The sequence below is a fragment of the Parus major genome, chromosome 6 (genome assembly GCF_001522545.3).
Source record: "Parus major isolate Abel chromosome 6, Parus_major1.1, whole genome shotgun sequence".
In the NCBI taxonomy this organism is placed as follows: Eukaryota; Metazoa; Chordata; class Aves; order Passeriformes; family Paridae; genus Parus; species Parus major.
Window position 1 is genome coordinate 29,337,888 of NC_031775.1, and position 52,755 is coordinate 29,390,642.

A 52,755-nucleotide genomic window follows, 5' to 3' on the forward strand; every position below is an offset into this window, starting at 1 on the left:
TCCTCCTTTTCATCTTTGACTTTCCAAGTTTAATTAATGCATTCATATATGAGCAACACTCACCCACAACACAGAGTGCAGCTCTAAAAAGGACCAGATGTCATTGCAGAATTGCCCACCTGAGTCCAGACAGGCTCCAGCAGGAGGGCTCAGGTTGCCATTGTCCAATACACACAACTTCTCACTTTTTAAGCCAAAGGGAGTTTTAAAGAGTTTTAAGGCTTTTAGAATTCTTAAGTGTTGCAGTGAGAAAGGGTAGCCAGTAAAGGGAAGTTTCCAAATGCACTTTCACTGTCAAATTCAAGTGAATTCTGCCCCTGAATCACATCTGGAGCAAAAGAAGATTTCTGTTCTTCCCATTTCTCAGGTTTTAGACTGAGCAAACTCACACCTGATGTGGGAGATGCTGTGAGGGGCTTGTGAGTGCCCTGTCACACACCTGGTTTGGAGACAACAATTCAAAACATTCTAGTTGTCATCACTCTCAAAGTGACCTGACATCATTCAGATTAAGAGAGAGGAGCTGCTAATTAAAAGCCAAGCCCATCGCATGATTGTTGGAAGAGATCTAAGAGATCTAAGCCAGGGAAAATTTGATTTATTCCAAAGGCCTTGCCCAGTGGCCCTCGCTGGACACACAGTGTAGTTGGCTCTGAAGGCTCCCAAGAGTCAGACTATTGTCAAAAATCTCCTTGAGATTTTATTAATTGTTTTTGTGTGTGTCATAGTTGGTAGGAGAAAGAAGTCCCCACTCTGTTGAGGGTGATATTTACAAATCATTTATTGCTATTTAGCAGACTGTTGAAAAATATCTCCTTCACCAGGCAAGCTAAATTCACAATTCTGTTGTGTTAGTCTGTATTCTATTCACATCAGCCCTTATCAGCATTAGAGAGCATTTGTGTATACAAAAACCCATTTAATCTTCATTCCCAGTCCTGCAGATTGAAGGCACAATGAGAGTTTCAGATATGGTTCCTGCTGAAACCAATATAACACTGTAAAAAAGGAAGGGGAAAAGAACATTACAGCAATGTCACTCTAATCTAAGAGGTGCAAACTTGTCTAGGGAGTGAATGTGATGGAATTCATATCTGCAGCATTGTTCAACAAAGATAAAGCAACTTAAACATCCTCTGTATCACTGAGCATGGAAAAGACCAGGGCTGGCTTCTTCAAACAAATCATTGCACCGAGTAAAAGGATAGAGATCATATTCCTGAGGCTTGTTTGGGAAACAGGAATTCCATTTCATAAAGGTTGAGAAATATTTTTAATTTCGTGTGTTAATAAAATTCATAATTTTAAGAATATGCTAATGGAATAAGACATAATTTCTTGTTGCATCTCAGAATATAAAGACTTTAGCCAGCCTATGGGAGAATGATTTCCACCCTTGCTCTGTTGAAGCTTCCAACATTCTCATGTCAAGAAATGCCCAGAGTAACAGGGTTATCCTTGAGTGGGTGAATTGTTCCTTCCTAATTTGCTTCTTTCCTAAGTCCATTCTGGTCTGAATAACCTCCCTTGGAATTTCAGTGCTCTGCTTCTGTGAATTGTCCTGATGGGAAATAACTTAATTTTAATCTTTGACCAGTTTATTTTCAGCATCAGCTGGAGTCTCCTCTTTTTAAATACTAAAAGAAAACTCCTGTGCTACTGACCCCAAAAGGGGTGAGCACAGCTGATCTAAGTATTCACTTCAGGCTAATGGGGGAAGAAGGATTCTCCCATAAAAACCCAGCTTCTGCTGCATTATTTTGAGTGGGAGCTGGCAGGGGAGGCACAGAGAGCTGCTGGATGCTGCAGGAAGAGGTGCCACAGGAATTCATTAACAGTAAGTTCATTTACATTTTCCATGAGGTGACAAAAGCAGCCTCTGCTGTATTTGGGATTTCCCCAAAGTAAATGGAAATAAATCAGCTGTGAGTGTGTTCCAGCTGGGAATTTGTGAAGTTTAAGCACTGCATGGTTTAATGTGGAGAAACTGTGGAGTAGCTTGTGTGCTGTGGATAAAGGGAGAAGCAGAGACATTGACCTTGTTTCTGTATGGCCCTTACTTTGTCAGAGGTTTTTGAAGCAGAATTATCACCTAGGAAACTTTTTCAGCTTTTTTCTTTTAACCAGTGTCTGTGTTCTCCTATCTGCCATTAAGAAAGGCTAGATTTTAACTCAGGGTGGACTGGCTTGTAACCAATCAATATTATTAATCTCTTCCATCCTTACTTTTATTGGGTTGTTATACTGAAGAAGCCAACTGAACATGTATTTATTTAATATTTATAGTATTTAATACCTACATTTCCCAGGAATTATAGAGAACGGTTATGCAAGTAAATACATGTTTTCCTATAATGCTGTCCTTGCAGAAATAAAGAGGAAAAGTTACACTATTTTTTCTGTCATCTTTCTGTAAAATTACAGTGGTGAGAGCATGGTTAATGAGTTTAATGGCACTGGTAATGGCTATGCAATTAGAAGCATTTATAAAGCAGGAAATTCAGCTATGAAGAAAGGTGCTTACAAGGTAAATCATGGCAAGAGTGCCTTGTTAGGTTGTGATAATGTGCTAAATAGCCATAGTCAGTGCAATAATTAATATTTCTGTTCAGAATTTTGTGTGATCTGCAGCCCCCTCCAAACCTGGGGGAGTCAATCCTACATGAGGGGCTGTGAGTTTGTTTTCCTCTGCTCTGTCTTTGCTGATCTTCACCCAGGTACATCAGCATCGTGAAGAATTTGTTTAAACACCAGAACTAACAGGTGCAATAGGATCTAAAACCATCCCGTGACATGAATTTCAATGGCTCTGCTGAGAGAGTGGGACAAAAATACATCTTGTTGTCAGCTGAAGTAGACCAGAAGCTTTTCTGCCACTTCCCTGTCCTGGTGAATTTTCACTTGGTTTCAAAGGAAGACAAGAGGTGTAATTGACTCCCTGGGTTTGTTAAAGGAATAAAGGTTAGGTTCAAAGGGGGGCAGCTAATCACAAAACGTTCAGGGAAGTAGAGAGACATTCACAGACACTTTTCTTTTCTATCCCTGCCCTCAGTGTAGCATCACAACTCATATTTTCTGGTCCAGTGATGTGCTTTCAGGAAACACACTGTATTTTCTTCAGGCTAAATTGTGTGTTTATGTTTTGGGTCATTTCTAAACCCTTGCATTAGTGCCCCCAGGAACTTTTGTGTGCTAGGGTTATGACACAGGAAAAAAGTCTAGAAGCTGAGCTTTTAGGTGTGAGGCTTTTTTTAAATGGTTTTTCAGTATTTGTAGCGTGCAGTGACTGCTCTCTGTTATTAAACAGTGATTCCCCCAAGGTGATTATTTGAGAAAGTGAGATTCTCCTGCAAAGCTCTCACTGTTTCAGTTAAATGATGGTTTCTGTTTTGCTTTCAGCAGTGCAGGGCACACAGCTGAGCAGTTCAGGTTCTATCCAGAGAGGCTGGAACTGGCTCATGTGAGTGGGGTCTGAGCCAGGTTTCTATCAACATCAGGCCCTTAAATGAGTTTTAGGGGCTTTGGGCTCCTTTACGGCCAACAGACAACTCTGTACTTAGACTACTCTAGAGGAAGTTTAAAACCTACAGCTGCAAGTGAATCCCTGATTAGGACAAATGCAGATATCTGCCTACAAACCTGACAATGGAAAGTTTATATTAAAATTAATGTGATGATTAGGATAAAGAGCATCCTTTGATCACAGCTGAAATCAGTGGAGGCCAAGATGAGAGATCCTGGCATTAATTCTGTGCATTATTTTCTGTGAATTTGTCTGTGGGAAGGTGAGCTGGCAGGCATGACAGAGCTCCTAAAACCATCATCATAAACTCAAAATAGTCCTTTACATGACGTAAACTAGCCTAAAGTCCAAAAGTGGGTCAGTCAAATTGTTCCATTTCAACAAACCTTAAAGTCAATTATTCAAACTGGTACTCAAGTTCTAATACAGGCTTTCACTCCTTTCTGCTACCCAGTAAATGCATGTGGGGATGGATGTTCATCTGGGTTGAACATGGCTTGATATGGCATATAAACCTTTATAACCTGTGTTTTCTGATATTTATTGATTCCTGGTACCATCCAAAGTACATGAAAAGGCTTGAGGGGTGAAAATAGCTCTCATCTTTCCTTTCACTCTTCTGGCATTAAACCTCAACAGGCAGGAGCTGGTTTTTGGTTTGTTCTGTACTCAACTATTTGTTTAAAGGAGTCCAGTGAAAATGCCTTCCTCCTTCACGTGGTGTATTCTAAGGAAAGTACTTGAGTCATGCTGATGAGCAGCAGTATTTCACACAATGTTTGCATGAATATCATCAGCTTAGAGAGAATTTATTTGCACTGAGCATTACAGAACTATCCCTGGGATACTCTCTGGACATTGAGGGAAGTATCCCCCATCCCATGGGAAAGCCTCTGTTATTTCCTTACATGCAGCAGTGCTTAGAGACCTACTCTACCTTGATACAAGCAGGAAGGACTGTGCTGACATTTTCCCTCCCTCTGGCCTTGATCTGAAGTCATTCATTAATTTAAATCGCTTCTGGAAGAACACCTTTAATTTTTCCAGCTTCATTCCTCCTAGCAGAAAAACATCTCTAAACTATTTTATTGATGTGTATGGAAGCTTCTCCTCTGTGTATGCTCCAGGACAAGAACATCTGGAAAGCTGCAGACAATGACACTAATAAATTATCCTGCAAACTTTTTCCATCCCTCAAACCATGCAGACTGAATTTGGGTTGCTCATTTGCAAATGGATCTGTCTCTCCCTGGCAGGATGGATGTCCTGTAATGACTCCTTGGCTCCCAGCTCCAGGCCATTTAGAATATGGTTAAGTTGGCTTCTTTTTGTCTCTCTAGATGTTGGCCAAAATTACAATCTGAGCAACGTGTAAAGTACAATATTGTTATACAATGTGACTGCAGCAAGAAATCTGACCCTGAACCTGTAAAATACCTGGCAAAGCCTGAAATGAAGAGAAAATAAAATACCAGGAACTGAGGCAGTGCAGAATGGAACTACCTGTCTGAGTACTTTTGCACTAGGAAAGAGACATCTCTAATTCATTTTTTTCTTGTATGTTAAATTTCATAGAACCAAGCATGTTCCAATTCTCCAGTCAACCCCAGCAGGTGCCGTTGGTATTTCTCACATGACCATCAGAACAGAGTGTTTCAAAGGGAATATTACTTCATAAAAACAGAATCAATTGCTCAAGGACTGACATTTTCATGACTGCACATTTTGTAGCCTGCTTATGTAAGTCCTACTCAGAGAAAGCCTGAATGGTGCTATGAAAATAGATCATTCCTGTGTCTCTGGAGAAGGAAGGGAAAAGCAAAGACCCTGAGGAACACAGAGCTGAGGAGCAGCACTGGACCCCCCTGGGGCAGACTGAGCACAGACATCCTGTGCTCGAGAGGATTCTGCCTCCTGGGCAACAAAAGCACCAGATGGGTTTTGGCAGGAGCTGTAAATTTTGGCTTCTGTACCTCAGGAGTTTTTACCAACAGTTAATGTACAATCAGCTTCTATTTCCTCTACATTAATTTGTCCTGAATTATCCAGCACAGATTATATACTGAAAATGAAGTCCCCAGAGTGACAAGTCTGGAAGCACCCAAGAAAGAATATGCATCAGTTACTTGGAAAGGTTGCTAAGTAGCCTGCATTAATATTTACTGATGAATTTTAATGACCAGTGGCAGAGCAATCACTGTAATAGGGCAGCTCTTGCATCCCAGAGCAGTTTAAGCAGCATCTCAGCTCAGTTATTGCTGGCAGGAAAATCTTTCAAAAATCTTTCCTGCCAGAGATAGCACATTTGGCACACCACACATTGACACCTCCCTCAGTGCTGGGAAACAGACTTACCTGGCCACAGGCTTAAAAAGAAATAATAAAATTTTTAAAAAGGTGTTTGGTGTTAAATATTAACTCTGAATGTTTAACCATGAATCTTTAACCCTTAATATGTAGCACCTGGCTGAAGGCCCTACAATCTGATATTACACTGAAGCATCTCTAAAATAAAAATCAAACTTCTACCAAGAATTCCTGGTAGAACGTCTGATCCAAATAATTGAACAGGAAATAAGGTGAAAAGAAGTATTCCCACTATTTTCTCATTGTTAATTATTATTATTGTAAGTAATACCATCACTGTTTGAAGACATCAGGTCTGTGTTTCTTTCTAAAATGTATACTCTAGTTAAATCTCAAGTTGATGGGAAATCAGATTAGAGCATAATTATCACATTTTTTCATATCAAAAATACATTACTCTGGATAGGTTGATGATTAAACTGTCAACTAGGAGGCAATCTTTGGCTTTAGGATTTGGACCCTGGATTTCTCACCCCACAGATTTTTTTATGACAGAGAAATACATGTTTAATTTTCTAAATATCAATTCCAAAAGCTATCAGGAAGAATTCTTATTGTATTTTTTCCTACCTATTTTTATCAGCTAGGAGAGGGTGGTTTTTTGCAGGTCTTTTACACTATAATTAATCAATACTAACCTGGTAATGTACATAAGAAAACAGGTATGTATCTTATGTAGTAATTTAATCAGAAAAAAAATGGCTTTTGGCTCTGGATTCATGAGCTACCAAGGAAGATCTGCACAATGCACTGAAGAATTAACATTCTAAGTTAACTTTTTTCCATAACATCTGTGAGCCCATCTCCAAATTGGGGAGCAAAACTGAGTTAAATTACTAAATTTATATTGGTTTACATTTGATACTAATAAAAACACCACATCATTACGGTTCTTACTACAATTTTCTGATTAAACAACACCTATAAATTCTTAAACACCCCAAAAATAGGAAATTGTGCCTTTTTTGTTTTTTTGGTATGGATGAATCCTGAGCCCCTGCCAGAGTCATTATTCCTGCTCTGTTCCGGTAGCTCAGCATGCTGTGGGGAAGGATCTGTCTCTCACAGGGACAGTGGTTATCAGCATTTCCTGTGCTGCTGGGGATGTTTGTGCAGGAGGTTTCTCTTTGCCTTTTAGAGGAGCTTTTAATGCACACACACACACACACCAGCTGCCTAAAGCCTTGCATATTCTGCCATGTATTTATACTCCTACTTTCAGTCATGTTTGTGCCTGGGGTTGATGGAGAATTAAGCAAAACCTCCACATAAATAGAAGATGAGAGCTAGCAGTGATGGACATGGATCGATTTAGGTTTAGACCTTCAGCCTTGCACAGGTGATACCCTACACAGCATTATTCTGAGTTGTTTTCCTTGTGGGAGGATGCTGTTACCAAAATAACTGTTCTTATCTGGGTAAATAATGAAAAAGAACTAAAAACCAGCTTAAACTATACTTGGGAAACCTGGAGGAAGGTTTCTTTAGCAGAGGTACAGGTCAGCTGTGTTTTACAGAGTAAGAAACTACATTTTCAACATGGGATGTGTCCTCATCCCATCAGCTCTGTGGTAATGAAGACATCCTAAACATTTGGGTGTCTCTTAAGCTGATTAGCAGGCACTCTGAGCAGTGTGCATGTTGCCAGTGATTGCTGTTCCCCAGCACGAATCCCTGCAGGACATGCCAACCATCCTTCACCGGGCTCAGGGCTCAATCCTTTCAGGAGGTACAGTCCTTTATCCTCTTCTTCAGGCAAAACACATCAATAGCCTTCATAAAACCCAGCATTCACAAAGTACAGAAAGCTGGTGCCTGCAAATCCTTGCTAATATCACTTGTTTGAGTGTTCTGTATCAGCAGCACTGCAGCTGGGAGATAAACTCTGTTTGCTCCAGCTGTGACACCTGCACTGTAGCTGTCCCTGCTTCTTGAAGCTTGTGTCTCTCAGATCTTGCTGGAAAACCCAATTTAGCATCTTCTGTTGCCTCCCTGAGGACTGCAGGTGACCTCAGCTAATACCCCGTACGTGTGTCAGGAGAAGCAACTTCATGTAGGTGTCAGACAAGTTTGAAAGAGTTTTCCTGCCACCACTTAGGAGCACAGCTGCCTAATTTTGAAGTGTCCTGTGTCAGTTCTGTGTTGAGAAGGTTTGGACTGGATAATGGCAGGAATTGTTCCCTGTGAGGGTGGACAGGCCATGGCACAGGTGCCCAGAGCAGCTGTGGTTGTCCCTGGATCCCTGGCAGTGCCCAAGGCTGGGTTGGATGGGGTTTGGAGCAGCCTGGGACAGTTTGAGGTGTCCCTGGCCATGGCAGGGGTGGCACTGGATGGGCTTTAGGTCCCACCCAACCCAAACCATTGTGTGACTCTGTCAGCCCTCAGGGCTCCCAGCACCAGCTGTGTCAGAGCCCTCCTAGCCCAGGCAGAGCCTGGAACTTGGTGCTGCTGCCTTGGCTCCTGCAGGGCTCGGCTTGGCCAGCTCAGCTCAGCTCAGGCCGCAGGCCAGCTCAGCTCAGCTCAGGCCAGAGGCCGGCTCGGCTCAGCCAGGCCAGCTCAGCTCAGCTCAGCTCAGGCCAGAGGCCGGCTCGGCTCAGCCAGGCCAGCTCAGCTCAGCTCAGCTCAGCTCAGGCCAGAGGCCGGCTCGGCTCAGCCAGGCCAGCTCAGCTCAGCTCAGGCCAGAGGCCGGCTTGGCTCGGCTCAGCTCAGCCAGGCCAGCTCCGTTGCTGGGTCCCTGAGGAGTGCCAGGATAAGCGGTGCCAGCCGTGTGTGCTGTGCCCCTGGGACAGCCAGGTGAGCTCCTCACACACGCACCGGGCTCATTGCTGGGCCCTGAGGCTGCTGCCAGCTCTGCTGAGGGCTGTGGCCCTGCCTTAAGAGCAATTTGACAACTGGCAAGAGAATTTTCTATGGCTGCTGAAGTGTCATGGCTCAGGCATTTTCTAAAGCTGCTCTTCCCAACTTTACATTATTGGAGTCCTTGTCTCCTGCCTGTTATTATACCACTTGCCATGTTGCTTTCTGGGGTGTCTGGGGCACCAAGCATAGCTCAAAATAGCTACTAGGAATTTGACTTTTTTTTAAATTGTTTTTAGGGGTACCATCCATATCCCCAGTGGTGTGCAACTTTTAGACATTTTCATTCTCTCTCAGAATTTTTGCCTTTGGAGGCAGCAGAACGTGTTCCTCCATTCCTGACAAACAGATCCAGCTGGGTGTGGATTAGGTTCTTTTTCTTTATGAGCAGGTGAATTAAGGAGTTCAGGGACAGCAGAGATCCCTTCAGCTCTAATCTCTGCCTGCTCTCAGATTCCATCCTTACTCTCTGCATGGGAAGTTTTATTCCCCTGCTTTTCTAATGAACTGTAAGGGTTCTAATGAACCCTTTCCCTCCCTGTGGCAGCCACCATATTTCACAAAACCTCAATAAGCATTTATTTCCCAAGTTTCAGCAAGAGCTCGCTCTCAGTGCTCCGGCTGTTTGCTTTCTATTGCCTGAGGCATCTCTACCACCCTGGCACATTCCCCAGCATCCAAACCATCACACAGACAGGCCACTGCTCTTGAACTCCTAATCACTCGCAGGAATGTTTGCTGCTTTTCATCAAATATGTCATATTCGTTGCAGAGCAGTCTCTCTGTTTTATTGGTTCCCTCAGAAATAAGTGCTTGCAACTCCGGTCTAGCTCTCTACTGTTTTACACTAAAGCAGATGCTTTTTGCCTTGAAGCTTTCCAAAAGCTGGTGGAAGAAGGCAGCATTGTCATTAACCCCTTTGGTAGCCCACTGTGCTGCAGTTTTCCTGTTGGGGGTTTGTGCTTTGCCTGAATTTCTTATCAATTTCTTGGATTTCTGCCTTTAGAGTGCTGCCCAGTTGCAGCCTTTTTTTGTTCATTTTCCCTTCTGCTGTATTAGTGAAGTTTCCATTATATGTTCAGCTTCCTCTCTGAGTAATTTCAATTTTCTCATTGTATTTCTCATCCTTGGTCTGTGAAGTCTGTGTCCCTTTTGCCTTGCAGGTGCTGATCACTTTCTTAGGGGCTAATTCTGGACCAGCTGCATTTCTGTGATGTGATGATGGTGGGAAACTTTTTTCTCACCATAGTAAGGTCCCAGAAAGGACTTGCTTAACCAGTGTTGTATGATTTATTTTTTTTTCCATTTACTTTGATTGGTGAAATGGAAGAAAACATCGCATCCTCTTTTCTCCCATTCTTCCAAGGCTATAACTACCATCCTGCTACTTCTACAGTTTTCTATTCACAGTGTTTTTGTTAATGAGATTTGATTCTCCTAGCTGTTAATTGGGACCCACCAAAGGACACTGACAGATGTTTTCCATGCTAAACTCCAGAATTGCAGCTGAGGTGTTGGGATGAGGTGAATAAGGTGCTTTGAAAAAATCATTTGCCATTTCTAACTCCATTGCTTGTCTGGCTCTTCAGAGGGAGCAGGATTTTTACCCTGAGGATTGTCTGACATCTCATTACAAGAGAAAGACAAAGAGTTAGAGGGATCCCTACAAAACAATTCTAGCATGGTCATCTTAGCTCTGGGAACTCTATTGTAGCAAAAGATAAATTAATACTTACTTAGCCCCTATTTCCCCTTGATTAACACCACCTTGAGGTTGCTAATTGTCTCAGAAAATATATGTACTGCAGCGATAGTGTGCCTGGCCTTTCTGACTGCCTCCAAGGGCAAAAATATGTTTGTATTACCTGATGGTTGAGTGAAGTTCAATAGACATTATTACTGTGCCAGTCAATAAAGAGATGAGCAGAAAGGCTTACTGCAAATCGTGTGTTTGAGGAGAGTCAGCTCATTAATCTAATTATCTACAAGCCCTCTAAAAATGTGTTATTGACTGTGCTTGCTGAAGCATCAACTCAAATAGAAGAACTGAACACACTGAGCTGACAACCCCTCTCCATTCTGGTAAGTTCCAAATTCAGTTACAAAATCCCATTCCTGTTGCAAAGCAAGGGGGAGATGCACACTCTGTGTGAAGACAGCAGCACTTCACAGCCAAGTGTTGCTGAGGGTGAGTGAATAAGTGGGGAAAGAGGGCATCTACCCCACAGAAAAGTTATCTTGGGTCAACAGTCTGAATGTAAATCATTTGCTGATTATTGCCCACCTAGCACAGCCAGGTGTGCATCCCACACTCCATGTGTGGCTTTAGCTCAATAAAATATAAAATGCTGGGTGAGAAAGCAAATGCATGGGGCTTATTCTACTCCATCATTATGGGACTTGGAGTGGCCAATCCTGAGGCCCACAAGCACTGGAAAGTTGTCTTTTACCAGGCTCCCTCCACATTTTGTGTTGTCTTTTTTAGAGGAGAAACAGCATCTGTCAGGGCAGAGAAGTGACCTTGACTCTAAGTGAAGGCTGGAGATGCTCCTTGGGGTAAACAGACACCAGGCAACATTTGATTTCAATCAGCTTAAGCCCTGAGGCTGTTTTGAGCTTGAATAAAATGCCCAATTGTGCTTAAAATGTGCAGTTTTGGCTCCAAGTGCTGGCACAGCCAAGGAAGTGAGAGAACAAACTTCACTGGGAAGTGTGTTGGGTTCAGGGGAAGAAGGTCTGATCCTTCAGCACTTTGCTGGTTCCTTTAAAGCAAGTTTTGCTGATGTTTTCACAGCCAGGAAAGTTCAATAAAGAGTTGCCACTGAACAGCCCAATAAAGCAATAGGCCATGTGAAAATATGGGCTTTCAGTGTGAGGATGCAAGAGTAACCCCAAGAAGGATGGATATTTCTTGCTTCTCTAGAAGGAAGAGCACACAAAAGGTTATTAGTTTGCTGGGGACTTTATAAGGGAGCTAAACACTGATGGACATGAAATTAAAATTGTACATAAGTGCAAGATGATTGGTTTTATTAGCTTAGCTTTGGTTTAATTAGAAGAAATCCTTTCCCCTTGCCAATAGTGCTAATTATAATGATCTTGATACTTTAATAAATACACTGGGTAAGAAGATGTTATTCTTAAGGAAAATTATCATAAAATCAAGGAAGGGTTGAATGGAGAAAATGGTTTTAGGGAGAGCCCTAAACAATGATCACATAATCCATAGAAGTGGTGTCAAATGAACTGTGATGATTTGTCCAACAAGTCAAAGAATATGCCAAAGCTTAGCCCAAAATAAACACTGATATCTTTAATAATCTACAGGAACATATTTAAAATCAGAAAAGGGAGCTGACAAAGGGCTGAGAGCCAGTTTCACAAGGGAGCTGTAAAAATGCACCTGGAGCTCTGGTGAGTGCATGATTTAGGCCCCAGGAACCCTCTGCCTACAGGTAATAAATGGATAATTTTGCTTCTAATGACACATTTCTATTCAAACAGACACTTAAATCCTCAGAACAAAGTCTGTATTTTTTCCTCTATCAAGTTTTCCAGTCTGAGAGATGTTTGAATTAGGAATAATTTCTAATAGTTTATTTGAAATTTGCTATTTAAAAAAAAACTTCTCCAGGATTAAGTCTCATGTATCACCTTGTTCATTTCAGATCTTGATTTTCATTCTTTTGCTGTCTTGTATATACAGAAATTTGAAACTGTTCCATTCTCTCATCATTATCTGGGAGAGGTGTAGCTCTTGTGTAGTTAAATCTAGCAATTATTTTGTTTTAAAATCTGTTACTGGGCAAACGTTTATGTCATTCATCATTTGTCTGATGTGAATTACTGTTATTGGATGTAAACTGTTTTAAACAGCTTCTAGAGTTTGTTTCCTATGTTTTTTTCCTGAGAACCTGTGTCATACAGAGCCTTCAAACTTTTAGCCACTTTTTAAGTAAAGATCTGACTAAGGTAGCTCAAAGCCTTGAACCCACATATTTTATTTTGAAGGAAGTGATGTGAAATAGCCAAATCCTGGAACTTCTGAAGTTGATTGGAAATTCAGACTGGCTCAGAATATCTGGGTGGATTTGGGATTTGTGTTACAAGCACAGATTTGATCTTGATTTGTGTTGGAAGACTGAATCGACCTCTCCCCCTGCCAAAATAAGCCATAGTTGTGTATCGGGTAATTTGATTAAAAATTTAAACCCCGTGAGAGGGACAAAAGAAAACTTAGAAAACTCAGCTTGGTGACATAAATGATACATTCATCTGAAATGGTACATTCACCTGAAATGAAACAAGATCTTGTGTGTTTATTCAAACACTTCAGTAAGTCCAGAAATGGGAGCATCATTGTGACTTCTCCAGCCTGCAGGGGCTGTGATGCTTCTGGGGGAGAAGGGTCTTTCTGTCAGGGTTAAATTCCTGCAGCAAACACTTCTCAGCACTGAAAGACACTCGGGCACAGAGGCAACACTTGTCTGGACCCTTCTCCTGACAGCGTGGATAGAATCTCTTTGGAGAAGGGTGATTTCTGTCCCACCAGTAAATCCCACCAAGTGGCTTAGCAGCAGTTCTGTATCATAGGAGCTTAATGAAAGGGAAAATATAAAGCATTCAGATTTTGATTTTGCTCTGAAAGTGCTTCTGTTTATGCTGCCATCATCTTGGTCTTTAAACAGACCAAGAAACCCCCAGTATTAAACAAGATGAATAGATTAATTTAAAAACAAATATTAAATAAGGTAATATTAGAACAAGTGTATGGAGTACAAAGCTAACCTGGGAATGGGAAACAGTTCTTAAAAATGTTTATGCAAATAAAGACCAAATACAAGAAAGGCTTTCATTGATTAAGATTGGGAAGATGATTAATAATTGACTAATCTGACCAGGTGAGGACTGAAATGTAGGTACAGAAGAGTGAGCAGAGTCACCTGAGGCCATGCCAGGAGCCTGTGGCTACAGCCCACAGCTCCTCACCTGCAGCTGCCCTCGGCTCTGGGAAGTCTCCCCAGGCAGGAGCACTCAGCAGATTTACAGGCAATTGCTCCAGGCTGGGATTCCTTGGGTCATTTACATCCACCACTTGAAATTTGTTGTATTAATTCCACCAGCCCAGCATTTATCATTTATTTATGAGATTTATCACAGGACTAGCACTATTGCTCATCTCATGATCTCTCCAGTCAGAGCTGCCACCAACTTAATGGCACTGTGAGGAGCTGTGGGTGAAAAATTGCCATCTGCAGAGAGGGGACAACTTAATCCTGAAACTTTGAATAATTTCTTTGTGCATAAATATCATAATGGTTTACAGGGAGCCTTTTAAGACTGAACAACTGCAAGACAGCACTCAGGAACAAATGTACTTCAATTTCTGTGGGTTTTTTTGGCATAAACCTTTAGATGTCAAAGCGTGGAGAGGAGGAACCAAGAGGTGCAGATCTGTAATTCACCCTGTCACACAGCTCTGTTTGATTCCTCATTTAGCTGGGGTTGACAGTCCCCCAAGAGCCCAGTTTTGACACTTTTCTTCATTTCTGGAATTTAACTGTGCCCAAAGCCCTCACAAATCAGCTTCCAAACAAAGTTTTTATTTTTTTTTTTTTTTTTTGTAGTTGTAGGGTTGCACCTTCTCTTGTGTATATGAAAAATGTATCTCTCTATCTATAAAATCTCTGTATCTCTGAATTTCAGACCTACTTAAACACACTATAGCAGCAGCTTCTTTAATTGCAAAGGTTTATAGATGAAAAACTCTAAAGTACAAAAAATGAATGCGTTTTGATTTGAGGTTGTTCTGCTCTCTTGTTGCTAAATGCTGCATTAAGAAAAAGTTTCTTGGTGTATTCTGCCCTCAAATGACAAACATTGCTGAACTTATATTAAATATAGGTGGTTCTGATAAGCACATTAGCTGCTGAAAGAGAAGGCTTGCATGGGCTGATGAGAGAGGGAATTGCTGCTTTGATTTAACAGATACTGATTAGCCTAAAAATATTCACTTAGGCTAAAACTAAAAGTAAATGGGGGAAAAATTGGGTAATCATGATCTCGTAATACTTCAGGATGTGCATGGACTCAATAACAAGCTTGGTACCTTCTGCAAGTGTACAGAAAAAAAGACACTGAGGCTACTCAGTGGAGTTATTAATTAATAATTAGGGTATGTTTAGGCTGCACAATACCAAAAATGCAGATACAATCTATTTCCAGAGGTTACTGCCAAAATACATATTTTTTATTATGACATTCTTGTGAAGGGTCTGATTTCCCTTCTGTATTTCTGTGCTTTTCAAAAAGACTTTTTCTTTAGCTTTTTCATATCTCACTGGTAACTCCCAGAACAACTGGGACACAAACACCTCAAATATGCTACTTGAAAGGGAAAAAAGTATTTTACAAGTGAAAGGAGAGATGTAAATGCATGGGAGGGTAAAAGTTTTACAGTTTAATCATTTAACCATACCAAAGATATGTAGATAAGAGAGAAGCTTCAAAAGGAAAATTTTGGGACAATGAGGCAAGGACCACAGGAAAACACATCTGATCCTATTTCAATTTTGAAAAGAAGATAAGCAGAACTCAAGTTGAATTTCTCTGCACCTTGGATATGAGTCCATTGATTTGTGCATGACAATTGCTCCTTCAAGGGAGGCTTTGTGTCACTGCATGCAAATTTGCTTTATATCGAGCCTTTCTTGCAGACTTCAGCTCAGAATGCTTGATAGAAATGAAGAATATAGTTCAACAGCAAGAATAAAAAAAACAAAATACTTTTTTCTTTCTCTTATTTTGCACAAGAAAGAGATGGCTTTTTACATCTGTGGGTTAAAAGAAAAAAAGGGAAAATAAGTAGGGAATAGGCACTGAAGAGGTTCTAGTGGGATTCTCAGGAGTCTGACCTCGCTGGTGTGGGAGAATTCCCCTTCCAGTGGCAGAGGAGGCCAGTGATAGATGAACAGACAGTGCAGCCCCTGGGATGGAGGGAGAATAAATTTCAGTGCTGGAAGAGCAAATTCACAAAATTGTTTGTAATAAGTGCACTTGTAAATGGTTTCCTCTGCTAGTAATGCCCTTTCTGGCCACAGAAAACTGGTTTCTGGAGTTTTCATCAAATCCTGGTCACACTGACAATACCTCTGGGAGCCTGGAAAAGTGTGGAAATTCAGTGGCATAGTTCCAATTTATATCTTACTGTTGCATTGCAATGTCAACTTCTTTCCTTTAAACAAACTAACCAAGTTAGCCTCAGTTGTTATTTGCTTTTTTATAAGTCACTTTGAACTCTGCTGGCAGAAAATGCTGCATAAGAGCTGGGTATTATCTTTATATATGAAAGAAAAATTCTGTATTTAAGACCTGGGCACAATATTTCACACAGTATTGGTATGGGTTAGTGTTAACCTTAATTTATTTCTGAACCAGGAGTTTTTGCCCTTCCTGCACCCTGCTTTGAGATGGAAAAAATGAAGCATTGAAAAATTAAATCCTAATGAGCTTTTAATCAGTGGCGAGCCCATTTATGGTAGCAATAATAGAACATTCACTTCCTTCCCAGATATCCTTTACTTACATCTGTATTTCTGAAAGATGGTGTTGAAATTTCAGGATATGGATGCAGATTTGGAGACAGGGGCAACACTTCAGAGAAAATGAAACACAGAGGATGGAGAAAACACAAAGAAACCTCTGAAATCAGGCAGTTCACTCTGAGACAGGCAATGCACAAGAATAAAGAAAACCCATTCTGTAGTTTCAGAATATTGCACTTGGATAGCAGGGAAAGCCATGGAAAACACAGTTTAAATGATCTATGGCAATGTAATGCTAAAGATCTGGACAGGTTCTGGAGGGACTTGGGACAAAAAGGGAAAAGAATCTGCAAAATATTAAGCTGCTTATTAGAAGTCTAAAGGAAGACAAGTACAGGCAGGCTGGGGGAAATTTTTTCAATGTTCATTTACGTGGCTGATAAGCTGCTCAGAGAATTTTTAGAAGCTTTTGTCCTTTTCTTTTCCCCCCCCTTTTTTTTGGTTTTCATTTTCTTTTTTCAGTGATTTTTTTTTCTTTTACTGTAGTGGTGATTGGGTAATGATTCCTGTGGAGCACAAGATGCTTCTCCTTGTGGAAACCTGGGCTTTTCTTTACATAAACAGTAAGATCCTATCCAAAACTGCAGAAACTGGTGCTCTTAGTGGTTTCCCAGTGTCTGTAAGAAGGGTTTGGTTGATTTATGACTCCCTGTTTTTCTAGTTCTGTGCTATACAATGGATATATTTCTCTTCTCTGCCTGTGAACATGTTCATCCATTTCTTTCTCTTTGGACTTTAAGAACTTCAAAGTGTTTCTTGTTTTTACATAAGGCAACACAGATGAACTTTCCTGTGATTTAATCCAATAATAAATAATTCTTCACTGGCTGCCCTTCAGTGACACAATTTTCTGTCTTATCTTGACTGACTTGGAGGAAAAAAGGATCCATGGAACCTTGCTGGGTTTAGAGAGGACATTATTATTTTTATTCATTATCCTAACATCTGAGGAATAGAAGAGGTAAAAAGAAAGTTATGCAAAATAAGTGGTAAAATGTATGAAAATAATCTCAACAATTTAGATTTGTTTTTCCATTGCATTCTCTCTAGGTAACACCATGATATTTCTTACAGTTCCTCTTCCCACTGTTGACTAATAAAGTAGCTAATGATCTGTTATGTCTAAACAAAGTACAAATATTTCCAAAGGCCTTAATATTTATAATTATAACATTACATGAAAGGGGATTAATCTGAGCAGAAGCATTTTCTGATACAGAATTAATTTGCTGTTTCACACTGTGATCCAATATATCAATGAATGATGCATTAATATCTCCTTTAAACACCTTCAAAAACGGGACATAGAGGTTATTTTTCCTATTCCTCTGGAAGCATCTGCAAGCTTCTTTTTGATGAAACCATAACATGATTTTAATGTCTGGATGCATTAACTCCTTGAGGAAAATGATGGAGTTGGAACAAACTATGGGAGGGAGGAGATTGTTAGGAATGGATTGTTAAATTCTTTGCTAGTGCTCATGTGGGTCACAGGATCTGAGATTTCCAGGCTGTAACAAGTCAAGGGAATCCATGGAACAGTTTTCCTCCTGCTCTCCCTGTCACCTGAGGAGAGATGTAATTTGCTTCTCCTTCTCCATCTGTTTGGCAAACAATCCTCAGCTACCTGAGGGAGGTTGTAGCCAGGTGGGGGAAACATTTATTTCCTTTGTAACAGCTCAGAATGGCTGATAATTGATCAGAGAGGCACCGTTTGTCTGACTGGTAAATAAACAGCACAAAAAGAGCTTTACACAGCCTTGACAGATCCTGACGTGGGCTCAGGCATGGAGCTCAGCCAGGGCCAAGTGCCAGGAGCCTGGAGATGTCCATCTGTGCTTGGGAACACTGCTCTCATCATCCCCATCACTGCTGGCTCTGGGATGACTCTCCTGGGGGAGGAACTGCAGGACAGCCCCTCCTGCAGGAACCCCACACTCAGATAAAGAGTCGAGCACTGGAGTTTAAAAGCTCTCATCTTTTGAGGCTCATTAAGTGTGTGGGTGGAGTTTTGTAGCCTGTGATGGGTGATTCAGCTCTCATCTGAGCTGGACAGCTGCCACAGCCCATCTGATTTATGAACTCATTAAACTTCAGCTGCTTACTCGTGACCAAGACCTCCACACAAATCTGGTGTCAGGTGAATTTAATGCTCTTGTGGGTGTCTGTGTGGCAGAATATAAAAAAACTCAATGTATCTCACACAATAATACACCAGGCTTGGAAACATAATAAAAGTTTCTGGCTTTACTGATAACAATACAGATACTTTACAGATACCTCTAAGCCAGTTTCTTTTTACAGTCCCTTGGAAATAATGGATTCTGTTTCCTTTTACATGCAGTCATGAACGATTACAAGATGGGGACACTACTTTATGAGCCCTTTCCAAATCATTAAAAATACATATATTGAGCTACCCAGTGCTGTAAAACATGAGTCACTGGGCAGCTCATGAAAATATTTCTGAAGGGTATAAAAAGTGCCACTCTTTCCATTTTTAATTAGTTTCTCTTGTGCTTAAGTGCCTTTAACAATGAGAAGGTGGCAAGTTCATTTTTTTTTTCTTTTGCATACAGGCAGAATGCAGCAATAGAGCATTAATAAGGCAGAACCCTTTCCCTAATCCAGGAATTCTTTACTCTGCCTTACAGAAGTCTCTCTAAGATATCTGCATGCTTATGTGAAACCAACTCACTTGTAAGCCTCCATCACTAAAAGTGAAATGTAAATTGGAATGTAAAAGAAAATATGAACTGATTGTTGGAGGTCCAATTTCTGATTTAAAATTGTAGGACTCCTTTGTTTTCCTCATCATCAGGAAAGAGAAATCACTGCCATATCTCAGTTGCAGATCCACAAACACAGGTGAAAACATGAGAAAAATGCAGAATTACTATCCAGGATACCAGAAACCAATAGAAATAGTGATGGCAAAAAGCTGTAGTGCATCACCCTGTTTTGATATATTTGAGTACACATTCAAGTGGATGTTATAACCATTCCTGCATTTTAAAATTTTATTGAAATAGTATTTCTATGACAAATATAGTGAGAAGCTGCTTCAAAGTTAAATGGATCTTGAGTTGCAAATAGACTGGCTATATCTGGCCAGCCAAATTATCTGGTGTGCAACTGAGAAACAGTCTTTCTGAAGAAAACAAATATAAATAGAAATAAAACCAGTCCATTTCAGTAGTTCTTGAATGACAGTGTCTCTCTGGGATATCAGAGGACTTTGGGACCAAGTGGCAACCAAGTTTTGGTTGCCTTGAGCAGGCAGTATTGCAGGGGAATAAGAACTTGTCCGAGAATACTTGAGCCAAGCTTGATCATGAGCAGTGAGGGTGATGCTACAGGACATTGAAAACCCCTGTGTCTGCTGCCTCTCCCTCAGCACCTGCACTCTGGCAGCAGAGAAAGGAACTGGGGGCATTATCAGCTGCCAGAGCCTTGGGCTACTGGGATTTAGAGGTCTCCTGCTCAGGCACATTTCATTCTTCTGTGTGGTTACCTCAGCTGAGATGGCCCAGGTTGTGAAGAGAATTGCCTGATCTGTGTCAATAAATCAGCTCCTCTCTAAGCTGGGCTCCAGCAGGAGATGCAGCTGAGCTCAGCCTTGGCACTGGACATCCCTTGTTTCAAGTGATCAGCTACTGATAAATCAGTTTATCTGACCTTGCAGCCCTGTGTGAGCAGCTGTGAATCTGTGCTATCTTTCACATCTCATGCTGTTTAAACAATCCTGTCTTTGGACTGTGGCTGTGTTCCTCAGCACACCACGGCCAGCATTATTCACTTGCATAATATTAACACTTAAAATTAGGTGACACACTCTTTCCATCTGTTAGTTTCTCATTATATTTATTCACTGATAGCCAGCAAATGCTGCAGGAGCCAGTATTTTCCCTTGAGAAGAGAGCACTGGCAGGTGACAACTTGCTTCTAGATTGTGGTGAGATCCCCTGCCTGGGTAAAGAGCCAGAAGAGCACTTGGCCAAATCTGAGAGCAGCCACACAATGAGACCCTGGGAGATAGAAAAGTTTCATGCCTCTTGAGAATATTATAATATCAGTCCAGTGGAAATTCTATAGGATTGGTTTTCATTCCTAAATGTTTATTATAGAGATATGGCTAAGGTGGATTTCTTTAAGAAGGGAAAATATTTGCACAGATGTATTTGGGGAGAAAAAAATTTAAAATTGTAAGATGGTTTTCCTGATAATTGAAAAAAAAAAAAAATACAGACTGAGATCCTTACTCATCCCAGTGCAAACTTAATGTAACTTAGTATTGACAGAGGCAAATGGCTGAAGTGTTAAAGATCAGAAACAGAAATTCATTGGGATATGAATTTATTAAGTTTTCCTATTTTACTGCTAATACTTGTAGTGAGAAGGTCTAGGCAAGATATTGGGACTGGGGAAGATGTTCTTTGTTATGCTTTTTTACAGAGCACAACGTTTATGCAGTGATGAAGGAGAATGAATCAGTAAATAAAACCTGGTCTGGAAATCAGTGCCTAAGGTGGGGGTACACACCTTCCTAACTTATTTGTTTTGTAAGTTCTACCTGGCCATTTAGTTTCACTATGAACATTTTATTCAGCTTGAATTTTAACTTTTTAAGATTTCTGAGAGAAACTCTTTCAAATACATCTCTGGAGGTTCTTTCTCTTGTGGCATTATTCTATTTTGGTTCTCATAGATATCAGGTTATAACCCTTCCTAATTAGATTTTGGTAACATTTTTTTTTTTTCTTTTTCTTTCTTTTGATGAATATAAAATTTTGAAAGGTTAGACTTTTACTAAAAACCTATTTATAGAAACAATCCCTCTGAAGCCTTATACAACTTAATCACTCAGCTCATTATCTTTCTGGCTTCATTCTCCTCTTCTCTTCCTCCCCATGGTTGTCAATCCACCTGGGTACCATAAGAAAATGTAAAAATTTTCTGCACATTGCACCGCTTAAATAAATTAACTAAAAGGCCTCAGAATTCTAGGAATGTTTTCTTGACCCTTTTTTTTAATTATTATTATTTATTTTTTTATTTTTTAGTTCTTGATCATTTCAGAGAAATGTACATGGAAAATTTAGGCCTAATTACAAGTGTCTCATCTGGTAGGGATGAGGGATGATCTTCAACTAAAGAGTCCAAACCAAGACTTGGGTCCAAACTATGGATGCACTGCCTGCACCTCTCCTCAGTTTTCCCCACAGCTGTCCTTTCTTCTGAGCTCCTTCTGATTATTCTTGGAAAGAACAGGTATTTTTATCATAGAAGTTACTTTGATAAAGATTTTTTTCTTAAAATACCTTGTGACCTTTTAAAAATTTATACACGTGCAACGTGATTAATTTTACACATATGGCACTTCATTTTTTTTGAGGAGTGCTGGTGTGGATGGTCATGAAGCATTTATTGCAGTGTTTTCTGATTATCTTCATTATCCCATTATTGTGAAACACTGTGAACTTTCTCATCAATTAAACCAGCTGTGTTTTAGGGATCTGAATGCAGCACATCTGGTGTTTGATGGAGTTCACCACGGGAAAGTTGCCATGTTATGGGCAAAACTTCATCTAAGCCAGGCTTTGAGCTGCTGCCTTCCTCTCCAGCTTTCATCTCTGTGTAGCCCAAGCAGAACTGGCTTTGTCCTTGGGCAGTCCTTGTACTCAACCAAAACATGGAGACAAATCCCCCTTCTCCAGAGCAGCGCCTTCAGATCTGTAGCACAGGAGCACGGGACAATCCAGGCTGAAATGGACACCATGAGGACATCTGCTCCAGTCCCCCCAGCCCAGGACAGAGCCAGCTTTGAAGTCAGATCCATTTTGAAGCTCAGTCCAGTTTGCTCTTCAAGCCAAGCTTTCAGCATTTCAAAGCCTGGAGGTCCCCCAGGCTCTCTGGCCCACTTTAAACCACGTGCACTGGGAAGAATTTTACCCCAGTCTCTGAGCAGTGCTCCTTGCTTTAAGGGGTGTCCATTGCTTCCAGCCATCACACTGCCACCTCTGAGAACAGTCTGCCTCAGTTTCCCTACACAAATTTCCTCCTGACTCTCATGGTTTTGTTTCTTTCCAAGCTTTCACCTCCATCCCCCCTGGCCTCATCTGAGGCACCCCTTGTTACCTCAGCAGCCACACTGGCAAGGCTGGGCTTGTCAGAGCTCTTCAGTCCTTGGTTATGTGCTATCAAATAAATCACTACCATCCCCTCCCTTCCTGGGAAATATCTGGGCATATTTTTCTAATTTTGCTTCCACTAGGGAGGAGAGGAACAGGTCAGTTCCCCACTTTATATTGCAACAGGGTTTGCATGGAGATAAAACACTTTGTCCATTGTGCTGCTGAAATCTGGGACGATCCTATGACCTAATTTCTCAGCCCATGAGGATGGCTCCTCTTTCCCCATCCTACCCCTGGTGCCTAAAATCACCTGCATGAGCACAGATCAATCCAGGACTCTCCTTGTGCAGAGTTTGCACAGGCAGAACTCAGCATTCAGAAGTAGCAGATTTTTTTTTTTTCTAGAGCACCTTTATTCCTCCTGGATTAGTACAGTGACCTTATCAACAAAATATTTCTTATTAAAGTTCAGAGACACTGCACATCCCTTTTTGTTGGTTGCTTTCCCTCATGTCTCCTCCTGTGTTTTAATAATCTATGCTATTTTTATTTATCATGAGCAAATAGTCTCAGACTAAATTAAAAAAACCACTAGGACCTTAATTTGCCAAGCATTACCAAGGGTTTTTTTGTTTAATTAAAAATACTTGAAAGATTCTGACTAAAAAAGGCCAGGGAATAGTAGTCAAAGGAAATGCTATCTAAAAAAAGTAATTGCTCATTTCATGTGGGCAGCTCAGGTTAAATATCTCAAAGGAACAGCCACATTTTGAAATTTTGAAATAGATAAATTACTATTTCTGAAAGGAAAAAGGATTTTTCTGTAATTTGATTCATTAAGATCTAAATATAGAATGCTTGTTGCTTTACCTGAGGTTCAATTACCACACCACCTTTTGTATTTATACAGCCTGTTATCTAAGCATGCTTTAATCCAAAAGTATTACCAGACTTGAAGATATTTGGGTTTTTTTCTTCAGTTATGATGTTATGGAAATTAAAAATCATATGTAGTGCAGAGTTTGAACATTCTGAAGCTGCAGTTTACAGAGTAGCAAGTAAAACAGTTTGTGTCTATGTCTGTATGGCAAATATTTTCTGGGAATTTTACAAAATATTTAGGAATATATTTTAGAATATATTTAAGTGTGTTTATAATGAGTTGGTGTCTGTGGAGCAGGAGTCTGGCTTTGCCCTCTGTATCTCCTCCAATCCATTTCTGCCACAGACCACCCTGGCAAACACAGGATCTCTCAGCAAACATTCCAGGATTGCTTTTCCCAGGATTGGTGGACTGGCTTGGGGACCATTTTCTGGCTGTGCATTTTCAAACATATTTATAATACTATATCTGCTTAATGGAAAATGATAATGGCAGAGAAAGAAAACTACACAACTCCAGGAGGGTCAGAGTGAATTTGAACACTTATTTCATTATTTTAAAGGGCTTTTCCAACCTAAACAATTCTATGATTTATCGGAGTGGCCTGTTAGCCTGAAATAAAAGGGTAACACTACCACTGGTGGTGATAAAAATGTGGAGGCATATTTACTGGACACAGAGAGAAATGTTCTATTTTACCTGTTCATTCAACAGATGCCAAGGAGTTTAGGTCTCTAAAGGTGTATCCAGCACTGATGTATGATGCTGTGGATTTCTTGAGCTCTCAGGTCCACAGAGAGACAGATCAGCAAAAGGAGCCTGCAGGGGAAGCTGAGGAGTAGGGGAAAGCAGGAAAAAGAAAAAAGGAAGTTATGTTAAAATATAAAATACAACCAGCCCAAGGCTGATGCCAGCCTGGCACAGCAGGTCTGCACCTTGAGAGAAATCAAGATTCCCATGGACTCCCCTTCCCCATGAGGACTTTTGCACTGCTTCCTCCTCTTTCTCCTCTTCCTCCTGCAGCCTTCTGCTTCCTCTGGTACCTCCTGCACTCTCCTGTTTCTTTCTGCTTTCTCCTGTTTTGTCTTGCATCCTCCTCTTCCTCCTATTTCTTCCTCTTCCTCCTATTTCCTCCTCTTCCTTCTCCTCCTCCCTCCTGCAGCTCCACTCACTCCTGGCAGCTCCCCATATCTACTGACCTAGATAAGAACCAGCCTGTGACTCAGTGTGTATTAAAAAATAGACTGTGTGATTAATGTTTCGTGATTTTTCTTGTTCCTTGTCAGTGCCTTTTGAACAATTATCATATTAATAAATGATCAACATGGCAGTGACTAAAATACTGTTTGAAGAAATTAGTGCAATGGACTAATCAGAAATCCACAGCTCTGGTGCTGAAAAATGATGACCAATATAGGAATTGAACACTTGACTTTTTCCTCCTTCTGGCTTGCTTTAATTGGAAATTTTTAGAAAATGCTTTGACCTTTAGATAGCATTGCTCAGGTTATTTACAGCTCTGTTTGGAGTGCTTTTAATTTGTTAGAATCCAAAGACATCCTAAGATTACAAGAAATTTAGGGTCTGGCCAGATCTCTTCATCAGATTAATGATACTGCTTGGGAAACCCTTGGATGAGAAACAGTATTGTGACAACTTTTAGAATGCATATAAACTAGGAAAAAACCCCAGACCTGGTATCAGGAGGAGCCTAACTTTCAGTTATTTTGGTAGGTCCTTCTCTCAATTCATTTTTTTTCAGTTGTGAAGTGAATCAGCAGGCAAACACCTGACCTCTATTAACTATTTGTCAGGAATATTGTTTAGGAAAGAACTGGGGACTCCTGTTGTGATCTTGGAATGTGCTTGGTGTGCTGACACATCACTTAAAAGCAGATAAAAGGCATCCTAAGGGATCTTACAGTTTACCTTTCTGTCTTCTTCCCTCTAAATTACCTGGCTATTTCATTGATTCATCTTCTCTGAGCGACTTTCAACAACACAGATCCTGCCTTCATTTATTGTCTGGTTTTTTTGTCACCCTTTGCCATCCCAGGTGATGGGTTTTATCCCTCACCTTTGGTAAACCATGGAACTGAAGGCTGGAGAAGGTCCTTGATGTCCCCTCAGCCTTGCACATCAGACATCCCAAATTCAAACACCAGTTCACTTTGCAGCTGTGAAACACATCTGGGCCAGGGAAGAACAAACCACCCCTGAAATCTTGGCAAAACTGAGGGGAAAGATATTCTTCATCTGGACACTTTTAGAAATTTCATTAAAATGTAGCCCAGCCGTTGGTTTTATTTCTCTTAATGTTTTCTTCAATGCTCTTTAGAGAGTTTAACCTATCCAATACTCTAAAGAACTCTTGTAAAGGAAAACTTTCAAGCCCTGTGTTCCTTCAGCACAGCAATACAGCTCCAGGTATGGTGTGTGAGCTGCCAGACTGTCCAGGAGAGCAGCTCAGAGCTGCTCTGCTCACAAAGTCTGTGTAGGTGTTCTCAGGAAATATCCAGGCTGGGTAGGCACAGGCAGCCCAGGTAAATAATTTCTGATTAATCAGTGTCCTCACTCCATTCCCCCCCTCAGTCCCTGAACACTCCCCTTGACATTTCAGTGTTTATCAGTGGGCTTGATGGGGTGCACTCTGTCTGTCTAACCTGTTCTTATTAAACAGAAGTGCTTAACATCAGCAATAATTTACAAGACAGATAGGAAAGCAGGCAGTGGTGACAAGACTTTCTGAGCAAGTGCAATATTAAACCCAGCAAAGGTTTCACCTGGAGAAAAATGCCCCACAGCTCCAAGCTGAGGCAGACTTGGGTGTCATTTCAGGTCAATATCACACTTTTTTTTCAGCAGTCATATGCAATATTTAATTTATCTTGGGGAGCTTGGGCTTGTTCTTTGATGATTTTTTTTAAGACAATGCAGCATTATTACAATTGTCAGGTTGGTTTCTGCAGGCAGAGAAGATACCACACACCTTGTGTATATCCAATAAGTAGAAATAAATCTAATTCAAAGTCTGAATTAATACTATGCAAACATTAATTTTTTTTGTTTAAATTCAGTCTTCTATCCAAAAATGGAACTCAGACTGTTATAAAACACATGTTAATATCTCAACACTCATGCTTTTATACAGCATGATAAAAGTTCTTGCTGCACTTTATCCTTGAAAACCCCAAATTTTTATGCAAAGGTAAGTTTGCTTTTTTCCTGATCTGCTCAGTAAGAGTGTGAACTAAGATCTTGTTAGTCTTTGATGAATAATAGGTTAAAAAAAAAAGTTAGCACCATCTATGGTACTGTCTGCAGAGATAATTAGGAGAAAAAGACACCAAAAGCAGAGTTTTTCCATTAAACAGTGAAGAAATCCAGCTTAAAAAAAAGGGGGAAAAAAAACCCTCTGCTTTTTTACACTTAATATAACTTTTAGTATTTTTATATAGTGGCTGTTATATGCTTTCAAAAATTAAGCAACTATTATAAGATATAATTTTTACAGCTGAGATGTTCATCTAAAGATGAAATAAAATAAAACCCACACTCATTTTGCATGCAGAGATTTGTTCATCTGTGAACCCCCCTACACTTCTCTAACAAAAGCAACTCATGTGGCTCCTTGCAGATACCAGCAAACAAGAGTCCTTGTTTCTGATTTACATCTTGGAAAACTAAACAAAAAAAAAAAACAACCCAAAAACCAAAAAATCCCTGTCCTCTAAAGCCCTCAAGGCTGACAGGCAAGCTGAGTATGAAATTTGCTACTTCCCAGCAGTGGTGCTGTGTAGTGACAGATGAGGAATGCTGCCTGTCAGCTTTCCTCTGCAGCTAATTTCTTAAAAATCATCCCTGTGCTGCAAGGAGGAGGTGTTTTTTTATCACCAAATGGAAAGCAAAGCCTGTGTTGCCTGGAAAATGTATTGGCATTCCTGCTTTTGTTCTATTTCACCTGGGGAAAAAATAAAACCACCCCAATTCTGAAAGTGGGGGAAAATCTGAGCAGGAACTGCCCAGTGTTAGTAAAATTATCACTTTTCTTCCCTTTATGTGCTTTGCTGAAGCACTTAAAAACTGAAGTTCTTCTGGAAGCAGAAAAAGTTCCACTGACAAGTAAAATAAAGCCATTTTCAGTAGACAACTCTTCATCTGTTTCTGTTTCAAACAAAAAAACGTAATTTTTTGAGCCATTTCCATAACCTGAATTGTATTTTTAGGTAAGTATCGGCATCCATTTAAAAATTAAAATTAATCACAGTGTTTGCAACACACTGGAACAATTATTGGGAAGCTAAAAGTGAGGATGAGCTTTCCAAGTGTTGATTTCTTCTTGGCAGACATCAGTGACACATCATCAGACACAGAGCATCCCAGTGCTCTGTGGGCAGCCCACTGCTGGAATGGCCCAGAGCCAGGGGCAAAGAGCAAGTCAGGGATCACAGAATCATGGAAAGCCTTGGGTTAGAAGGGACCTTAAAGATCCTTTCATTCCATCCCTCCTGCCATGGACAGGGATCCACCCTCCAGGTCAGGCTGCTCAGGGCTCCATCCAGCTTGGCCTGATCTCATGGAGCAAGATGTTACTCCCAGATTTTGGTGTCTTTCCCTTCTCCTCAAAATGCAGCACATTTTTCAGCCAGAAAAGGCAGTGCACTTTTGCCTGCCAAGGTAGATTTCAAAGGGATTGTGAATCCTCCAGCAAAGGTAGGAAAAAGAGTAAGTGTAGGATAATGGGAATAATAGGTTAGTGAAGTGCAGGAAATAGAACACCAAAAAGATTTCTTTTGCATGAGAAATAAAAGGCAAACAGAAAATGGTGTGTTTTGACCTTAGGAAACCCCTAAAAATTGCTAAAATGGCAAAGTTCCTCACTGTATTTATAGCTTTCTCAATCAAAGGGATGATCTGTGAAGGAGAGGTTTAGAATGGTAAAGAATTTTGGTTTTACACCTGTTAGAGTCAGAAGCACAGAAAATATCCCATTTTCTGTGTTAACAAGTTCTAACTCAGGAGAACACCGAGTTTAACTTAAAGCCATAGAGAAAGCTTCTAAAACTAAGTAAAAAAACAGAAATGTAAGTTAGAGTTGTATTAAATCACTAAGTTAAAAAGGTAAAGTTTTAGTTATATTAATATGTGAAATTAAAAATAGAAAAATTAAGGTGTTATCTCTTTCTCCTTCTTGTTCTTCTTCCTTCTTCATCTTCTTCTTCTAATTGTTTTTAATAGTAAATAATTAAGTAAAATAATCCACATTGCATCCCACAAGTGTTGAGTCACTAAATCACTAAAAAAATAGGTTACTTAGCATTTAATCATTAAGTAAATAAACACATAAAAAGCCTCAGAAAAGTTCTTTGTCCCTCCATTTTGTACCTTGTTAGCCTAGTGTATATAGCTCCTTGTACTCTGTAAATATATAATATAGATAAAGAAAAATCAACAACTGAGTCCAAACATGAGAAAACAAATCTCTCTCTGGTCAGCCTCAGCCCTAGGGAAAAGAACCAAGGCACCAGTGTCCCACCCCAACACAAACCCTTCTGCAGATTGTGTTTTTTCTGTGCTCACTGCTGGCAGGTGAGTGAGGCCCTGCTGGGCTTGGCTGAGGCTCCTCATGGAGCATGAGGAATGTGCCCTCAGCTGGTTCTTCTCACTGCTTTCCCCTCTTCACCCCATCACTTCTGCTCCCCCTGTGTGTTACCTCTTCTCCCAGCACTGAAAACAAGTGGGGGGTGGCAGACACCCCTCCTTTCCTCTCCATCCTCCCTGGGGTGTGCATTATTTCTGGGCCCCACTGGACAATATATTGAATATATTCAGTTAGGCTGCCACTTCTCCCTCTGTGACTGATGAGCTTCCCTTACCTGTGCAACCTCTGTTTTCACTGCCAAGCTCTGGCCTTTCATACTGTCACATCTGGAGTGATTTTATGCCTTGTCTGTGTGCTTTTCATGATTACACTCTTGCCTTGTGAAAAGCTCCATCAGAACCTTGATTTTATTTTGGTGATTTATTTTTTTTTCCCAAACCAGCTCAAAACCTTAGCACTTCACAAGGTTTTTGTTAGCCAAGAACTCGATCTTGTTATGGTGCTCAGATAGAAACTTGGAGTTCCTTTTAGACTCAGGAGTCCACATTTATAACTAGTAGAATATAAAAGTATAAACTAGTAGAATATGAAGTAGAATATAAAACCTCAATTAAAGCCAAAGGAAGTAACCACAATGCAGACAGGGTTTTTAATACCTGGATTCAAAAGCACTTTTTAACAGTTAATTCAGTACTCCCTGTCCTCCCTGATTTCAGCTGCTGGAGGAAGATTGCCTCTAATGAGAAGCTGCCTCCAGACCTGAACACATTATTTTTAACCAGTTCCCAAAGCAGCCCATGGAGTGCAGTTTGGAACAGGCTGAGTCCAGGAGGGTGATAAACCCAAACACAAGTGTTGCAGGAAAGATCCAGACTGGGGAGGGAAGATGCTGCATTTCAAGAAAAGCCTGAGATCTCTGGGACTGTAGTGTATTTCTCATTGAGCTGTGAGATCCTGTTTAGATCTTTGTGTCCTCATGGAGTCCTTCCCCAGCACTCCTGTGGCACAGGGCAGAAAGACCTGAGGCAGTGAATGAAACACACAGCAGAGTCATTTTAATGAGCAGATTATTATTGGAAAATGTGATTTCAGAGGGACAGGCATCTGTTGTGAATTCAGGTCCGGTGTTGACAACACCTTCTGCAAAGGATGAAAATGGAAATATCCTTTTCAGGTTAAAATAATTCCAGTTTTAATCTTAAAGAGGAAATTTAACAGAAAAAAAACCAAAAAACAAAAAAAACCCCAACCACGGTTAAAACAAAGTATAGCAACATGCTTTTGCTCTGATTTTTGCCATGTAACCGTCCCCATCTTTCAGAGCAGGGCAAGCAACAATTGACATTTCTCATTTATGAGAAGACTGAAGTAGTGTGCCTACAGATTTTTGCATTTACTGCTGGCAGCCTCACTATAGAAATTCTCTAATCCACTTCAAGCACATAATTCTTGTGGGGAGCCAGCTGAGCTGGGAATGGAGAGCCCCATGGCATGGAGGGCCTGCTGTGCTGACATTACACACCCAGCACGTGGCCAGCACAGAGAGCCTGTGGCCACTTCTGCATCAGCAAAGGAGCAGCACAGCTGCTGCTCAGACAGAAAAAGGATTTCAAGGCTGCCTTATACAGTTTATAAATTCTGTGTTCATTCACCCCTGCTTGTAAAGCCTGTGCTGGGAAATGAGTGAGCCCTGGCAAGGAAAGCCTGGATAGCGGGATGTGACAGTGTGAAATTAAACTATCAGTAGTCATTTTATTCTTGGTAAACTTCTTGCTCTTCTGTGATCATTGGGATTGACTTTGGGAGATGGGTTTTTAAAACTTTTTTTCTCTCAGAACTTTTAATACAAGCAAAACACCACTGGTGAAAATAATTTTTTACAAAATATTTTTGTTTTGTTTTCCTAAGCATTTCCTTGTATTACTGCTCTCAAACAGCTCCTTTTCTATTTTCTATGTCTTTATAAATGCATAATATTAAAATCTAATTTAATATTAAAATATATAATAAGCATTATCCATAGGCAAACATCCAATATTAACTTATGGAAAAAAACTGGATCATAAATTTCTACCACTGTAAATCCTCCCAGTCCCTCCTGGTATTACAGGGACTCCCTTGGAGGTCAGATGAGGTTTCCCTGTGCATAATGTCCTGCCCTGACAGATTTTCTCCAGCATCCAGAGCCTCTTTCCCTGCCAGCCCAGCTGAGTCACTTCTGCCAGTCCCTGTGTAAAACTGGGCACACAGCTGGCAAGGGAAGATGAATGTGAGCTGGGACAGGAGCAGGAATAGGAAGATTGGTTTTTGGGAGAAGTCTAAAAAAGCTTCCCTTTAAGCATGACAAAGTTATTTTTGCAAGGGAAGAAGGCAGCTCCTCACTCTGAGCATATCCAGGCAGGATTAAAGCAGGACAAAGGGAAGGGACCAGCACCCGAACACCAGGGCACGAGGACAGGTAGGAAATTCCAAGCCTGAAGCTGACGGGTTGCAAAGCTTCTGATGTTTTAATCCAGCCTTGCCAGAGGGACCACGAGCTGTGCAGGCACACAGACAGATGGTGTTGGAGCTGCTGCTTCTGCACTGGGACTTGGCAGCTCCCTCCTGACAGAACCACACTGCTGAGGGGCACTGGCTGCAGCCTGGAGCCAGGATTTGGAGGGTTAGTCAGGAATTTTTCATTTATAAGCTGTGGCTCCAGAGAGCTGAAGTTTAGAAGTGCTGGTGATAAACACATTGAACCTTCCAGCTGCGGATTTTTGTTAGACAAGAGGGAAGAGACGGGGATCAGAGGGATCATAATCAAGGGAACTCTGCTGTGAGAGGAAAGATGCTGTCATATCCCATTTACTGCTACATGCCTGCTCCTGTTGATGTGATTTATTGCCTTCAGAGATCAAAGTTACCCTGGCAGGGGCTGGAGCAGACAAACCCTCAGCCAGACCTCATCTGTATGGTACAGCCATGCTTGTGTGGCAGAGTCGTGTCTGCACAGAAGAGCCTTTTATCAGAGAATTTTGGGAGATTTTAGTTAGCTTTGCCATGTCACTTCAGTGAGAAAGAACACTGAGTGTACCCAGGGAAGGAGCAAACAGAGCAGCAATATCCAGGGGATTCCTGCAGCAGGCTCCCAGCCAGTTGTGTGGGAATGTTCTGGCCTATTCCAGAATTCTGAAAGTGAAAAATCTCAGCCAGCCATATCATTTTCCAATGACCCCTGCTAGGCTACACAAGCCTGTCCCAGCCTAGGGAAATCATCTTTTTTCTTTTTACTCAGATCCTCTATACCACGTTGTACATCAGCTTAAACTCCAGGGCCTGGCAAATAAAGTGCCTTCCTTATTGTCTGTGGATATGGACATCTGCCAGGAAACTTCAGCCTTCCTGATCCACAGGCCTGGCCTAATATTTGAGTCTTCTTCAGTGAATAAAAATTCTTCTAGAGGGAGAGGGCTCTTTTGTCAGGTTAATTAAATCCAGCAGTGCTGGCAACATTGCAGCTGTTAGAAAATACAAAAAGAAGCAGACTTGTGTAAGCCTAGGGATCACTGGGGTATTTTATGGCTTATGCAAAGATTTGTAAGCAAGGAAAGAAAGAAAAAAATCAAAAAAGGTGGCCAAAATGTCAAAAATAAAGGAATTTTTTCTGGCTGGATCTTCCTGGCATCTTGGATGTCTGCTTGGTGGATGCTCCTCTCTCCAGCAAAGCTGTACTGGGTATAATGGAATAACTTACTGAAGAGGAAGCTGAGAAAACTTAACAGAAAACCACTTGAAAACTCACTTTGCTGAGATGATGTTTAATATACTTAATAATACTAATGTTAAGTAGTAAAAATCCTTTGCTCTCCTGAGGCCAAAGTTGTTTTAATAAAGGAGAGAGAAGAGGCAGAAGATGTTGAGCCATGTCTCTCCTGCCAGTATATCTAATTAACATCAAATATTAACTAAAATGCTATGTAATCGTCTCCAGTAAGTGACATTGAAATGAAAATTCTTCAGCTAGAGAAAATTCACTGGCATTCTTTAATATATTCATGCCAATGCTCAAGTGGCTCCACATTTTCAAGCTTCTTTCTTTCCTCTCTTTTTCTATTCATATTGACAAAACCCTGTTCCTGAACATCAGGTCTGGGTTCACCATTATAATGGCTCTAATCCTATTTTACACTTATGTTAGTGCTAATAAATCTTATTTAATACCCTGTGTTAGTGTTCAGCATTTGTTTTAAAAAAATTCTCATACTTTTATTGTGCTTTTTCTTTTGGCAAATATATTTGTGATTTGGTATTTAGAAGATCATCTTGAGCAATATTTTGAAAATCTATCTTCATTGGTTTCAACTCAAAATCTCAGATTACAGATGTTCTAAATTTTCAGTTGCATCTAAACATTCCTGTCATGAATAAAATTTATATAGTTTTGTGAGGCATAGAGACAAACTCTTTCAAAATGCTTCTTAGATTTTGGGCATATGTGAAAAAGTGTCAATATTTTATTTGCAGTTAGTTAGATTTGAACTTAATTTTCCTTCTCTCTGAGAAACAATTGGATTTAATTCAAAAAGTTTCATTGATTGCACAAACACTCAGAAGTAACCTACAATGAATTACTGTTTCTACATCTTAACTACCAAATCCTATTAAATATTGTCACTTCAACGTCATTGGGCCATTTTGGAGGTTGTGTGCTGTGACTGCCTTTTAGCTTTCTCTGGAGACCATGGGTTTATTAACCTGAGATGAATTCCTGATGTCCATATTCACCCTTGCTTTAATGCCACATCCACAGACAAGGAATTTGCAAGTCTGCTCAGTTTTGATGTGAATTGCAAATTCTCAGAAGCGCTTGGAGGAAGAAAGCTCTTCCAGAGAATATTTGTGTTATCTCTTTTCTCCAGGTGTCTGGTTTTTAATGTTTGCAGAAGAAACATGAATACCGTTTTGTAGGAAAAGTCTTAATGTCTATATTTGTTATCAATGGCTTTTATGTCCACTTATTCCTGGAGCCTTTAGGGAGGATGCTGAAAGGGGAAGTGCTGGAAATCCCAAAAAATGACAAAATGATGAAAGTGAGATGAGTATGGGGCTGCCTTCATGGTTTTTATCATGGAATTTCACAGCAAAAAGCAAAGGGGGAGATGACTGCACTTACAACAGGGCAGAGAGAGAGAGGTGTTGAGCATGAAAAATCCGAGCTCCCTTTGAGCTGAATGTAGGAAAATAATAGAAAAGATAAGTGAAATCTTCCAAAATCATAGGCATAGCAATGTGTTCTTCAAAGGGGAATGATTTAATCTGAGTCCTGTGGAAATTCCTACAAGACTCCCAGGCAGAAACTTTTCACAGCTATTTTGTACAAGGTGCAGGTGTAGAAATGTTTTATTGTCCTGCCTTACCAACCCTTTATGCCTTCAGAACCACGGGGTAATGGACTGTTAAGTCTCACTCCACATAGGGCAAAAAGAGATATGTAAATACAAATTCAGATTGCAGGAAATCACTTGCATCCTTGGCCATAGCATCTACAGCCCTGTACTGCATTTTCAGCACAAATATAGCAGTTCCTGGGCAGAAGTTAACCCAGGGCAGGTCTTTCAGAAAGATCAGCTATAAATGCCCAGCTAATAGATCCAAAAAACCTCTTGGCACTGCAGAGTTTCAGCAATGTTTTTGACCAAATTGAGCTCCTTCAGTTGTGTGTGTGTGTGTTGCCAGTAGACTCCTGAAAAAGTTTTGAGTGACTTTAGTTTCTTCATCAAGTACTCAGTTCTGAGACCTTTTACAGGATCAGCCCTTGAAAGACCATTAAATTAACTTTCTGCCTGGATTCAAGGATCACACGCTACGGGAAATGTTTGCTGCAATTTCTTTTTGTGGCATAAAAATTGATGAATTTTCAAAAGTCATTATCTTCATCAAACCCAACCTGTTCTCATTAGATGTACTCCAAGAAGAGTTGATGTTCATTTGTTTCTGGTGCCATCTGCTTTTACTGCTACAACAGACATTTGTGGGAAATTGAATATGGTAATGCTCCTTTTTCACCCCTTGTGTAACAAAGACTTATTTTGAGATGCCTCTGCCTGAAAAGCAGACCAAAATAAAGGAGAAAACAAAAGTGCAAGGAAAAGTTCTTTAGCTTTCACTGCTCACCAGTGAGCAGTTTGAACTAGTTTTGCATTGTATTTCCCAAATATCTTGTAGCAGTCAAAAGTCTGTGAAAAAATGTCCAATTACCCATTTTATTACTGTTAGAGTTTCTACTGTCAGTGTCCACTATCACCTCACTTCTTTCAACAGAGCAGGATCAAATGGGCTTTATGAGAATGGAGTCTAAGGGTGAAACTCTTCTTGACTGCTTCCACCTGAACACATATTCATCCTGTTGGAGCTAAACATCAAAGATTTTATTGTAACCTTTCCTTTGGGTTATTAAATGGGGAATTTTTATTTTTTATTTTAAATCTGAATTTTCCTTTTATTTAAAGGTTTCATAATGGAGTGGCACAGTGCATTCAGTGTGGCTGAACTGTACCAACTTCTTGCAGTCAAGGTAATCAGAAGAATCATTTAACCCTTAAATATTCTCATTTTCCTCTTCTGAGTAGGTTTTGTGCTGTTAACTCAAATAGGAGTGAGCTCTTTTGAATTGTCACAGCCAAGCTCTTTTCCATGGTTTTTATCATCATTTTCATTCTTGTGCCAACAAGAAAACTGAACAAGGGCAAAATGTCATTGCCTTAATCTACTGTGGTGTCAAAAATTATGATCAATAATAAAAAGGAAGGAAGGCAGACTTTTTATTCTGGAAACAGGACCTATATTTTAATGGGAAAGGTGAATAATGCAAACTAAATATTATCTATGAAAGCCTAAATAGGACTCTCTTGCTGACTGTGACATGACAAAATTATTATATCTGAAAATTTACTTTGCTTTAAAATAGGACTCATCTGGGAGATACCATTTTGAGCTCAAAAACAGTTTAGTTAAGCAATTCCATAACCTCCCAGATTATTTTCCTTCTGTGAACTTCATCTGATAGCAAACATTTAAATGTACATAGCTCAAACCCTGATGACTACAGAATGAAATTAATTTGAAATGTATTTTTTAAATAACATATTTTTTCCCTCCTTATAACAGAATCATAGAATAATTATTTGAAAATATGAAATTATATAAAATTGTCTCAAACATGAGGGTCTTTCATTGCTTAAAGAGCCATAGTAGCTTTCCTAGATTAATGAATTCCTTTGAGGAATTTACTTTTATCTCTTATAATGAAAGCAGTCATCTAAATCTTTGGCTTTGGGGTTGCTTTTTTAATCATCACAGCAATATCAAATCATTGCTTTGTCTATCCCACTGTGTGTCCATTGTTATGTATTTGTATAACAAAAAGCTCTCCTCGTGCCAATTCTTTTACTGAGCCTACAATAATATATCAGAGTGCCCATGTTTTCTTGATGTTGGGCTTTATAAACATAAAACCAAATGATTGAATGGTCTGGAGTCATTCAAAGTTGAATATCTGCCACTGAGGGACAAAATGTAAAGCCATGAAGCTGGAGTCTTTCAGCTGAATTACAATCCTTAATAAAATGCCAAAATGCATCCTTCTGGCTCAGGATATGAAGGTTCCCAATGGTCCTCCTTTCAGCCACTGACATTTTTCATTAAATTCAGAGCCAATTATTACCAATCATGAGGTTGTGTTCAGGTTCTAGGCTGCCTCACAGAGAGGAGCTGAACGAGCAGCTAAAGAATATCTTATATTAATATAAATAATGATTATGTACTGTGCTGAACCCTAGGGATCCCAGTCATGGGTCAGGATATATTCTCCTGATCTCAAAAGCCAACAAGTTAGATGAGTTTCACAGCTGCAAAACACACATGGAAATTTCATTGCCTGCTCTTTCTAAACTGCTGTCACTCTATTATTGCATATTTGGATAAAGAGATGCTGCCTTCATGCAGTAAAAAATACCCAACTGCAGGGGAACAAGGTAGATCTTCTGAAGGGCAGATTCTGTTTCCCTCAAGCAGCTCTGGAACTCAGGGCACAAATTGGTCTGTGACACTGTATGAGGGAAGTAGAAGAGATGAAGTATGTTAAAGATGGGATTAAAATGCCTGCATCAAACCACCTCCTCCAGGAATTCCCCTTTTTGCTTTACTCTTTGCATTGAAATGTTTCCCACCCTCTGTTTTATCTTTTTGAGAAAACCAGTTCAGTCTGGGCAGTTCTCCAGCAAATGATAACGGCACAACTTTATAATGATGGAAATATTCTGGACTTTGCTTCAGCATCACCAACAGGAAAAAAAAACAATGACAGCAAAGGAAAACAGCCCAACAACAACCTTCTGTTGCTTGTCCCTGTGGCTGTGTTTGTGTCCCTGTGCTGTTGAGCAGCCCCCTGGAGCAGCTCAGGGATGCTGGAGCTGGAGAGGAGCCCAGAGGAGCTCCTGGAGCCGTGCTGGACACGCTGGGAAGCGCTGGGAGATTCCAGGCACTGGGAGCTGATGTGATTTGTGCAGTGTGCAAACAGCACTGTTAATTATGGCTTGGCAAGGCACTGCCACAAGCCAAGGGAGGTTTTTGGCTCACACAGCTGATCTGAATTTGGAATTGAAGGATATGAACCAGCTCTCTCTGCTGAAGTTCGCAAGGAGGGTTTGGTGACTTTTTTCTTTTTGTTTTCTCTGCCCTCTTTCGTTTTCCTTTTGTCTCCATGCTAATTTAACTGCTGCCAGGTTCCTGCATCAGGAGCATTTTTAATCTTCTCAAAAGTGATGCATAATTTGTGAGACTTTGCAAGAAACCACACTATTTTTAATAACTTCTGTTGAATGCAGAGGGCTATGCCTCTGTAATTTTGCTTACTGTGTAATAAAACATTACAGTGAAAATTCCTTGGCATAAATATGTAAAAACCTAGTGAGGAATCCACAAGTTAGACTGACTGTCTGTAACACTTGTTGGTAGTTTTGCTTTCAGGCTAGATTTTTTTATTCAGCAGTGATTGGCATCTGAGGAAATCGGGATTCAAATTAAAAATAAATGCAGTCTGATTTCCTAGGAAAAAATAAAAAAACACCAAGGAGGTTTTGGGCTCAGACCATACAGGCATTTATTTACCAACTGTTTACTGTTCAGCTCCACTGCCATCTCTCTGCATCGATTTTCCTTCAAAATTGCATCCCCCTCACCATTGACAAGTCAATTCCAAACAGCAAATTCTCCCTTCCAAGTGTTCAGTCTGTGTTGCTCTTGGGCTTCAGAAATGCCTGCTCTGGTTTAATATGAGGAACTCAGGGTTTCTCCCTGACAGAGCTCTCTGATTTGCTGATTACCTGGGATGTTTTCTCAACCACCCAGAGAAAAATTAACTCCCCATTCTGACAAACGTGATGAAATAAATGTGGGCTGGAATTAAATGAGTTAGCTCTCAGCTTTCCTATTTCAAGGTCAATTATAAAAATACCATTTTCCTGTGCTGCCAATGACACTGTAAATCCCTCTAAATTTTTTAGGGTAGCTTTTCTTCACTTTCATGCCCAAGGAAAATGTTTAGAAAAAAAGAAAATTCTTTATGTCAGGTGGGAAACTTTTAAATACTTCATTTTGTTTTTTTTTCTTGAGACCTCTGAAAAACCTGGACTATGGAAATAATTATATCCAAATTTTATGTGTGGACCATGTTTTGTCTTTGAACCTATTTCTATTTAAATAAGATTGTTGTCAAACAAGTGATGTGTTTCTGGGGATAATTTATTACTCCCGAGTCTTCAAATAGATGTGGCTTCAGTTCATCTGAGCTCGATGCAATAGCTGCACTGAATTTTGAGATAAACATTTCATTTTAGATGTGAAATTGTTTCATTTTCTTGACCTACAATTCCTGTTTGAAATCTCCAGGCTCAGCTCAAGGTGGAGCCACATCTGAGCCACCAGGTCTGAAACACCTTTGGGGTGCTGAATAATCCACTCCCACCCCAGCAGGGCTGATTTCAGCACACAGATCTCCCAAACCCAACTTCCTTTTGTTTCCCCACCCTTTCTGGACATTTTTTTATCCAGGATTCTCAAAACTGACACCCTGATTTTGCACCCTATTGGATGATCCAAGCTCTCCTGTGTGTCTTTTACCTCACATGAAGCTGTGGCTTCAGGGGTTGGACAGAAATTATCCCATCTGCATAGAGCACACAGCATCTTGGGCACCAAAAGCCTAAATCCTGGCTGTGAGGGCAGGAATAATTATAGTAGAATGTGTAATAATAGCTATTACATACTTGTTTTGGTTCTAATTAGCCCAGATAACAGATTAAATGAAAAAAATGGAGAAATAGTAGGCTGAGAGAAGAGTTGGCTTCCATCATTGGATTTAATGGTTAACCTATTTTATTAGAAGCAAAATAAAGTTAAATCTGTCTAATATTATGAGTGTTGCACATGATTGGGCAAAAGAATTCCTCTGGTGTGAGGCCAAGCATCAGTTAGAGCAGCATTTAATAATTTCTGCTTTTAATGGTCTAGCCAGAGCCCCTGGCAGGGAGGAGCTCCATTCCTGGAAGGCAGCAGATGATGGCTGGACTGGCCATTGCTTGGAAGTTAAAAAATAAACCCACAATGGAGGCAAAAAGAGATTTTCATTTTTCACACCCTTTTGGAAGGGTGACACTTGCCAAACTGACATCCTGGGTCTTAAAAAGTAACTTTTTAGAAGGTGGTTTACAAATGTAAAACTGACTGTTGCCCCAAGCTCTTTATTGTGACTCACAGGGGTATTTTAACAACAGAAGCATGTGAAATCTTTGTAATGCCAAGTAGGTCAGTTCAGATAAAATATTGGGATGAAAGATGGAATTTGATGGGAAATGGTGCCCTCATGGACCTGCTTCCCTTTGGCTGTTTTTGAACCTGCCTGCTTTTTCAGCAGGCATTGTCACCAGTCTCCTCCTGGAGCCAATTTCCAGTATTGTCCTCCCAGTCATTTCCATTTCCTTTCTCATTGGGAAGTTTCAGCCTTTCTGACTGTTAATAACCCTGCTGGAATGGCTGGAAAATGCAGGCAATGAGACTATTTTGTTATGTTATTTCTGAGCATAATAAACTGAAATCCTATGCAAACCTAGAGCTGCACTTTGACATCTTCATAAATTAAGCCTGTCCTTAATACAAACCAAAAAATAAGAGCAAACCAAAGTGGTTTATGTTTTGTGTTAAGGGGAAAGATCTGATTTAGGGCAGAGTGTTTCTGTTGCCCTGTGAGAAGGATGAGAGACTTTGCTGGAAAAAATCCTCAGCCAAACTGAAGAGTCACAGAAATGGGATGTTACAGCTCAGTGTCTGTCTGAAGTAGTGTGAGAAAGAAAGAAAGAATGACCTGGATGTTCATTAATTGACAGAATTATGCAGAGAATAAGTACATTCACTGCATGGTAATTTGGTACCTTTAGAAAAAATAAACAGGAAAGTTTTATTGTTACATATTCCTTTTGCTGCACCTGTCAATAGGTCAGGTTTAAGAGCTGGCTCAGATTCCCACAAATCCTCCAGGAATCCCTTGAGCAGAGCAAGTGATGCCAATCTTGTTCCCAGGCTGAGAACCAACAAAATAAACAGTAGAAGGTGAAAATGTGTGTATGATTTGCCTGGTTGAACCTGGGAATGCTGTAGCAGAGTTCCTGGTGGAATAGGAAAATGCAAAAAATTAGAGGGGGGGGAAAAAAAGACCAATTCTTCCTGATTTATTTAAACCTTTTCCCCAGTGTTTGTCATGGAAAGTTACTCTGAATGCAGAGTGGAAAATATTGTTCTCCTAACCATGTTAAACAGATTAAGTTTTATGGTATTAAAATGCAGACCAAACACTTCCAGCCTCTTAAATGAAGCTGTGCTAACACGATTTTTTTGGAGGCTGGGGGTTTGTGTACCATCTGCCCTGCATTATCAACAGGCAGTGTTCTACGTGGATCAAGAAAGAGCTGAGTATTAAAGCCTGAGATTTAGCCTGGGTAATCCTATTTAAACTCCTTTTGAAGTTTTATTGTTCATTTCATAAGCACAAACTCAGGAAAACTTCAGGGTTTTAACAACTACACAAAATAAAGAATCCTAATAAATGAAAGATTCAGGTTTGTTCATTTACAACTCTAGGTCTAATCTTCTTTCTTAACAGATAGCCCTGAAAAGTTTTTCAGGTTTTTCAGGTTTAATGAGTCTTATTTTTCTTGCTAAAAGTGTCTCTGTTGCTGTAGATGTTGGGTGCTCAAGAGACCATCCAGGTCATGGTCTAGGTAGGACAAGGGCATTTGGAAATGTTGGCACAAGGGGCTGGCTGAAGGGCACAGAAAAACCTCACAGCAGAGCAGGGAAATGAGCAAAGATTTCCAAGCACTTTTCCTCCTGCTTTCAGGATGGAGGAATTTTTCATTTGTGAAATACAAACTAGCCAGTGAAAAACATTCACCAACATCTGGTTGTAAACCAAAATGATATTAACAGTTTGGATAAAAAAAAACATTCATTTTTATTAAAACCAACTTTCCATTCTTTGTACTTCTCTATTTGAATGTCAAATTTTGTTTTCCATTTCTTTTCTCATGTCACAATCTCTTCACCTTCCAGTCTGCTGTCTCATACCCATCTCTTTCACTGGACACTTCTATTACCCAAGTTCCCCAATTGCTGCTCTGATCTGTTCTTTCACACCAGCTACTCTCTAAACTCAGAATTCATTTTCTAAATCTCTGCTATCTATCACTGGAGTGTTAAACAGACAAGCTTTAATTCCACCTGCTGCTGCTTTCATCAATTAAATTTCATTTTCAGTGACAAAGAGGAAAGATGCCAAGTTTTATGGTAATTCCCATCAGCCACTAATTTGAACCTGTCAGTGGAGCAGCACATATTGACAAAGATTTACCCCTGGGAAAATCTTTGTCTGCTTTTGTGCTGAGGACAAGAGATGACAAACTATAATGAAGTGTACAACGTTGTCAAGAGCAGTCACAGAAGATCATCTGTTAATTGTTTCCTTCTAGTACCTTCTGGAAAGCTCTTTATTTTTTGCCAAACAACTAGTTTGAATTGGAAACAACATCCTGATATGTGTGCAGAAAGACCCTGATTAGAAAATTAAATATGCACATATGAATGTATTTTAGGGCAGCCAGGCAGATGGAAAGCGCAGTGAAGTACTAAAAACAATGAGAAATCGCTCTATTCTGGCTTTTGACCTCTTCAGCTGGCCAAAAGGTTCCTTGTATTAACTTTTCTGATAACACTGCTGAGGATAGCCAAGAGTGGAGAGATGGATGGGCAGGACAGGAGGGACTGTCAGGGCAGCTTTCCTTCCCTGCCGCAGTGCTGCTCCCCAGGGCCATGGAAATCCTCCCAGTCCTCAGCTGTGGGAGCTTCTCCAGCAGCCAGGAATGCTCACAGCAGCTCTGGAGAAAGGGCTATAAAATTCCTGAGTGTCCTTAGAGCTGCAGCAAAGTTTTTCTTTTCTATCAAACCAATTAGCAGGAAGAGAAAAGCCATGAATCACTGCAGCTCAAAAGTTTTTCACCCACTCAAACTGCTTTCCACAGGGAAGGTGTTGAAAGTCCATAGGGCCCTTGCCAGAGGGTTACAAAATGATGCTGCAGCAGCCCCAGGCAGTGATTTGTGGCAGTGGATTTCAAACACAGACTGATACAATGAGATGGGGCTTTGTCCCGAGTGTTTTTCTTCTTGAGGCGTGTGCTTGCTCTTGGATTCCATCCATGCACGGCCCCGGCGCTCGCTGTGCTTGTAATGAATCACATTTGTACCTGGAAACTGAAGCTCTCACTTTGTTCAAAGTGAAAGCTCATTGTCATTAACAAAAGCTGCATCTGGGAGAAAATGAGCCGGAGAAATGCAATGACAAATAATATTCTGAAAATCTCTGGGGTGGTTATGAGCACTGTGTATGAAATATGGAATTTGGCTCGTTCAGTGCTGTTCAGAAGGGAAAAAGCTCCTTGTCAGTGATTCCCAGACATCCAGACAAATGTAACTTCTTCTGAAAAGCATGTTTTACTGCATAATGACAAGGGGCAAGTAAATGCATTAACTGGCCATTGATGGCTTCGCTGCCATAGTCAGCTCACTGGAAGGGAGATTGTCCAAATGCAATTAAAATATCAAAGTTAACTCAGAATGAGTTAATAGCTTTCCAGAGCCAGGGACTGAGGGACAGCAGTGATGGGAAATGATTAAATTTTACTGTGGCTGTCTGAAGCAGAGCAGGGAGAGTGCAGGCTGGAGCTGAATCAGAGGAAGGAGTTTTATGGGAATTCTGGAAATGTCATGGCATCCTTCTCATGGGGCTGCCTGGGAGTGAAGGAGAGGCCAGAGGCGACCCTTGTGCCCCCACCTCCCAAAATCTCCATGGGGTGCTGATGCCCAAAATTCAGGGAGGGAGTATTTATTAATCCACTCTGCCACCCTGGAAGAGTGGGATTATAGAAGAGAGGAAACACTGCTTCTTATCCAGTTTAAATTGTGGAAGTAGTTGGGATTACAGAAGCAGGCACTGCTAAAAACACTTTATAGCAGAACTCCTGTTCCACCCCATGTGAGCTGTGAACTTTGGGTTGGAGATGAGCTGGAATCTCTGAAGTGCAGAGGACAATTCTCCTAGAGGAAATGAGCCATCACAGGAAAATCTGCAATGCCTAGAGAATACATATACCAAAACACTGATCATGCATCTTAATGGATTGTCTTCTTTATTTTTTTAAAACAGATGCCTGCAGGAGATTCAGGAATTCAGGACAAACTGGGAGCTTCAACCCTGACATTAAATTCTCCCATGACTGCCCCTCTCTTTAGATTTTCCTGATAAACACCCAGTTACCTCACACTGCCTATGAACAATACTTTAGACAAATCCATCAGTTTCATTGCTTTGAAGGATTTAAACTAAGTAAAAAATAAAATAAAAAAAATAATATAAAATAAACCTAAACCCAGAAACCTTATTCATAATGAGTCTACAATCATCTGTGGGTTATTTTAGGGTGTGTTTCTAATCACTCCTGTTATTTAGTTGTTGCAAACCTCTCCCTGCAGAGGTGTGTGTGTGTGTCTGGGGGCTGTGAAGGTGGCAGACACCTCCTGACAGGCTGCCATGCAGGCATGAACACAAAATGTGCCTCTTCTTTGTGGCTCTTTTTAGATGCATTGGATGTTGCAGCCATAAAGCAACTCGTGCATTCTTCTAATAATGTAAACAAGTAAATGGTCATCAAATAATTATATTTACAGTTCTGGATCTGTGTGCACCTGATTATAAAAACCCTCAGCAGAGCATGTCTACACCTGCTCATGCCAATTTTGGCTTCCATCAGACATCAGCATTTTTAAATTCAAGGTATCCTGAAAATCTTCCCTATGTCAGGAATCAGCTGTTAATAATCAATGGCTGTTAATTAAAACACAGCTTCCTCCTTGTCTTGGTATTTCTATAGCTCTTTGCTTTGGGTTTAATACCTCTGGATATTATTGCTCTGTGAAAAAACAGACTGTTTGCATTTTTTAAATTAGTTTTCTTGAAGAATAAAAGTGACCAGCAAAAGTACATTTTAAATAAGCAGATATGGTAGTTAAATATACTAAAATTAATGACATACTTTTTGAAACCTGAAGGCATTTTAATTTCTGTGTGTGGTAGTCACAATCAATTGCATGGGACTTTTGCTCTCAACACTATCTGATTTTGGAATAACACTATTTGTAGTACCTTTTTTCTTATTTGCACCAGTGAAAGCTGGGACTTGTTTTGCTTTCATTTATTGTTTAATTACAGCTATTTAATTCACACATTAATTTGAAAATAAGATCATGCATACACTTTATTGCAGGTAGTAAAATGGCAGCCAGAGCAAGGGGTGCTGGGAGGCAGGAAATAAATCAAGTTTTGCTACCTGGGATTATCAGAGAGTTGATTTTAAGGTAATGGAAAGGGGAAATGTGTGAAAACAGAAATAAAATAAGAGAAATGATGTCTTTGTAAAACCAGAGTCCATCACCAGACTCCAGGAAAATTTTCCCATTGAGTTTAATTTCAAGGTTTCTCACTTTCTTAGTTTGAAGAGAGCCAAAGTGGTAAATAAGCTCCATCCTTCTATAAAATATAGTGCAGCACACTCTTTCCCCCCAGTCCAAGTTCTTGATATTCTTTCCTCTGTTTGAGCACTTCTTGTTGGTTTGCTTTCCAATTCTCTTTTTTGGTCTCATTCCTCAGGACATTTTTGGTCTTGTGTACACTTTATTTCATCATGTTTTCACAATCTATCAAGTACATGGATTTCTCTTGTATTTTTAAATCTTCTTTGCTATTTTTCTTTCCAGGTATTTCCTTTTTATTCTTTAATGAGAAATTTTGTTTTCAGGCTTCCAGTCTAGGTTCCTTCCCTTTTTCTCTCTGCACTCTGGTAAGGATGTTTTTGTCCATGTAGCTTTTATTTCTCTCACCTTCTTACTCTAGGATGTCCCTGTTGTCCTTTTTTTTTTCCCTCCATGTGATTAATTTTGTTTTGTCTAACTTATCTCCTTTAAGTGCACTTGGGTAACTCCAATGTTCTTTCATTATCCATCATGATCATCTTAGATGGAAACTGCATTCAGTAACTAAAAGATTCCTAAAGATTATTTTGAATTCCACCTCATTTTCCTACCTTCTCCTGTTTATAGTTCCTAACAAGGAATGAGGATTTCCTATCTAAAGGTTACTTTGGTATCTTCAGAACCTGAAGCTTCACCTCAAAGCTGAGACAATAAAAGGGAGACACCTGAGAGACATCTGGTTCAGGCCAGTCCTGAGATTAAGGCTCTAAATTATTCTGAGAGGAGGGAAAAAAGGAAAAAACAAAATGTGGAAATTGTGGGCAAAATGACATTTGTCCTGTGTTTTGTAAATCAGTGAGGATCTGTTAGCCAACAGCCTGGGGCATAACACGGCAGGTGCAGAGCGTAGAAGGAGAAATCATTCAGTGTGTTGATCTTAACTACAAAGAGAACAGCATGTCTTGGAGCTAAATCCAGGTTTCTTCTGGCTGTTGGAAAATCAGACTGATAAATAAGGGTGGTTTGATGTGTAACAAAGGGAATTCAGTGATCCAGCCACACACTCGACACCGTAAAATCGAAGAAATGGCTTTGGTCTGATCTCTAAGAAGTGATTAAATTATTATTTTGGCTTCCATTCAAAGTATTGAAATCTGATAGAAGTTCTGATGCTGGTTGATTGATTTGTTTTCTTTTTTTTCCTTGAAATTTCAAGATGAGATTCTTCCTTTAGAGTGCTCTACCTGGTTCATAAATACCAATTTTGGCCGTGCAATAGTTCTGGTGATCAGCTTTCCTTAGTTAACCTGTGTGAATATTTCTGTGTGCTGAGAAAGAACAAAGTGGAGCAGCTTTTCTCTTTATTTTATGTCACTGGGGCATCAACCAGCCCATCCTTCACTGGTATTTGGACTGTGGCAAGGTTGTGTCATTACTGACAGGGCCAGATTGTCCTGTTGGACAAACTGCCACAGCTTTTCCCTGCTTAGCCCACAGCTGAGCCCAGCTCTAAAACTGGCAGAGCCTGGTGAGATCCTAAGCTTGTGCCTGCCTGAGAATCTCTCTCCTCAATCCTCTTGCTACCTCTTACACTGCTTGTTCAAATCAAGCCACTCTTGCTGTGTTCAGGAGAGCAAACCTGGCAGTTCTCATCACTGGTGCCCAAGATTCTGATTTTAGTCAGGATGGAAAAATTCAGAGTTGTGCATCCCACTGGGAGGTTCAGTGCTCTGCTGAATGTAACAGGGCTGAAACTGCACAAAAAGTCCATTTACAGTCAGGTAAACCAGAAGAAGATCTATGGTGACTTTATTTTTTTTTCCTCTCTGCCAACTTCAGTGAAAATTACTGAAAACGTCTTCAAACACAACATCAGGGGATTTAACTTGCAGGAATTTTGGCTGGTTCTGACAATGAAATATAGTGGGAGCTGAAAGTCCTCCATGCTAGTCAGTTCTGTGAAACTTTTCTGAAGAGAAATTTCTTCTTGGATTATTATTCTATTGCTCTCCAGCAGGCATTTCAGCATATTTGCTACTTAATCTTCTGTGTCACTGATGAAAATGTAGCTTCTATATTGCCTTGTGGCTATTTTTTAATATTCCTGTCCTTATGATATCTGTTCATCAGGGCTTTTGTCTGAAAGTTAAGCATTTAGGTAAGTATTAACACATTCTTACAAGGAGAGGAAATAAAGATACAGTCAGTGCTAATTTCTCCAAGGTCAGGAAGCAAGTGCTTATGGGGGGTGGGGAAGCACTTAAAAATCAAGAAATAAAAAATCAAAAGGATCCCTACAGGTGAATTTAGATTTTTCTGTTAAAATTACAAATTGGCAGCATCACTAATGCCATTTAGCCTCTCTGAAAAAGGCCACTAATGGCATCACTCACTGCAAGCTGACAGGTACCCTTTGAGCCTGACCTTTTGTTAAACCAATTCTCCCTGGCTTCGACTGCAATGCATCAGCATTTCCCATTTCAGAGAGGGTGATGTAGAGTAAATAGTCCAGAAAATTAGGAAGAGTGGGAGAATGTCCCCTAGAAAAGAGGAAAACTTTCTATGGTGACTGCTCAGTTTTTTACAGGCTGGTCAACATTATCATTCCAGTTCAGGAGAGGAGTGAACTTGGGGAAAAACTCAGTTTGTTGGGCTGCATGGATAGACATGAAAAGAGCAGCTTCCAGTGAAAGCTCTTTCTTGAACAACACATTTTTCTGTACAAAATAATGTCTGTAAACACTCATAGGCTGAGCTTGAGCTAAAAGCAGAATTGCAGCAGAGGTACTGGCTTTGTTAATTAGAGAATGCATTGAGTGCTCACATGGCAGACAAACAATATCGACTTTTGACGTGTTGGGAACCAAGACATTTCATTAAGTGCTATCAATTAATGATTTGAATAATTGGCCTGAGAGAGGAAAGAGATCAGTATGGATACAAAGAGTTGTGCTGGTTCTAGCTCTGTAAAACTGCAGAAAATAAAGCCAGGCCTTGAGAAAGCCAGAAGCCAAAACTCACAGCCTGGTACCTTCTATTAGAGATACCTCTGTGAGGTTACATGTTAATGCAAGAGACATTCTGGAGAAGTTGGAGCTGTAACAATCTCCAAGTAATTTACTGCCTGAATGGTTTTATGTAATTTATTACAGTCACAGGGATGTTGCTAAGGGCTAGTCAGGATCCTCACAGATTTTACTTCTCCCTATTAAGCCCTTGCAAACAGAGCAGTGAGCATTGATTTTGTTATAGCATCTCATTTTGGGATGATCATCATCTTACAAAATGTAATACTGTGCTTATCAGACTCCCATAACCTATATTTTTCATTGTCTTTGTCAAGTTTATCATTCTTTTCAATGTTTTTATAATACTGTTTTGTAATCCATGTGTGCTCAGAAATACACATCTGAAGAACACTTACATGCTTTGTGCCAAGCAGATTATCAGTTATTAAATCTTTCCAAATCTCCCTGCTTTACAATGAAATCAGGAGAGTTCAAGTTATGCTTTTATAACTCTATTAAATTGAAGACTGTAATTCTTCTGAAAAAAGATATTAACTGAGGCAATTTATCATGGAGTCAGAAGTAATCAGCTCCTCTGAGAGCAGATATACATACAGCTTTCCAGACTGTATAAAAAGGAGACTTTTTGAGAACATTTGAAAACGTGGGGAGTGAAGAGCAAACATCAGGAGGTGCCTCCTCCAGCTGCTGCTGCTGCAGGGAGTTCTCCAGGCTTTTCTGCACCTCTCCTGTGTGTCTTGTGGGACTTCATTTCTTCCACACCTCTGCTCTTGACTTTTGTTTTTTATGGTTTCTGATCAATAACAAGGAGTGCACAACTTCCCTTTAGCTTTACCTTTCCACTTTAGAGGGTCTATTTCATAAAAAGCATTGAGGCAGCTCATACTTTGTGTGGCTCACAGAGAAGAAAACTCAGTGTTTAGAGAAATGTCTGGTTTCAGCTACTTGGAATATTTTCTGTTCTCCTGCTCTGCAGTGCACTTTTGCTTGGCTGAAATGTTATATTTTATTTTATGCTCCAGCACAGTCCAAGTTAACAATATATACTTTATTCCATTCTACTCTTTGCAGTTTCAGCTTTAATTCTGAAAATTTGGCCTGTAAGCTTCAAGAGAGATAAAGAAAAGAGCCCTCAACATCAAAGAAGTGGTAGAAGATGAAAGGAAACTAGAGAATGCCTTTAGGGATTAACAAGGAGTCTTGAGGAAAAAGGCCCTGAATATCCAGTCAGTCACAACCAAACCCTGGAGAAAATCTCTGTGAAAAAGGCAGAATTATATGTGGAAGAATGACTGAAATTATTAAGGCAAAAACTGAATTTCTGATGGTGGTGTGAGAGAGAAAGTGTGAATACACAGGACGAAAAATTGGGGTTTGCCATCGTCCTATAGGTGAAAACTGAAATGGTGACATTCAGTGACCTTGTGCTAGAGGATTTATTATTTCTAATTCTTGTGAGACAAAATATCAAATAGTTTGTGTTTCTCATCACCCCAGTGATTTGAAGCAAAGGGAGTGAGATTCCATTTCTAATATACTCTGGCTGTGCCTGGAGAAGTCATTGTTTCTGTAAGAGATGCAGCAGAGTTGTGTGAGCAGATGCTTCACTTAAGTGTGGATAAAAGCAAATCACACCACAAATAATAAGGCAATGCTGGCCTGCAATGAATGTTCTTTGCAATCAGTGTGCTTGGATAATGAGAAAATGAAAATACCAATGTGCAGCCTGTTACTGTAGGGAAATTCTTCCTACTGAACCTAGATTTCCTACAAGGAACAGGAATAATTATCTGCTACCAAATTCTGTCATTATTACATCTTTCTCTGGCATGTAATTAAAGAAATTACCCTTAGGAGTGGATGGTTACAACCTGTTGGACTTTGCTGGAAGTGTAGGGTCTCAAAACTTTGCCATGTGGTGGCTGAGAGCATCCTCTGGCTCCCTGAGCTGAGGAAACAGGACCTGAGCAAGAGCTAAAACAGGCTTGTATTGCTCCAGTGCCTCCCTTTCCTAAACCATTTGTTGAACCACCCCAGAATTTTCATGTCTGAATCATTCAGTTACTTTTTTAATGGAGGTTAATTCGAGCAATCAAAGACTCTTTTCCAACAGTGACTACATGCAAAGGACTCAGGCTACCTAAAGAATGCTGCTTTAAAGTGTTTTTAATTATTTGCTGTGTGCAGTGTGTTGTGAGTCCTATGAAGGATATATGAACAATTTCCTATTTTGTGTGCCTTCAATCACAGAACCCATTTTATTTGTTTAATTCTATCCAGCTCTAATAATTAACCCTTTTCTACATCTCACAGTCAGGGTATCCAAGGGAAGGAGCTCTGCCTAAGTTAGTAAATGAAAATTGCCTGCAATGAGCTGCAGAAAGTCAGACTTGGGTGTGTGAAAAGATTCAGCCTGGGCCAGACTGGTCTGCTAAGTGGGGTGAGAAAATGATGGAAGGGAATACAGTGACAGAACACTTTGTGTAGTTGGATAAGAAAGAGATGGGGGCTGTTGGATTAGGAAGATCAGAAAAGCAGAGAGCAGGCATTGAGAGCTTGGTAGCTGGGAGATGTGCAGACACTGAAAATGAGAAGGTTACTCCCTGCCCAGCTGTAGGTGAAGGTCTTATCTCAGTCCTTGCATTTTGCCTCACTGCTTGGCCCTCCTTTAGAGTAGAAGGAGTCAGGAAAGGCTTCAGCTTTAGCCTCTGGGAGTGCTGGGCAAAGCTGAGAGGTTTAAGTGTGACTTTCTCAAGTTTCTGGAGTGCACTCTGATTTTTCCATAATTATTCATGGCCCCACAATGCCATCAAAGCTTTGTGTCACCCTGGTTCTCACCACTCCTGAAACTGCTAACACTCAGCTTCTCACAGGCTGCAGTTCTACTGCAGCTGGTAAAAGTCCAGGCTTAGCTGGTGTGGGAAGATCCCTTCAAACCTGAAAAATGGATGAGGTTTACAACCAAAAATGTCATCACAGACAGCTCTTTATCAAAGCACAGTTGGCTGCGTGCTGCAAAGGCCACCTGCTGTGGTGTTTCCTTTTGTTGGACATCCTGGGAGAAGAAAACAGCCTCATAAAAATCAGTTTTAGGAATTATTTAAAGGAAACACCAAAGCAGTCTTCATGGGTTATTACATTACAGTAAAAACATTAGTCCTGCACAGATCATTATTTTATCATTAGCTTAATGTCATCAGTTAATGAAGACACATCCATGCAGCTCTCAGATGAGTTTCACTGGGCTGCCCACGCCCACAGATAACAGATGCAATTCAAATGCTGCCAAAGTCATCATCCTTGTGACAAAGCTTTGGAAGTGTCTTGGTGGTGGTGGAAAATAGTTTTAATTTTACCCACATGGGTGTTTGTTTCCCACTGCCCCTAATTTTGCCCATAGCATCAAGATAGAAAACCTCCTGTCAGAAATCATTTCCTGTTCTTGCAATAATACCCCTTTCTCTTTCCATATTTCAGGAAGGTCTCTGTATCGTGTCCCTGATAATAGGAAATTAAATAGAAAAGGAATAAACAGTCAAGCTATGATAGCCCTCTAGTGAAATTATTATGCTAATTTTTAATTATTTTTTTCACTTTGAAGCCCCTTGGGACTATAATTTGTTTCAACAGCAGCAGTATCAGATTTTTTTTAAAAAACAAACTCCTAAGTAATTCTGTAAACTGAAGATTTAGCATCTTTCTAACAATACTGTACATTTTTATCAAAGAACTAAGTTCAATCTTATTACATTTTATTAAAGGGGGGTTATGATTCACGTTGGAAAATGTACAAATTAATTCCTCTCTCCTTGGGACTGTTTCAGTGGATATAAGAGCTCCTTTCATTATTTAAAGAAGGGTACTCCCAATGAGCTGGTTAACGTTTGCTCCAGTTGTTAATAGCACAGAGTGGCACTGCTGCAGCATCCCTGGAAAACATTGAGCATTAGAGCAGCTCCTGCATGTCTGATACCATTTCAGGCACCACAAAGAGCCCTGAGGCAGATTTTATAAAGTAATATCAGCTGCAGCAGATCCCCCCCACTTCCCAGCCTTCCCCCAGAATTTCTGCCTATCCAGTAGAATAAAATAAAACACTCAAGCATTAAAAAAAGGTTTCAACTCAGTTTGACTCTGAATTGTTTCAGAAATCAAAATCTGCTGTTTGATTTTCAAAACAGACTTGTGTTGAATGTTACAACTGAGATGAAATCACAATGGATACAAACTCAGGACATTGTGCACCACTCATGGGCTTTAGCCCATACTTTGAATTATATTTTCACCTGTTAGTCTTTTTTCTGATATTGTCCCTTCTGCAAAGGAGTTAATGATTTTGGATTAGTGTTTTTGGATAATGTCCTACACAGAGGTCAGTCTACCTTTTAAAAGCATTTACAGAAGTTTTCAGGACATAAGTTTATTGGACTTTCATTTAGGACCCACTGGACGTCATGGAATGAAATCAAAGGTTTTAAATTCCTGCTCCCTACATGTAAATTACTCTAAGCCACCATTTAAAACTCAATCCTTGATGATTGCTTAGCAAAAAGCTGACACTGAGGATGTGCTGTCCTTAGCCTGAGATTGAACAGAAGCTTTCTCCCATCTCTGCCAGTGCTTCCAGCACAAATCTGTGACGGG

At 40.2% G+C, this 52,755-nt stretch overlaps 1 long non-coding RNA gene across 1 annotated transcript; it reads left to right on the forward strand.

Moving 5' to 3' along the window:
* The first annotated feature begins 12,076 nt into the window (after nucleotides 1-12,076).
* On the forward strand, nucleotides 12,077-43,895 carry LOC107206648. The gene is made up of 3 exons (XR_004498140.1): nucleotides 12,077-12,160; nucleotides 35,461-35,525; nucleotides 43,761-43,895. It is a non-coding gene; the product is annotated as an uncharacterized LOC107206648 (long non-coding RNA).
* Nucleotides 43,896-52,755: the final 8,860 nt, after the last annotated feature.